We start from the raw sequence: 72,089 nt of genomic DNA, 5'->3' as shown, positions 1-72,089 counted from the left end.
ATGTTGCGCTCTCTCAGTCCTCCTACATACATTGCGTTGGAGAACGAAAATTTCCATTTAATGTGACCATTGTTAGCGGAGATTTGCATGAAGGACACGGCTAAGAACGGCGGCTGTGTTCCTTTCGTTTGGGGTTTACATAAGAATGTTAAGAATTTTCGTCAGCTACATGTATGTCCATGTATTACGCGGTCTAAATATCCACTGTCCATAGCAAATATAACGTCTCACTGGCATAAAGGTGGTGGGACGTAAAGTCGAAAGTTTTACAAGATGTGACCTATCATTGAAAGCTGCACCATAGTCCACTTGTGCAGTTGTAATTTAAGGTTGGCAAGAGGTTAGGGTCAAGACTAATGGGAGAAGGGGCACAAGATCAGGAGGGAAAGGGGAAGAATGAGAAAGAAATAATGTAGAAAAAATTCCAGTGGGGTCTACAATAGTAGACAATGAAGCTGTCATTATATTATACCATAGGTTTAGTATGTAAGGAGTTTCTCCTATGAATTACTTTAATGTCCTATCAATTAAAAATCAGAGGAGGTTCTTGATGTTTATGGGGTTCTCTGATGTCCTCCACCAGCACCAATGTGACTTTCATAGGAGATATGGTCCTTGGGACATTTATAGACTAAGACTATGAGAGTGGATTGTTATAATAGAGGACACTAGAGATTTCAGAGTTCAAACTATGGATCCTATAGATTGTTGAGTGCTTCGGGTTATGGCAGAGACATAACTTGAGTATCCTAAATCCCAGCACAAAACCAATGTGAGAGTCTCCAGCAGGGGCCAGACATATCTTTGGTGCAACCAGTGCAGCCGAACAAGGCCCCAAGAAGTAAAAGGGCCCATTTTGACCTCCAAAGCAGGTGTAATTGTGCAATATAATGGACCCCAAATGTTGTTCTTGCACAGGGGCTCTTTTCTGTCTGTGTCCGCCAGTGGTGTCTGGCTCCCATGTGGCTCTCATAATCCTGATAATACTGTTGTCTTTAGAAAGGGAACTTATCAGTGTATGGCCTATTGTTTAAATAAGGTTTTTGTGCTAAGTTTATTCTTAAAATAACGTTGGCAAATTTTTTCCCCCATATCTCAATCTCTCTTAAAAATAAAAAATTAAAATTTATCAATTTTTACAACTCCTAGCATGCCCTGATAGAACCCCTTAAATTGTACAAGAGGAGATACCATAGGATAGATATACACCATGTACTACCAGCATATGGCACGGTATAAGTCACCGTATTCCCACCTCTGAATCTTGCTTGGCAATGTCAACCTTTTACAATGAGGGTATTGTCAGTGCGCCACCCGTGTGCATTGTCTGGGAAATGTCGCCCCTAATTACTTACAACTACGTTCGCCTTTATAACGACAGCATTTTATGATGCATATTGGTTTTATTTGTGGTCTCCAGGCTGTGATACATTTAATGGCATCACACCCGCACCGCCGGCTTGTCTGACATTTTTTAAATAGATTCTTGTTATCCGTCTTGTTGTTTTTGTCCACAGCGTTATTCAGGGTAATTATTAGTCTGTACAGAAGGATGAATGCAGCCCAGGGAATCCTGTCCTTCTGCAGTCTGATAATTCCCTGTGTCTGCACGCGGCATTGTGGCAGTCAGACATGGCTGTGAAATGAAAACATTCTGATTTCTGGATGAGTTGGGAGATCTGGCACCTCGTGTTTCCCCTTGCGTTCCTTCTGCAATAGGGACTTCATTGAAGTCTGGTTACTTCAATGAATAACACAGAACCGAAACCTGCTGTGCGGTGCAAAACAGATTGTCCCAGGTCACCCACCAATTCAGGATAACAAGTGGAGACCTTCCACCCCTACAATTGCCATTTATCTACACTTTGTATTGTAATTTTAAAAGGCATATATCAGTATATACTCCCGTACTGTCAAATAATGCACTTATATAATGGTGACATAAATTATTCTGTACCTAAATACTAATATACAGTGACTTGCAAAAGTCTATACTACCCCTGACTTCTACCTGTGTGTAAGTAAATATTGTTGAATCCGATTTGTGTGTGATGTATCAGCAATAAATATACTAAGTTGGTGAAGAGAGAAAAATATAGGCATAAATTAAATGTATAGGATCCAATAACTAAAAAATGGCACGTGCATATGTAGTCACTCCTTTTGCGATTAAGCCCCTAAAATTTCCTCGTGTAAGTAATTTCCTTCATAAGTCACATGCTTAGTGACAGGACTTCCCCCTGTGTGCAATCTAAGTATCATGTGTCTGTCAGCACCAATAACCAAACACCATGAAGACCAAGGAGATCTCCAAACACCACAATGAAGACCAAGGAGATCTCCAAACAACACCACGAAGACCAAGGAGATCTCCAAACAACACCATGAAGACCAAGGAGATCTCCATACACCACCATGAAGACCAAGGAGATCTCCAAACAAGTCAGGGGCAAAGTTGTTGAGAAATACAAGTCAGCGTTGGGTTATAAAAAAAATCCCAATCTCTGATGATCCCCGAGAGCACAAACAAATCCATTATCATCAAATGGAAAGAAAGAAGAAGGGTACATGGCCAGTTAGCTGTGGGCCCGAAACTGAGTTCACTGAGCCTGAAGCCCTTCTTCTAAACAGGAGTCAGGTTGTGAAGTAGCAAAACATGAAAAATGCCAAGGGGGTGAATACTTTTCCTAGCTACCCTATAATGCTTAATTATAAGACCATGCAATACAATATCACTATTTTAGGCTGCGCTCACACAACCATATTTTCGGTCCAAGTGCTGTCTGTGGAAAAAACTGACCGCACTCGGAACAATTTTATTCTATGAAGCTTCAAAGACCAGGAGCAAGCGGCCATCTGTGGATTCTGGGATCATGCACCTACAGAATGTATGGCATCGCTGCAGTTATTAATGCAGGACTTGCTTAATTTGAGTCACTGCATTTTGACCTTTTTTTTTGTAAACAGACTGAATGTTTATGTGAAAAAAAAAAATTGCAGCATGCTCTAATCTTGTCCATTTTTCAGATGAGACTCAACAATTCAAATCTATGGGTGCCCGAAAAATATCAGATCCCATAAGGATCACCCAAATAGCTTCCGATTTTTACATATACATTGCAATTTTTTAACCTAGGAAACTATATTTGAGCTTGTATATTTAATTCACAGCTGATTTTTATATGGTGGTGTGAACTTAGTCATATAGTGCCCACATAATGCTGTCATTTAAGTATTCAAATAACCTGCCATTTAGGTCCAAAGAAAACCACATACAAGGCCTAAATAATGGAGAGTTTTAAAGGATTTCTTGGTTTCCGAAAATCGCTGCCCCCCCTCTGTAGTTTACTTCTAAAAATAAAACCCACCCCGAGTATAGCACTGAATCTTTGCCTCCGTTCCTGGTAGAACATGTCGACGTGATGGCAGCACTTCAGCTCAACAGTTTGCATGGTATCTTTGCCCATGTAGACGGCACGAGCCGCTCAGAGTCACTAAGCTCACTGATTGGCTGCAGCGCTGATGTCACGTTGCCAGTGCTGCAGCCAATCAATAACACATCATTGGCAGTGACTTATCTCCACTGAAAAGAGGGAAATTACACCACTGAAAATCACACAGAGGTGTAATTTGGTAAATCTTCCAAACCTATCTCTCCAATGGCACAGAGATGTAATTTGGTAAATCTTCCAAACCTACCTCTCCAATGGCACAGAGGTGTAATTTTTTGAATCTTCCAAACCTATCTCTCCAAAGGCACAGAGGTGTAATTTGGTAAATCTTCCAAACTTATCTCTGCAATGGCTCCCTAAAAGAACACTTTGATTACTGGAACTGACAGCAAATTAGACTACTTAAGCTCCTTCCTCAGGTCAATCCTGAGGACCATAGCGCTAAGCTAGGAAGTCAGAGTTTGGGGAAATTGCCTAATTTTGCATTTGATTCTTCTACTCTAGGCACCCTATTGAGGATATCTTTCCTTCATCAATCATTATTTGTCAGCCTGTGTAAAGGAGCGCCAAACAACGTGTGTAGTATATCGGTGCACGGTAATGGTGCATTGATGGGCTGAAATCGGCATGTCTAAAAGCACCAATAGGAGACTATAGCATTCTGCATTTCTACAGTTTACGCTTTATTTTATCCATTATGTTTTTTAGTTAATTAACTACCCAATATCTTACATTTCTGAAAAGCTACAATTATTATTAGCTCCTAAGAACAATTATATCTCTGCTCCATATGTACAGATTAGCTTTTTTATTGAAATAATTATTGCATATGGTTATTTCATTATTTCTGGACTAGACAGGGCTCACATCAGTGTCTATATCCTTTGTAAGTGAAACACGCCAACGTTGGTCCGGTGCGTTGTTGCATGTGAATTGACTACTAAATGACCACCTCTGAGGCTAAACATTCCCAGGTCACACCTCTCAGATCTGGATTCAGGGGTCTAGTAGGGGAAGCTGAGGGAGGTACGCGTCCTAAGTGCTGAGGAGCTTCATGATTTTAGATGCGAGTGACCAGGAGAAGTGTCAGGAAGAAAGTGAGCTATAGAGATGGCTGGGCTCTAAGGGGATCTGAGGGGCCACTGTGATCTGGATAAATAAGCTGCAAGATTTGCAAGAAGAGTGGGTGGTAGCCTTTCAGGCCATTGTGACCCTGTCATCCAAAAGCTAGGGTTCATCTTAACTTTCCCAAGAGATGACCACATAGTCACTATCATTCTAGGAGGGTATTGTTATTCCTTGTGGAGACCATCGGTTGGCACAGGACGTCTTAATTAGTGGTGTTACTTGAAGCTTGAAGGGCACAAGGCAAAATCACTAACATAGCCCCCAACTATCACAGGTCTTTAGTAGTATTTGTCTTCTCTTATGGGTCAAATAGAACTTTTGGGCCCCTTTTGAGTGACTGCAACCCCTGCACCCTCTATGGCATACCATTGGTCTTCATGCAAATAATCTATCCAGCATAATGTGGGACCACAACGGACTTGAGTAATGACCAAATAGGACCCCAATATAATTTTACCCATCCATCATTTCTCTAAACCATGTGGAGGGCCTTAGACCCAAGGTAACCGCTAAAGTCATAGAGCTTCTTTCTGATGGTAAGATATAATATGCTGCAATAATGAAGATAAGCTGCCCAAATCTGCTACATCAACACCAATTAAAGGGAACCTGTCACCCCCTCCAGGCGATTTTAAGTAAAAGAGCCACCTTGTGCAGCACTAAAGCTGCATTCTGTCAAGGTGGCTCTTTTATTTAGGGTACCTTCCACCGCAGAAATAATCGTTTTTAAAATTGGTCAGACATACCTGATATTTGACAGGGGGGTAGGTCTTTCCCCATCTGACCGAGACCCCTCACATCCATCACTCATGTCTTCCTGCGTTGTTTGCTCCGCCTCTTCATTTTTCTTTTCAAATCCTGGCACCTGCGCTGTAGTATGTATTCTGGGGCATGCGCAGTGACCTCTGCCTGTCCTCTCATGACTTCCTGGCCTTCCTATCGCGTGGCCAGAGATCCCGCCCCGCAGTCGCTTATGATTTATTCACACTGCGGGGCTGGGAAACTTGGGCATGCGCAGTAGTTATCTGCGGCTCTCATGCCCAAGATTCGCAGCCCCGCAGTGTGAATAAATCATAAGTGACTGCGGGCTGCGGGGCGGGATCTCTGGCCGCGCGATAGGAAGGCCAGGAAGTCATGAGAGAGGACAGGCAGCGGTCACTGCGCATGCCCCAGAATACATACTACAGCGCAGGCACCAGGATTTGAAAAGAAAAATGAAGAAGCGGAGCAAACAATGCAGGAATACATGAGTGATGGATGTGAGGGGTCTCTGTCAGATGGGGAAAGACCTGCCCCCTTGTCAAACATCAGGTATGTCTGCCCAATTTTAAAAAAAGATTATTTCTGCGGTGGAAGGTACCCTAAATAAAAGAGCCACCTTGACAGAATGCAGCATTAGTGCTGCACAAGGTGGCTCTTTTACTTAAAATCGCCTGGAGGGTGACAGGTTCCCTTTAACTAATGTGGATAGTGCATGTAACTTCTGATATTGCACTTTATTTCCCACATGGTGACTGTGCAAATCAAGCACGGTCGGTGCTCAGTTTGCACAGTCAATGGTTCGACTGTGCCACCTTCTATTTACTTGATTGACAGTTCTAGCTTTACAGGAGCAATGGTGGGTGGAAATAGATGGAAAACAAGTAGATGTGTTAGTGCACTAAACTGTTCGACCACTCCAAGGGTGAACTAAGCGTGGGGCTTGGTTTAAACAGTCTATTTGTGCTGATAGACTCTCAATAAAGGAATTGCCCAGAACTGAAAATAAATGTTTCCCAAAAATAACAGCAATTTAATGACTGCAATACCTGGTGTGACCAAGAGTGATGCTCTATTTGGTGTCTTCTTATGTTGTAGAAGGGTCTTTGGACCCCCTCCAGTTCCAGAACACAGATGGGTATGTATCTCCTTTAGCTGCTACTTTTGACATGGCATTGTACACCTGCTTATAACGGCAAGGGGCCGTACAACCATGTGATTGCACTATATTGGCCTGGTTGAAAACAAAAGCCGCAGACGACGCTGATTTCAGGGTATTTATCTGCACCATAACAATATAAAAGAAGAATAGACAAACAATGCTGTTTGGTTTGCGGACCGCCTGTATGCATGTCATCCCATTAGTAGTAAGTGATGGACCAATTATTCCTGGGAATTCTCCGGAACAGGAGAAGCAGGTTGTCATGGCAATTCAGCTGTCATGGTCATGTACCATGAAAGATTAGGACTGTCACGCCAAGTTAAAGATTAATTTCAATTTCAAAGTGGTATTGAAAAAAAGCAGTAAAATATGTCGTTCTCATTCCAATTTTAATGTTTAACAGCTTGCAAGATACGTTCCTAGAGATCTGGGAATCTTGTCATTAACTGTTTACACTCTGAATCTAAAAGCTTTCTGATACAGAGCTCCAAATCCTCTACATAGTCAAAAGATAAAGGTTTAACTACCGGCAGGCACCACTAGGGGGAGCTAACCGCAAACAGTTTATACATTGAACTGAGTAATAACACAGCTCCCTGTAGTGGCGATACAATGTTACATTTTCAATTTAAGTCTATACAGTGGTGCTATAAATACAGTGCCTTGCGAAAGTATTCGGCCCTCTGGAACTTTTCAACCTTTTCCCACATATCATGCTTCAAACATAAAGATACCAAATGTAAATTTTTGGTGAAGAATCAACAACAAGTGGAACACAATTGTGAAGTAGAATTAAATTTATTGGTTATTTTAAATTGTTGTGGAATTTTAAAAACTGGAAAGTGGGGTGTGCAATATTATTTGTCCGCTTTACTTTCAGTGCAGCAAACTCACTCCAGAAGTTCATGAAGTTCATTGTGGATCTCTGAATGATCCAATGTTGTCCTAAATGACTTATGATGATAAATATAATCCACCTGTGTGTAATCAAGTCTCCGCATACATGCACCTGCTCTGTGATAGTCTCAGGGTTCTGTGTGAAGCACAGAGAGCATCATGAAGACCAAGGAACACAACAGGCAGGTCCGTGATACTGTTGTGGAGAAGTTTAAAGCCGGATTTGGATACAAAATGATTTCCAAAACTTTAAACAGCCCAAGGAGCACTGTGCAAGCGGTCATATTGAAATGGAAGGAGTATCATACCACTGCAGATCTACCAAGACCCGGCCGTCCCTCTTAACTTTCATCTCAAACAAGGAGAAGACTGATCAGAGATGCAGCCAAGAGGCCCATGATCACTCTGGATGAACTGCAGAGGTCTACAGCTGAGGTGGGACAGTCTGTCCATAGGACAACAATCAGTCGTACACTGTACAATTCTGGCCTTTATGGAAGAGTTGCAAGGAGAAAGCAATTTCTCAAAGATATCCATAAAAAGTGTTGTTTAAAGTTTGCAATAAGCCACCTGGGAGACACACCAAATATGTGGGAGAAGGTGCTCTGGTCAGATGAAACCAAAATTGAACTTTTTGGCAACAATGCCAAACTATATGTTTGGCGTAAAGGCAACACAGCTCATCACCCTGAACACAACATCCCCACTGTCAAACATGGTGGTGGCAGCATCATGGTTTGGGCCTGCTTTTCTTCAGCAGGGACAGGGAAGATGATTAAAATTGATGGGAAGATGGATGGAGCCAAATACAGGACCATTCTCGAAGAAAACATGTTGGAGTCTGCAAAAGACCTGAGACTGGGACGGAGATTTGTCTTCCAACAAGACAATGATCTCAAACATAAAGCAAAATCTACAATGGAATGGTTCACAAATAAACGTATCCAGGTGTTAGAATGGTCAAGTCAAAGTCCAGACCTGAATCCAATCGAGAATCTGTGGAAAGAGCTGAAAACTGCTGTTCACAAACGATCTCCATCAAACCTCACTGAGCTCGAGCTGTTTGCCAAGGAAGAATGGGCAAGAATTTCAATCTCTCGATGTACAAAACTGATAGAGACATACCCCAAGCGACTTGCAGCTGTAATCGCAGCAAAAGGTGGCGTAACAAAGTATTAAGTTAAAGGGGCCGAATAATATTGCACTCCCACTTCTCAGTTTTTGAATTTCAACAAAAATTTAAAATAACCAATAAATTTCGTTCAACTTTACAATTGTGTCCCACTTGTTGTTGATTCTTCACCAAAATTTACACTTGGTATCTTTATGTTTGAAGCATGATATGTGGGAAAAGGTTGAACAGTTCCAGAGGGCTGAATACTTTCGCAAAGCACTGTAATTGAAAGGAATAGTTATAAGAAAATAGATAAAATAATGGCTGTTTTTTTAGTTGTCTGCTTTAGAGCTTTGTTAGGGAACAACAATGATCAAATAAACATGTTATGTAATCTGAAATTCAACTTTTGACTTTTGGGAGACATTCCTCCCCTTCTCTTTGCTATCACAGTGCTTAAAGGGGGCTGACTGGCTCTTTACCTAAGCCAGTCCCCTTCTTCATTGTAACACTGTGAAGAGAGCTGGTTTAGGTAATGAACAGTCCACTACTATTACTAATACTATTAATCAGACTGGGTTTTCCTGGGATTGAGGACATTAGCGTCACCTCTCTGCTGGCTCTACAGTTATAATTATAAACTCATTGACCATTAGAAACTTGCTTTGTCACAGAGCAGGCGGTGAAGTCAGAATAAAATCACCCCGGGCTGTGTTAATACCTTACTAGATGCCATTATTATTAGTAAAAACACACCAGAAGGTATCGTGAGAAATAGAGTTGACTTTTCCTTTAAAAAAAAAAATCACTGGGGCTTAATTTGTGACAACGCCGAAATGATCTAATGTTGGGGTCAGCTTCGTTACAATCTTATGCCAGGTTCACACTACCGAAACCTATTTTCAGTCTGTCGGTGAAAAAACTGACAGCCCAAGAACCAATGGTATACAATTGCGTTTTTTTGTTTTTCACAGACTGAATCTTCGCGTGAAAAAAATTGCGGCATGCACCGGGTTCTTCCGAATGCCAGATGAGACTTATCCATTCTTGTCTATGAGTATACGGATCATCCATGTAATATCTGGTGTTTACGGATACGTTGTAGTTCTTTAAAGGGGTTGTCCGGCCTTAAGCTACAAGTCTGCAGCTACTCTATGTGACTGCAAACTTGGGAATCGTCACACCAAGCACACCGCGCTCTATGAGGATTCACCTGCGCCGGGAGTGATTTGCATACATTCGGTCACATGCCGACTAGATGGGCGAAGTCTCAATCAATGCAAGTGTATTGAGCAAGGCCAGACAAGTCTAGTCTGAATGTAGCCGGAAATAAGCAAATTGCATAATTGCAATCACATGACTGTCCGCTCCCGGTATCAGCACTCTGACAGAGCTTAGTACATGCAATATGAGGATTCATAAGACAAGGTCACATAGAGTGATTGCAGACTTATGGCCGGACAACCACTTTTACATAGGAATTTCATCTTGTAAATTTTAATAACTGCTGATGTATAAAAACATAGATGTGAAAAATGTTGGCTTTATTCTGGATGAAAATCGGGCGATTTTTCTTTTTATGCGCTCATGTGGACTTAGCAATCAGGTTCATCATTAGGGAGATGTGCTGAATGGATCAAGTTCGGTACATGAATGGTTGAAGGATCCTGACTGGTCAGCCATGTAGCCTCTAGGTAATTATGGTCACTTGAGTTCTTGCTTGACTGGTCCTTTCTCATAATACGGAAGGTGGAATGTAAATGCTGTCATGTTCACCAGCTGGAACCTTGCAAACTGTGATACAAAGACTAGTGAAGCACAAACTGCCTGGTTCCTGCTGGGAACATGTGAGAGCCTGAAGATCCAACCGGGCTGGGGTTCCCCATGGTGATATTAATCCTGCTGGATTGAAAAGTCACAAGAACGAAGTATGCAGACAAAGAAATCCAGTAAAAATGGGCTTATAGGAAAAAAAAGTACAATAACCTAAATGGGTACAGATAAAACCAATAAATGGAAAATACCCTTAGGCTCTGGTCCCATGGAGGGTGCTTCGATTTATGGCTCACATCCATGATAATAAAATACATTATATAAATGGTTGGTTTCGACCATAATGAATGATCACTGGCAGTTTCTCGGTGAGATAGACAATTGTTCATTTTGACTGATGCCTAACTGATGAACGAGCACTGTCTTTCAAGAACTGGGGGAACAAATTGGAGTTTTTGGAGGCTAATACACAAGTGGTCAAAATTGTTGGTACCCCTCATTTATTGACAGAAAAACCCACAATGGTGACAGAAATAACTTGAATCTGACAAAAGTAATAATAAATAAAAAAATCTATGAAAATGAACAAATGAAAGTCAGACATTACTTTTCAACCATGCTTCCACAGAATTGAAAAAAAAAATAAAACTCATGAAATAGGCCTGGACAGAAATGATGGTACCCCTGAAAATAATGTGACAAAAGGGACATGTTAAATCAAGGTGTGTCCACTAATTAGCATCACAGGTGTCCACAATCATGGAATCAGTGAGTGGGCCTGTATAGAGGGCTACAGATACTCACTGTGCTGTTTGGTGACATGGTGTGTATCACACTCAACATAGACCAGAGGAAGCGAAGGAAAGAGTTGTCTCAGGAGATTAGAAAGAAAATTATAGACAAACATGTTAAAAGTAAAAGTTATAAGATCATCTTCAAGCAGCTTGATGTTCCTGTGACTACAGTTGCACATATTATACAGAAATTTAAGCTCAATGGTACTGTAGCCAACCTCCCTGGACGTGGCCACAGGAGGAAAATTAATAACAAATCAAAGAGACGAATAATACGAATGGTAACAAAAGAGCCCAGAAAAACTTCTAAACAGATTAAAGGTGAACTTCAAGCTCAAGGAACATCAGTGTCAGATCGCACCATCCGTCGTTGTATGAGCCATAGTTGACTTCATGGGAGACGATCAAAGAGGACACCATTGTTGAAAAAAAATCATAAAAAAGCCAGATTGGAATTTGCCAAACTACATGTTGACAAGCCACAAAGCTTCTGGGATAATGTCCTATGGACAGATGAGACAAAAATGGAACTTTTTGGCAAGGCACATCAGCTCTATGTTCATGGACGGAAAAATGAAGCATATAAAGGAAAGAACACTGTCCCTACTGTGAAACATGGAGGAGGCTCTGTTATGTTCTGGGACTGCTTTGCTGCACCTGGCACAGGGTGTCTAGAATCTGTGTAGGGTACAATGAAATCTCAAGACAATCAAGGGATTCTAGAGAGAAATGTGCTGCCCAGTGTCAGAAAGCTTGGTCTCAGTCGCAGGTCATGGGTCTTGCAACAGGATAATAACCCAAAACACACAGCTAAAAACACCCAAGAATGGCTAAGAGGAAAATATTGGACCATTCTGAAGTGGTCTTCTATGCGCCCTAACCTAAATCCTATTGAGCATCTTTGGAAAGAGCTGAAACATACTGTCTGGAAAAGGCAGCCTTCAAACACGAGACACCTGGAGCAGTTTGCTCTTGAGGAGTGGGCCAAAAAACCTGTCGAGAGGTGCAGAAGTCTCATTGACAGTTACAGGAATTGTTTGATTGCAGTGATTGCCTATAAAGGTTGTGCAACAAAATATTAATTTAAGGGTTCCATCATTTCTGTCCAGGCCCATTTCATGAGATTTATTATTTAAAAAATGCTGTGGAAGCATGGTTGAAAAGCAATGTCTGACTATCATTTGTTCATTTTCATAGATTTTTTATTTATTATTACTTTTGCCAGATTCAATTTATTTCTGTCACCATTGTGGGTTTTTCTGTGATTAAACGAGGGTTACCAACAATTTTGACCACGTCTGTAATAAGCACTGACTGAAAAAAAAATCCAGCATAACCAATGCTTTCTGAGATGTTTTATTTTTTTTGTATGTCCGATGACGAACGAATTTGAATGGAGGTCTTAAAACTGCGATGGAGGTCTTCTAGGCATGGATATGTTTGAGCTTTCCAGGCACTTAGAATATACATATGTCATCATTTCTATTTCTTTTTCTATTTTCCAAGGTCTCTGAGTGCAGTCAGTCTCTAGACAAGACCTTCGTCATAGCCGTTTCAACCGGAATCAAAATACCAAAGGGACATGTGGCCATTGCGGGGACCTTAGATAGAGGAGGTGCTGTTTTTAGTCCCATTTATTTCTTGCTGCCACCCGGACCCTCTATGATGAGTGGCAAGATGAATCCAAATTTAAGCTTTTCTTTGGGATCCCAGTTTACAAAAATAATAGTTAGCTATGACACCAGAGCCACCTTAGTACAAGTGCCACATGACTTCGAGCTTTAACTTTGGAGAGTGGTCCATAACTTACTATGACACCTATGGTACCAGCTAGAGTTGAGAGACTTTGGTCGGATCGGGTTTCATGAAACAAAATTTGTTTCAGATGAAACTGGTCCGACTAGGTAAAAAAAGTCGGAGTTTCGTCCGAAACCCGACCCGAATGCAAGTCAATGGGAAATAAAAGTTGGCATTGAGCGGATGACATTCATCCACTCAATGCCGACTTTTATTCCCCATTGACTTACATTGGGGTCAGGTTTCGGACGAAACTCCGACTTTTTTTTTACCTAGTCGGACCAGTTTCATCTGAAACAAATTTTGTTTCATGAAACCCGATCCGACCAAAGTCGCTCAACTCTAGTACCAGCCATTGGACTAGCGGGACAGAACTGAAGTTGGCATTGCCCTTCAATCACGTAGGTAGGTATATGAAAAACTGTCTCACTCTTCCATCCATAGGAGGATGGCATGAATCTGCCCATAGAGAGGAGGTCACATATTTTTACTATGAAGGCCCTTTTGTAGAAGGCAATAAGAAGAGGAGAACATATTCTTCATTGGTCTCTGTCCCTTTAACAATGTAGTTCCCAATAAATAAAGAAATCACTTGAATAGATGGATTTTAGGAATTCGTCATCTAAAACAAATAATAAAAACAACACATTATCATCAAGTGTTACATATAAAACTGAATTAATGGTTTCTTCTTCACGCGGGATCACACAATGGCTCTTATGTGTCCTCACTGTCCAAACTTTGTTTCTCGGCAGCACAACTCCACGATTATATGGATGTGATTTCATTCTGCGGCACAAACTTCTTAAGACGTTCTCAATGAGCGGCTTTGTTGCAAACCCCTGACGTGATTGAGTTTGGACCCCCACACACGTTCATTAACCCACTGAACTGAGGAGGGAAGACAATGATTTCTGTGCTGTGGAAGCTTCGGGGGTCACACTGGCCACATAGCAGTATCAAAGTGATCCCCGTACACTTGTACACACTCACCCACCCGCAGTATTATATATCTTATCTAAGTCTACTAATATGTTGCTTTCAACAGTGACCCGTCCTATATACACTACCAGAAAATTATCCTTCCATAGTGAAATATCTAGCCCTTAAAGGGATATTCCCAACATTTATAGTTATCACTTATCCACGTAATAGTCAATACTTTTCTGACTTGTGGGGGTCCAAACGCTGGAACTAACACTGACCTTAAGATCAGGTCTCTAAAAAGCCCTGGTAGTATGCATTTCTGGCCAAGCATGCTCTATTCATTTTCTATGGGACGGCTGAAGATAGCCGGATACAGCGCTTACCTTTTTCTAGCAGTCCCATAGAGAACGATTGAAGCAGTCCAACGGGACAGCGATAAGTTCTTAGTAGGGGTCCCAGTGGCACCCATTGATCCTAAAGTGATCATTTATGCCGTGGATACTGAGTATAACACTTTAAAGTAGATCTATCACCAGCTTTCAAAATACAAACTGCAAACATAATTAAATAGATTTTGTGGACCTGATGAGGTTGATGTACTTACTATGAAAAGCATAACAGAATGGTTACATAAACCTAATTAAAAAAGCATTTCATAAGGCCAAATGGATTCAGTCTCTGCACACCCAGCCAAACTGACAGCTGCAGCTTGTTCTGCGCAGTGTGAGATCTCAGCAGCAGCAGGGTGGAGAGACACTGAAGAGATGTCAATAAAGGGGGCAATATTTAACTGCTAAAAAGGATTATACAACCATTCTAGGTCTGTTCACATAGAATATTTTCATATGTATTTTGAAGCAGATCTGCTTTGAAATCCCCATCAAAACCTGTTTTAAATTTGCAATACTCTTACTATTGATTTCAATGGGAAATCCACATTGCCGTTCATGCAGCGAGTTTTGTGAGTTTCCTTCCAAAGAGATTCTAAAAACCTCTCAGCAGGAAAAAAAAAGAAGTGTCATGTTACATCTCTGATATAAGGAGGATCTGCTCCAAAGATTATATTCTCAAATCAAAAGTCTGCGAAAGAAACACATTGAGAAAAAATGTTCAAAAACCTCTCAAAACTTCTTCAAAACTGCATTAAAAAACCTCTTAAAAAACCCTGTCATATCTGAAAACCTCATCAAAAATCACGAGTCATCACCTGGATATTTTTTTTTTCAAACCACATCGGATTTGTTGGTTTAGAAGAAAACTCTTTTGTGTGAAAATTTCTTTAAAGGGAAACTGTCAGTATATTTTTGCTATGTAATCTGAGAACTGCACAATATAGGGGCAAAGACCCTGATTCCAGCGATGTGTCATTTAGTTTATTGGGTGCAGTAATTATGATAAAAGCACAGTTTTATCTGATGGAGATCTAGCTGAGCTCAAATGCTGAACCCTGTATAACCCCGCCCACATAACTGATTGGTGGAGGAGGCGGGGTTACACAGTTTAGCCTGATTGGCCTGCACACGAGTCCTAGTCAGGCAGTAATAATCTCTTCCTGATAAAACACTGATTGCATTGAAACTACAACACAAAGCCCAGTAAGTGACACATCCCTAGAATCAGGGTTTCTGCCCCAACATTACATTGATGTCAGATTAAATAGAAAAACCCTGGTGACAGATTCCCTTTAAACGGGAGCTCAATCCAAGTGTATTTTTTTGACACTGTAAGGCCGGTTTTACATTTGCGCTTTATAGCGCAGCGACGGCCTGCGCACGGCCGCCGCTAAGCCCTGCCCCCTCCTGGCTCCCTGCCCGCCCCATCCGGTCATCGCCGCCTACTAGCGCACATGGACGCTTGCGATCTGCTCACCCTATCTTTAGCATAGGGTGCGCAGATCGTGCGCTGGCCGTGCGCTAGCAGGATTTTGCCATGCGCTGCGCGCTTTTGAAGGTGCGCCCGTGTGCGCCGAACGCAGCATGTTGCATTTCGGCGCGCACGGCGCACCTTCAAAAGTGCGCAGCGCATGGCAAAATCCTGCTAGCGCACGATCTGCGCACCCTATGCTAAAGATAGGGTGCGCAGATCGCAAGCGTCCATGTGCACTAGTAGGCGGCGATGACCGGATGGGGCAGGGAGGGAGCAGGGAGGGGGCGGGGCTTAGCGGCAACCGTGCGCAGGCCGTCGCTGCGCTATAAAGCGCAAATGTGAAACCGGCCTAAGCTGACAATTATATCAGCTCTACGAATAAAGATCTCCACAATCCAGCTGCAGTTACGTCTTTCTTGTACACACAATAGCGCAAAAAATATGAATCTAGAAATGTGCCATTTGCATGAAATGATGAGATAATCTATAATATGCAGTTTGGAACAAAACAGGATCACTTATCAATGTTGTAATGATATTGAGAATTTTGCCATGCAAAGCCCTTTTCTTAATTTTTGGCTACACATTTGCACGGGTGAACGTGACGTGCATTTTAATTTACAGATAATTGTGCAAATTGTGCAAATCGTTAGCACTCGGCAACGATCAGAAATGATCGCTCTTACGAACGATCGTTCGGGCCACCAATGCCTCGTGTAAAAGGGGCTTACAAAGTGTTAATCCTAAATTCCACTGAGTTCTGCCTTGTTCCTCTGTGGGTGTTCCTATGAATTCCATTAATGTGAGGACCAGCCTTCCTGGCATTCTGTGAGCTGCTTCTAGACATTAGTGAGTGTTTTGTTTTTTTTTCATCTTCGTATTACCACTTTGTCCCCTACGTGTCCTAGAGACTCAGCCAAGGGTAACCATGAAGTGTCCCATCCACATCTCAGCTTGGGAGGAGAGCGCTGTCATGAATTACTACTGAACTGTATCATCCTCCTCTTCCTCCAAACTTGTAGGGAAAGTGACTATTTTGCACCTTGTGGCTTTATCCCACCATCATCTTCCCGAACCTATAACCAGGCGCATTTTCATTTATTCAAGTAATTGAACTTAATTAATTAAGTCATGGCGAATTCAGGGATCCAGCTCCTTGGCTATTTTCTGGCTCTGGGAGGATGGATTGGAATCATCTCCACCACAGCGTTACCTCAATGGAAGCAATCATCCTATGCCGGAGATGCCATCATCACCGCAGTGGGACTATATGAAGGACTGTGGATGTCATGTGCTTCCCAAAGTACGGGGCAGGTGCAGTGCAAAGTCTACGACTCTCTCCTCTCCCTGGAAGGTGCGTAAAGAGACCATCACGGGGGTCGTCTATTTACACACTTAATTAGATTGATTTAGAAAGCTTTGATTAAGGCCTCTTTCACACATCAGTATTTTTGATCAGTATTTTATCAGTATTTGTATGCCAAAACCAGGAGTGTCTCCAAAACAAAGAACAGACATCAGTCTTTCAATTATATTTTTTTCTCGGTAAGTTCCATTCCTGGCTTTGGCATACAAACACTGATGCAAAATACTGACGTGTGAATGAGCCTTAATTCATAACTTTATTTTTTGGTTTGGGAGGTAGGAGCGATGGTGCATGTGTCCCAGGTCCTGGGTGCCAAGAGTGATGCCACAAAGCCACCCAGGGGTAATAGATACATCTACCTCAAAAAACTATATAGATGCCCCAAGCGAAGGAAAGTGACCACCCATTGTAGCAATGCATAGTATATATAAATATATATACTGCTCAAAAAAATAAAGGGAACACTATTCCATTTACAACAGGCTGCTTGTGTTCACTATATTTCTTTGAGCAGTATATATATACACTTATATATACTATACCATACTACTATACATATATACTATGCATTGCTACAATGGGTGGTCGGTTTCCTTCGCTTGGGGCATATACTGTATATAGTTTTCTGACATAGCGGTGTATATATGTATGTGTATATATACATGAATATACACTCACTGGCCACTTTATTAGGTACACCTGTCCAACTGTGTGTTAAGACTTAATTTCTAATCAGCCAATCACATGGCGGCAACTCAGTGCATTTAGGCATGTAGACATGGTCAAGACAATCTCCTGCAGTTCAAACCGAGCATCAGTATGGGGAAGAAAGGTGATTTGAGTGCCTTTGAACGTGGCATGATTGTTGGTGCCAGAAGGGCTGGTCTGAGTATTTCAGAAACTGCTGATCTACTGGGATTTTCACGCACAACCATCTCTAGGGTTTACAGAGAATGGTCCGAAAAAGAAAAAAAATCCAGTGAGCGGCAGTTCTGTGGCCGGAAATGCCATGTTGATGCCAGAGGTCAGAGGAGAATGGGCAGACTGGTTCGAGCTGATAGAAAGGCAACAGTGACTCAAATTGCCACCCGTTACAACCAAGGTAGGCAGAAGAGCATCTCTGAACGCACAGTGCGTCGAACTTTGAGGCAGATGGGCTACAGCAGCAGAAGACCACACTGGGTACCACTCCTCTCAGCTAAGAACAGGAAACTGAGGCTACAATTTGCACAAGCTCATCGAAATTGGACAGTAGAAGATTGGAAAAACGTTGCCTGGTCTGATGAGTCTCGATTTCTGCTGCGACATTCGGATGGTAGGGTCAGAATTTGGCATAAACAACATGAAAGCATGGATCCATCCTGCCTTGTTTCAACGGTTCAGGCTGGTGGTGGTGGTGTCATGGTGTGGGGAATTTTTTCTGGGCACTCTTTGGGCCCCTTGGTACCAATTGAGCATCGTTGCAACGCCACAGCCTACCTGAGTATTGTTGCTGACCATGTCCATCCCTTTATGACCACAATGTACCCAACATCTGATGGCTACTTTCAGCAGGATAATGCGCCATGTCATAAAGCTCGAATCATCTCAGATTGGTTTCTTGAACATGACAATGAGTTTACTGTACTCAAATGGCCTCCTCAGTCACCAGATCTCAATCCAATAGAGCATCTTTGGGATGTGGTGGAACGGGAGATTCGCATCAGGGATGTGCAGCCGACAAATCTGCGCCAACTGTGTGATGCCATCATGTCAATATGGTCCAAAATCTCTGAGGAATGCTTCCAGCACCTTGTTGAATCTCTGCCATGAAGAATTGAGGCAGTTCTGAAGGCAAAAGGGGGTCCAACCCCTTACTAGCATGGTGTACCTAATAAAGTGGCCAGTGAGTGTATATGTATATATATATACTGCTCAAGAAAAATGAAGGGAACACTATTCCATTTGCAACAGGCTGTTTGTGTTCCTTTTATTTCTTTGAGCAGTATATATATATATATATATATATATATACACACACACAATGTATATATAGTCCCTCGCTGGACAATTACAGTACTTGTTTTAAGGGACATTGATACTCTATATGAATTCTGCACATACAGAGATTATTATAGGTTGATGCACATAAAGTTTTCTTTTTCTTCAGCAAAAAAGTTACTCGACTCTAGTAAAAATAGTAAAAAAAAAAAAAAGGCAATAACTAAATAAATATGAAAATTGCAAAAGCTTTTATTACAGATCGTCATCACACAAGTCACCCTTTACCGGCAATTTGTGTTGCATAATGAAAGACATTTATGTTCAATTATGTCATTATAATATTATGCATTATTATTCTTAATAATTAAATATTATTGTATCATAACAGTGATATTTAACACAAAATATTAAATAAATGAGAAAAAAGGAAGTCATTTCTGTTCATTATTATGTCATTGTAATATTATACATTATTATTATTATTATTATTATTATTAATAATAATAATATTGATATTAAACACAAAAATATAAAATAAATGGAAATGGTGCCGAGTGTACTAATAATAATAATACTGTGATAATAGTTATTATTTTACGGTACATTTTAATCGTATGTGATATGATTAACATGCATTATCCTTCAGTTTTAGTTTTCACTTAGTATCTTTTTCTTTAATTAAGTTTAAGTTAAAAGAAAAGAGTTAACAAAGTATCAGGCATTTATATTCCTGTCCAATCAGTAATGCGCTGCTCATTTAAAAATCCAAGGACAAAGAAGAGTTTAACATTCCAGCCTAATTAGCCTGAGCGAGATTTATAGGGTACAATGTACACGTCTTAAGAATTTGGTAATGCCAGGTACGTGTTACTGTAGCAGGTTATCAGTTGGTGAATGGCAAGGGGAAGGTTTACAAGGAAATTTGCTGCAAAAATCTGGATCCGAGCCCCTGATTTCTGTTGCGGATTTGTAGATTGACATACCGAAGAGCCACATGCAGATTTAACCTCACTTAAGGGGTTTTCTGGTTTCCCCCCAAAAAAAAATCTGTCCCCCAACAGCCTCTTGTGTTAAATACAAAAACTGTGCTCTACTCACCCTCTCTGGGTCCATCAGTGAGTCTCTGCTGCCACTCCTGGTATCTATTACTGCATACAGTGCTGACGTCACATTGAAAACGCTGCAGCCAATCGGTAAGCTCAGCAGCTCTGAGCTGCTCATACCATCAACTCTAGCGGAGCCGCTGAGCTCAGTGATGACCACATTGCTATCGATGTGATGTCACTCAGCGCTACAGACAATAAAATACACCTGCAGGTGCAGCAGAAACTCACTGCTGGACCTGGGGAGGATGAGTAAAGCAAATGGTTTTATTTTGTTTTAAAAACAAACAATAAATTGGCTACACAGGTTTTCTGAAGTCGCTAATCCCCTTTAATTCATCTAATCCACGTGGTTTCTGCCTCAGATCTGCATCAATAGTTGACTTGATAATTCTTATCTGTATTTAAAGGGAATTTGTCAGCAGGATTTACCCCCTGCCTCCAAACAATTTGCATGGACATATAGCACTTTCGTAGAAAAGTCCAGCAACACCTGTACATGGCCAGTTCGTTAATCAGTCGCTGAGAAATCAGCTGTTGAATTGATATGCAAATGAGGCTGAAGAGCTATGGTAGATCTGAAGCCTCTGTTACTCCACCTCTATTCCCCACCCAGCACCACCTCCTCCTACGTGACTGACAGCCTCTACGCTTTCTGATTTCAGGCAAAGGAGCTATCAATCAAGCAGTAGGAGACGGTGCTGGGCGGGGAATAGAGCTGGAGTGACAGAGGCTTCAGATCTATCATGGTCATTTGCATATTAATTCAAACACTGATTTCTCAGTAACAGAGGAATGCACTGGCCATGGAAAGGTATTGCTGGACTTGACTTTGGAAGAGTTACATGGATATATAAATAGTTAGGTGTATGAAATCCTGCTGACAGATTCCCCTAATCAGCCCATGGAAGATATGACGCAAAATAAACTTGGATTTCATGCAAATTTTGAAGAGAATTCACTTTGGAATTTGCATCATGTATACTTGTCCTAAGTAAAAAAAACATAATAAATGTTGCTATTAATAAATATGGTATGATAAATTCCAGAATGTTCAAGATGTTCATTGTTACTATTGTGCTTGGATTTATATGACGGGCATTGGCTCAGGACACCTAAAGAGCAAATGCTCAGTCCGGAATTTATTAGTTTCAAGTTCAAGGGCATCAAATGCTCAGAAGTATATTACATGCATTTAGTAATACTGGGAACATGTCCTAATACAGCAAATATGCACATTAATCACACGGTATCCTAGGGCAGAAACCACCAGTTATCACTGTAATCTGTGGAACCTAGCGGTAAAGCCCCCCATACACAATACATAGATGTCGGATAAAGGATCTGAGCTATCTCTCTCGACTCCCTTGTAGTCAGTAACTAGAGTTGAGAGAATTTTTCAAAATTCGTTTTAAATTATGATCTGCGGTGAATATTGTTTTTCCAATATTCACCGAACACAGCCGAACGTCAATGGAGTCAATGGGAGTAGAAAATACTGAATATGTCCGGAACCGATCATCAAACATAAATTCATATTTGGCGACCGAATCCGAACATATTTGCTCAACTCAGTCAGTAATGCTTGACTTGGCTGAGCACTCCTTTGTTACTATGCGAGTGCTGCTGTCCTCTCCAGTCCTTTGTCTTCTCCAGACTTCTTTGTCCCCTCCAAACTCCTCTGTCCTCTCCAGACACCTGTCACCTATAGACATCTGGTACCTCCAGACCCCACTGTCGCCTCCAGACTCCTTTGTCCTCTCCAGAGCCCTATGTCCTCAGTCCCCTCCAAACTCCTCTGTCCTCTCCAGACACCTGTCACCTATAGACATCTGGTACCTCCAGACCCCACTGTCCCCTCCAGACTCCTTTGTCCTCTCCAGAGCCCTATGTCCTCAGTCCCCTCCAAACTCCTCTGTCCTCTCCAGACACCTGTCACCTATAGACATCTGGTACCTCCAGACCCCACTGTCCCCTCCAGACTCCTTTGTCCTCTCCAGAGCCCTATGTCCTCTGTCCCCTCCAAACTCCTCTGTCCTCTCCAGACACCTGTCACCTATAAACATCTGTTGCCTCCAGACTCTACTGTCCCCTCCAGACTTCTTAGTCCTCTCCAGACTCCTTAGTCCTCTCCAGAGTCCTCTGTCCTCTGTCCTCTCCAAAGTCCTCTGTTTTCTCCAGACTTCTTTGTCCCCTTCAGACTCCTCTGTCCTCTCCAGACACCTGTCACCTATAAATGACAAAAGACTGACTGACACTTCTAAGCTAGTGTGAACAGGTGCATACTAGGTGCAGCCATCTCCATATACAATAAACAAAAAAAGTTGCACTCTGTAGTGCTAAAGCATGTCAATATGAAATATATGAAATATGAATAGCAATACTGCTTGTGGATACTAGGATACTGCTCTCTGTTCCCTCAAGAATGCTTCAGCATCGACTTATCTAAGAAAAAACAAAATCAACGTTCATCGTAAATCAAAAGTGCCGTATCCTTCTCTTCGCCAGCATTATCTGTCAGGAGACAGTAGATAGACCCCCTATACACATTAGACTTTCTGCCGATCCTGCCAATATCAACAGATTCGGGCGACCCTTGTGTGTAGTAGCCATGGGCTAGGTACACGTGCTTACCACCCTTGTATGCTACATAAAAATAGGGGTCCTGACTGGGTGTGTGGACTTTCTGTGAGGGTGCTATGCTCTTGCTGACTTCATAATGCCAGACCAGACATTGTAGTATTCAATGAGGGAGACTAGCATTCAAAAATAATTATGTTTTACAGATTTACTTACAGTACAGCGGATAGCGGGTGAATAACTTCCTGGACGTTTCTCTTATGACATAGAGCATCTTCAGACACATTCCCGTTCCTTCCTGAGCTCGCTCTCCCTCTGTCCGTTATCCTCTGTCTATCTTCGCCACCACCCAGTACAGCACTTCGGGGGCTTCTCCTGTCCCCAACAATAGCACCTATAACCGGTAAGCGAGAGTTCTATTCTTCAACCCATGGTTCCGCGTCCTTTTCCCCTTAGGGGAGCTACTTATGCCATTATGGTTGTTACTGAGCTTCTCTGTTGGCCAACGCCTTGGAGCTACCGCATGGGGCATGCTATCTCTTCAATAAAAGCAAAAGCGAATATCCAGCACCAAATTCTTCTGTTAAAAGCCACTCCTTTATTTATCAAAAATCACATAAAAATAGAGAAGTCGCAACTTCACATCCAAAAAATTAATAAAAACTTTTATGCAAACGGATTTCAGATGACTGTCTTTAATCATTGCATATTAAAATGTGGATTGGATGGCGCATTATGTCATGATTTGTGTTGACACCTTACTAAAAGAAATTAATCACCGATAGAATTAATAATATCATTGATGTTAATAGTGGCATACAAAATTATTATATAACAAAAAATGCTATCAATTAATTTCCAATATTCTGCCAATACTTCATATTCTGCAATGTCACAGAATAATGAGCAATATCGCTGCTGCGTCACAAAATCGGTGACGCTTTAGCGATATTGCTAGTGATATCGCTATGTGTAAGGCCCCCTTAAGACTGATAGTGACAGGCATTGGCAGTGAAAAACTTAGGTCCTGGTTAGATTTACATGTGAAGCCTCTAGTCTCCAACTTACCAGAGTATATTAGAGACACCAGGCATGTGATTCTATCACTAGATCGCTCAATGTCGTCTGACACATGCTCATGGAGGACATGTGACTTCATTGCATTATACCCATGAACAACACATAATATAGCTATAGAAGAACTATCATATCATCTTTTAAAGTACAGTAATTATTCTAAACAAATACAAGAATTTATGATCATGTCAGTAGAATACCTATTGAAACATAACAGAAAGGGAGAAGATACAGATTAGATATAAGAAAAAACTTTTTGACAGTGAGGGTGATCAGTGAGTGGAACAGGCTGCCACGAGAAGTGGTGAGTTCTCCTTCAATGGAAGTCTTCAAACAGAGTCTGCACAGACATCTCGCTGAGATGGGTTAGTGAATCCTGCATTAAGCAGAACGTTAAATTAGGATAGAAAACTGGAGCAGATTCTCTCAACCAGTTGGATTTGTAGCGAACAGGGCACCTACTATAGGAGACATTCTTTCCCTTAATTTATTTTAAGTGATGCCTCATCTTCCGAAAAAACATGGCTTTCTACAAAAGGATGGTATACATATAGTGTGCACTCGCTGTGAGCATGTTAAAGATATGACAAAATTAATTTCCTCTGTAACAAAACATAGCTGTGACATTGATTCATATATCAACTGTTACATTATCACTTTTGCTATGTGCAATTTTCAATTCAGTGGCATGTAAAACTTTGAGCACCTCTAGTCAAAATTTCTGTTATTGTGAACAGTTAAGCAAATTGAAAGTGACATGCTCTCTAAAAGGCCTAAAGTTAAAGATGACACGTTTCCATTGTATTTTATGCAAAAAATACGTATTTTCATATAATACATTTTAAAAAATTACAAAAAGGAAACTGGGCCGATGCAAAAGTTTGGGCACCCTGCATGGTTAGTACTAGTAGCACCCCCTTTTTAAAGTATCACAGCTTATAAATGTTTTTTTGTAGGCAGACAAGAGTCTTTTAATTCTTGTTTGAGGGACTTCATCTATTCTTCTTTTGAAAATTCTTCCAGTTCTGTGAGATTCCTAGGTCATCTTGCATGCTCTGCTATTTTGAGGTTTAGCCACAGAGTTTCAATGATGTTCAGATCAGGGGACGGTGAGGGCCATTGTGAAACCTTCAGCTTGCCCCTTTTGAGGTAGTCTATCAGGAATTTTAAGGAGTGCTTTGGATCATTATCCATTTGTAGAAGCCATCCTCTTTTCATCTTCAGCTTTTTTACAGATGATGTTGTTTTGTTTGCATCAAGAATTTGTTGAAATTTAATTTAATCCATTCTTTCTCTACCCCGTGAAATGTTACCCATGCTATTGGCTGCAACCAAACCCCAAAGCATGGTTGGTCCACCCCCATGCTTAATGGTTATCAAGATGTTCTTGTCCTGAAATTCTGTGCTCTTTCTTTTCCACATATACATTTGATTATTATGGCCAAAGAGTTTTATTTTAACCTCATCTGTCCACAGGACTTGTTTCCATAATGAATCAGGCTTGTTTAGATGTTCTTTTGCATACTTCTGACGCTGAATTTTATGGTGAGGATGCAGGAGAGATTTTCTTCTGATGACTCTTCCATGAAGACCATATTTGTGCAGGGGTCTCTGAACAGTAGAACACTGTACCACAACTCCAGAGTCTGCTAAATCTTTCTGAAGGGCTTTTGCAATCAAGTGGGGGGTTCTGATTTGTCTCTCTAGCAATTTGACTAGCAGCTCTTACTGAAATTTTGTTTGGTCTTCCAGACATTATCTTGATCTCCACTGTTCCTGTTAATTGTTTGTCATTTCTTAATTACATTTCGAACTGAGGAAAAGGCAACTTGAAAACGCTTTGCTATCTTCTTATATCCTGCTCCTGCTTTGTGGCCTCCACCATTTTCATTTTCAGAGTGCTAGACAGCAGCTTAGAAGAACCCATGGCTGCTGCGTTTTGACATAAGGTTACAAAAGTCTGTGTTTTCATAAAGCTGAGAAATTTGCATCACCTGGCCTTTCCTAATGATGATATAACACTAACAGGCTAATTAAGGTCTTAAACCTTAGTCAAAGTTAAAAAATCTCCAACGGTGCCCAATGTTTTGCATTGGCCCATTTTCCTTTTTCTATTTGTTAAAATGTAAAAAATGACATTTTTTTACATGAAATGCAAAGTAAATTTGTCATCTTTAACTTTAGACCTTTTAGAGATCATTTCATCTTGAACTTGCTTAACTGTTCACAATGACAATAATTTTGACCTGGGATGCACAAACTTTTACATGCCACAGTATGCAGGGTGCCTGAGTAGCCCATTAAAACTCTGTATAAGAAGGCAGCTTTCTGATGCCATCAGTAAAATATAGCACAAATGTCCACCAACGTGTAGGCTTCTTGCCTAGATGCACAATGGTATTGTGAACTCCTTTGAAGTAACGGGGACAGAGCTGCTTAAAAGGAATCTGTCACCCCTTTTTTCGAATATGAGCTGCCGACACCGACATGAGGGGCTTATCTACAGCATTCTGTAATGCTGTAGATAAGCCCCCGATGTAACCTGAAAGATAAGAAAAAAGAGTTAGATTATACTTACCGGGGGGGGGCGATCCGGTCCGATGGGTGTCACGGGTGTCACAGATTCCCTTTCAACAACCCATTAGGGGAGGCGATTTCCAACACAAGCTGTTAAATCGTGAGACCTGGTAGATCTACTGTACATACACTGATGAGCAAAAGAGTAACAATGTTTTAAACTTTTGAACTTCAGGCTCCGTATCTCACCATCCACTAGAGCTTCGAACATAAGACTAACATCATTTCATAGAAAATTATTATTGGCTTTCTCATACATACCGTAAATTTGTCTTGTAACTATTTGGCATACAATTAGATATGCATATTCTTGTCATGTCACCATGTCATTGCATTGTTACTGTTTTGTTCCTAAAAATCTAAATTTTAATTTTTATTATTTTGGCTTTCAACACTGCCTGAATCCTTCTGGGCATGTTCTTGATTAGATTCAAACATGTCTTGACCAAAATCTGATCCCAGCTCTCTTCCACATGTTTCCAAAGTTGGTGCATACTTGTCGACTCCCTTAGCTATGTATACAGTTTGTTGTTCAACTCTACCCACAAGTGTTCAATTGGGTGGAGGTCTGGAGATTGTGGGGCCAATCTAGCATCTCTACTTCATTGGCATTGAACCCTTTCTTCGCCAATCTCTACATATGCTTCCAGTTGTTGTCCTGCTGGAACACTATGTCATCCCTTTCATACCCATAGTACTCGAATGTACGAAGCAATTTGTCTTGTAGTTTACTCGCATATACCTCAGCATTGAGACTAAATTTGATCCTGGTCAAGTATCCAATGCCCTTGGCTGTGAAACAATCCCACATCATCAGGCTTCCTCCACCAAACTTGACAGTTCTTTCAACTTCTCGATCCATTAGCCCCTTTCTCCTTTGTTTATTCTAGACCCATTTGCTCCCATCAGAGCCTAGTCTATTGACTTTTGTCTCATCGCTCCAACTCACCCGTTTCCAATTTTCTACTGTACACTTTTTGTACTTTTTTGCAAATTCAAGCCGAGTCTTCTTATGACAATATTGAAGTCAAGGCCGCTTGGCCTTTTTTTGGAGCCACCATTCCAGAAATGTGTAACAAGCATTTCACGGTGCTTGCATCGATGCCTAGAATCTTACTATTATGAAACATACAAGCCACCTCCACTGTCATGTTTGTCACGCCAGAACCAATATTTTGCCTGGACGTCCACCTGTCATGGCGCTCACATGATGCACTTTGGCAATTTGTTTGGGTCGAGACACCACTATCAATGATCTGGATGATGCAGCTTGTCTTTTCCTTGGGAAATCTTCATGGCTGCTCTTTGATTCCAACCAGTGACCTTTCATTTGGGAATCAACCTAATCAAGCTATTAGAGAATGTAAGAAAAGGATGCATTTTGTAATTTATGTATGATATAGCCAAGATGATTGTCTATAAAATGATGGTAGTCTCACGTTCGAAGCAGTAGTGGATGGTGAGATATGAGTCCTGAAATTCAAAAGTTCAAAACATTATATTTCCCTTTGCTCATCAGTGTATTAAAGTCAAGATCACATCATTAGGCATTAATATCTGACAAGATGTAATACTCTATAATGAATAATATCCACAATTCTGTATTATATTAATTGACAGTATTTTATAATTTTGTCTGCGACTATTAACTTCAATGTCATCGTTGATTCCATCGGTGATTGGTTTCTTTCAATCAGGTGTCAACACAGGATATGATATAACACGCCGTCCAATCCACATTTTAATAAACAATAATTAAAGACATTCGTCTGAAACGCTTTTGCATAAAACTTTCAAGTTTTTTTGGATGTGAAGAGGCAACTTCTCTATTTTGATGTGTATTTTGCTAATGTAAGGTAGCGCTGTCATTCATGGTTGGGGACACTCACTTGGCAGCCAAATAATCAGATCCGGCACGGATTTTCCATACAACCATAACAGTCCATGCGGTTTATTCAGGCATCATAAACCCACAGCAGCAACATAAAGTTCATATCCATAGCATAACGTTCATGACAGAGCTTCCCTCTGTTATCCCTGTGGTCACACAGGTTCCACAATGTCCAGTACTCAGGTTCTTCAGCCTCACAGATATCTCACCCCATCAGGGTTACCTCATGGTTGCTTCAGATTCCAGACGTTCATTCCCTTCCCTGGGAACTCTCAGATACTGGCAGCCATTACACACAGCCACTTCACGTGCAGTCAGACAGGAAGCCCCATCTCCCAGCGGGCCCTTCCACAACGGACCAACCGGATCCAAGCATTCACTCCATGTGACCTACCCTGGCCACCTTATATGGTCCGTAGCCACGCCCACCGGGTCATATGGCTATGACCTTATCACAGGTCCTTCACGCTCAATAAGTCTTTTAATACCAGTGTTTTCAGACCCACCCCTGGGTGGATTTGTAGGTAGCTGGTACCGCCCATCTCTCCAGCTAACTGAAGAATTCCCTAAGACATTGACATGGAACCTCAGCAGTATCACTGCTGATCAACACATACACGAGTCTTCATCTCAAGGCCACCCACCTTGAGATACATCACGATCATTCAGCATCCTACTCCTATCAGGACACTGGAAATGCTTATACGCCTGTCCTGGGACACCCACATAGCGCCCCCTAGCGGACACAGTGATCGCTACACCACACTAAATAAAGACATGGCTTTTAACAGAAGAGTCTGATGCTGGATATTCGCTTTTGCTTCTGCTGATTTCTTTCCGCACAACAAGTTTCTGTGCACCGGATCTTCTCATGAGTGGGCTGAATTTTGCTGGTTTTATCTGAACTTTCTCTCTCTTTGTTACACTATCCCTCTCAGTGCCACTCTGTCATTTGACTGTCAGATAATTCCGCACCGTCCCACTGGGCTTCCTGCCCTAGGCCCCGTCTCCATTGAATTACTTACTCCTTCTAACACTTTTCCTTCATATTTACTATGGATCACGCTATTGGTTGCCTTGGTCTCCACTCACTTCGGGGACACCCACCTCATGCTGTTCTGCTTCTTAGTCACGCCGTAAGTCTGCTTCTGCTGCAGGTAAGGCCCTATCTGACCCCTGACAGAAACCTGTGTAATGTCCTTTCACTTTAGTGCCTCCCACTTTGGACAACTCCCAGCTATTAAATCCCAGTATCCCTCTCAGCTACCGATGCTGGGCAGAATACACCTTCCTTGCTAATGGTACAAATCACTACACATCCTACACATCATATCACATTACATTGATACACATGTCTTCAAGGGGAAATGTAGGCAACCCTTTCACCTTCTCCCATGTACAGGGGCCTTGTGTGTTAACTTTCCCTGCAGCACCAGCACAGTGAAAAGAAAGTTATTACACAGCGTCCATTCAAATCAATTGGTTGTCTGTGTTATTTAGAACAGAACATGTCCTTCAGAGCTAGAGATGCTCTAGGTCACTGCTCTACTCTCGACAAGAGATGAGGATCCTAAATGGAAATCCTCTTCTATTAGCTTAGAATTACTTATTATGGTATATGAAAATGTCAATCATGGATTTCTCTTTAAATAAACAAGGAAACAGGAATCACACAAACTATGTCCCAAAGCTCCAATTAGCTCCTGGTTCTTCTAATCTATATTACGCCGCTTCATAAGCCATGATGGACAATCGCCGGCGCTCCTCTATTTTGTTTATTCAGGACTTTCCTGTTAGTACACAAGCAAGTTTAATGCTCGCACTGGTAATTTAGTTGTAAATTATATTAGTAGACATAGTAATTTGTAGATGACTGGGAGACCATTCTATATTAATAGCAAAACAAGAATATTTTCCTTATAGTAAAAATGGGCAAAAGCTGAACTTTGACTTCTACGTTGACCATATATCACTTAGTATGGGTCGATTGAAGGGCAAAGGGAAACATTGACTAGCAAAATTTAAAAAAATTACGATTCCAAGGAAATTTAACTTTTGTGGACTTTATTGAGTCATCCTCTTAGGGAATAATCACCCAAGTTCAAGTAGTACAATAGGTGGGAAAATTGTATATTGTTCTCAGATGAGTCAACAGATATGTGTTGACCCAACGGCCTTCACTAATTATGTGTAGGGCAGTAATACACTCAGTTTACTGTGTGATCCTCTTCAAGTTCTTCAAATGTAGTTCACGTATTCTCTAATGTGTAATTGTAATTATAATTGTAATGTGTAACGCTAGGGGCAATTAAAAGGGTGGTCCAAACACAAATTAATTTTCATCCTAAATCCCTATCTATTTAACTCAAACAAATCATTATAGGTGGAAGCCTATCACTGCCGCAGCCTCTGCCCCCTCCCTGAAATAAAGCCCCCAGAGACCAGCGCCACTCCCACAAATGATGTGACTTGCAGGTGGGGTGCTGTTCTCTGCACGTCGGGTATTCTGATAACTCGTAATGACAGTGCGCTCTGCTATGTTGCAGGCTGATCTGAGCAAGCTAGAGAGCGCACTGTCATTGTGAACATATCGTAGTGCACATTGCGCAAGGACTAGCCCAGCACCTGAAACGAAGGTCACTGACGATGCTTCTTTTGAGTATATAAGCATGCACTGGGATTCTCAAACAAAGTGTTATAAAAAAAGAAGTTGGAAAAAATAAGGAAAAGCAGTTAGATAATGTAGTTAGAGAAGGATAGGGAATATTTAATTCAAGTATATTAGAAAATAGTTTTAGATTATGGCATTAAATAGATGGGTATTTAGGAAGAAAGTTACTTTGTATTTTGGAGTACCCCTTTAAGGCCTCCATAGACATTAGACTAACGTTGACTGAATCCGCCAATGACGAAGGACCTCAGACCTCTCCCTACAGACGATGCTGGCCAAACTATGGGGTTCATGTTGAAACTTGGATCTCTCTCATACCAGCAAGGTGTAAAGTCGCATAGGGCAGAGATTAAACTAATGCTGGCAATCATTCCTCCAGAACTAATAGAACTGTTATTAGCATGTCATGTGATGTCTCACTGGTCTCAATGGAGTGAATAGAGCTGAGAAGCAATACCACAACTTGCAGACAGTGGCACCCTGTTTTTGTCATTTAATCAACCATATTTTTATAATAAAGGTAAACCCATTTAGTCCAAAAATTCATAACCTTCAAAACAACCCCAGGGTCCTTCTATCTTAGTTGGTCAGAGGTCTAGTACCGTTATCAAGTTTTGGAAAGTGGACCACGAAAACAGTTGGTAAGCTGGCAAAATCCTCTGCCCAACTGGGTAGTAATAGTATGAAGGATACATTTAGAATGGTGCTTGGAGGCCACCCCTCAAAATTCAGTCCTTGACTCTAAATATTTCTAGGAACTACACTCTTTTTTGTTGCACATTGTTTGAAAATGTTTGTTTTCGATTTCTTTTCTTTGGACAATTTTGACTGACGCTCCCTAATGAGACGCTCGACAATAGCGCTTTTATAGGCCAATTACGCCATATTGACTCATTAAATCCCATGTTACGTTCCCATATCCTAAAATCCTTTCATGTCACTCAATCTTCTTTGTTTGCAGCTTTGGACCCCTTTATATTAGATTAACCCCGACTTTCATTCCTTCAAAATCCCAACAAGAAAGCTCAGACGTCTCTTAATAGGAAAATGTAGGAAAACAAAGAGATTATTTCAGACCTGGAATGTATTTTGCAGACCAGTCCTTATTTAATTCTGTGCTGTGATGTTGGCAGTCCCTTGTAGTTAACCACAATTTAATGCTATCCCATAAAAATTAGCAAATTCTTGGCATATTTTCCCCTGCAGCGATATCGCCCTGAACCCCGGTGATAACTGTAGCATGTGACATTAAATATTACTCATTGAACCAGACTGGACGCCCTATTGTGCTTTTGTCCTGTATAATACAGCATTAATGCTAGGTATTGCTTGTTGCTACATTTATATCAGTAGGGGTCTCGCTAAGTGTTTCCATCATGGGAATGGCATGGTTGTTCCCACCAATGGATTTATTCTCAAGTTATGTAGTTTCTTAATCTCCACTGATTGGTGCTGGTAGAATTGTAAATATATTAGATTTCTGATCTTGTATCCCAAATTTTAGCCTGTATTAAACTACAAAGCTGCATTCAGTATTTTTCAGGCCTCAGAGCTGAAATCACCACGTATTTCTTGCTGACACATTGCTATCAGATAACTGGCTCTGTAATTTGTATACTAGAAATGGTTCCACTATAATTTAGAAGGTAAAATGTTAAGCCCCCGTTACACACTGCGATATCGCTAGCAATATCGCTGTAAAGTCACCGATTTTGTGACGTTGCAGCGATATTGCTAGCGATATCGCTGCATGTGATACTTACGTCCGACCGGCTCCCCCGCTGGTTATCGCTGATCGCGCGAGAAGCTCCTGGACATTCCTCGTCGGTCACTTCCTGCGGCGCTTCCTGCTGTGACGACGAGCGACGCGGGGAGCCGGGCGGGAGGACGCAGGATCGCCTCGTCTGACAGGTAAGTAGCGACCCCCGTCCCCAGCAATGTCGCTGGTGAGATCTGCCTGTGTGGCAGCTCACTAGCGACCACCTAGCGATGCACCAGCGATCCTGACCGCGTCATATCACTGGTCGGGATCGCTGGTGAGTCGCTAGGTGTAACGGTACCCTTAGGGACAAGCTTGTTGACTATTTCCAATATCAACAAGTAGAACAGTGAGTGCAGCCCCTGAGTATAATAGAGGCTATTATAATATAACACTTAGGATCAGCAATGTAATGTATGTACACAGTGACTGCACCAGCAGAATAGTGAGTGCAGCTCTGGAGTATAATACAGGATGTAACTCACGATCAGTAATGTAATGTATGTACACAGTGACTGCACCAGCAGAATAGTGAGTGCAGCTCTGGAGCATAATACAGGACGTAACTCAGGATCAGTACAGGATCAGTAATGTAATGTATATATAGTGACTGCACCAGTAGAATAGTGAGCGCAGCTCTGGAGTATAATACAGGATATAACTCAGGATCAGTACAGGATCAGTAATGTAATGTATGTACACAGTGATTGCACCAGCAGAATAGTGAGTGCAGCTCTGGAGTATAATACAGGATGTAACTCAGGATCAGTAATGTAATGTATGTACACAGTGACTGCACCAGCAGAATAGTGAGCGCAGCTCTGGGGTATAATACAGGATGTAAATCAGGATCAGTACAGGATCAGTAATTTATGTACACAGTGACTGCACCAGCAGAATAGTGAGTGCAGCTCTGGAGTATAATACAGGACGTAACTCAGGATCAGTACAGGATCAGTAATGTAATGTACATAGTGACTGCACCAGCAGAATAGTGAGTGCAACTCTGGAGTATAATACAGGCTGTAATTCACACTAGTGACAGATAAGAAATGTATTTGCAAAGTTGTGTGCAGATTACATCTTTATATACAATGTAAAATTCTGTTCATATTCTATAAGCTATGACTATGAGTAATTCCAGTGTATCGATTTCAAAACGACATGCGTCTGGCTCCTGAAACCCCCAATGATCCCAAGAACCATCGAAGAACACTGCTCCAGTTTAGGATTGGGGTTTCATTGCCACTATAAATGGCATCATAAATATAATTGTAATATATCTTCAATAAGATCTAATGATGCATTTTTGAATCATTCTATAAGATCTAGATCCTAGTGATCACTGATTGTCTTACAAGTCACCTCCAAATGCCATAGCTTAGGCTTGGTTCCACAGGAGGATACATTAGTACATATGCACCAAACCGTCCCTGCATGGCTCATATTATTGCTGTATATACTAAAACATTCCATGATTACTCATTTGATGTGTGCACACAGCGTATTTGGTTCCCTGAAAAATGCCCACAGGAAAATTGCCCACATGGAAAATTGCCAACATGGAAAATTGCCCACACGGAAATTTGCCCACACGGAAAATTGCCCACATGGAAAATTGCCCGCATGGAAAATTGCCCACACAGAAAATTGCCAATTTCAGCATCACAAATTTTCAGATCTATGATATTTGAGGTGCAAGGTGAGGATGTTCACATGATATGTGATTGACTTGTGATTTAGGCTATGTGCACACGTGCGGATTTTTCGATATATTTTCCACAGCAATTCCGCAACTCCCTGCTGCGGGAAATAAGCGCATAATAAATAAATAAATCCGCATGCGTAATTCCCATGTAATTCCTGTGAAAATCTAGCGTTTTTCAAGCGTAATTAGCTTGCAGAATACTAGCGTTTTCCAAGCGATCTGTAGCATCGCTTGGAAAACTGATTGACAGGTTGGTCACACTCGTCAAACATAGTGTTTGACAAGTGTGACCAACTTTTTACTATTGAGCCTGCCTATGCAGCCTCAACCTTAAAAAGATATAATGTTAAAAATAATAAAAAAATTAAAAAATTGTGTTATTGTCACCTTCTGGCATCTCCCGCAGCGTCCCCAGGCCTCAGCGATGCTCCCGGCGAGTCCCGTTCCCAGTGATGCCTTGCAACAATGACCCCAGATGACGTACCATCTCACAAGACCGCTACATCATCACAGGTCATTGTCTCAAGGCATCGCTGGGAACGGGAGTTGGCGGGAGCATCGCTGAGGCCTGGGAACGCTGCAGGGGATGCCGGAAGGTGAGTATATCATTATTTTTTATTTTGATTCTATTTTTTACAGGGATATGGAACCCAGGGCCTGGAGAGTCTCCTCTCCTCTAGACCCTGGGTACCATCCACACATTTTCTGCTTACTTTGCATATGGTGGGCATAACCACATGCGGAAAGTAAGCGGAACAATGCATTCCTATGTGTGCGGAATTCCCGCGATTCCGCAAAAAGAATGAGCATGCTGCGTTTTTTTCCGCGATGCAATTCCGCCGCGGAAAAATACGCAGCATTAGCACATGTGCGGAATGCCATTGAACTCAATGGGTTGCTTATTTTATGCGTTTTCACGGCGAAAAAACGCATAAAATCCGCTGGAATTTCGGACGTGTGCACATAGCCTTAGAGTTGACCTAGTGCAAAACTGCAAAAATGATGAAGATCTGTAATTTGTAGCAGTATGTCATTATCAGCAATAGATAGATGTAGTCTGCTCTCATCTCTCACTGATTCTGCCTTACTCCTCCAATCAGCCTAAAACAGCAGCACATGCAGAACCAGCAGCAATGTGATCCATAGGAGCCATCACTGCTATCAGTACTCACAAAAGTATCACTGTATTATCTGTGGAGTTACATGGGACTGCAGGTCACATCTAATACATTATCATCTCAGTGGGAGCCCACCAAAAGCAGGGTGCTGCTGGCAGAGATAGTTATTCCTGGAAGCCCACAAGGACCAGCAGAAAGGTGAGATTCTGTCACTTTTACCACCTTGTGTTCTTTCTGAGAATGTATATGTTTTTGCAATGGTGTAACTGGAGTCCGAAGGGCCCAAGTGCAAAATTTGGACTTGCCCCCCACACACACACGTTGGTGAGATGTATGAGCCCCTGTTGCGTTCTAAATTCTATGAAGACTTATGAATTGCTCCCCCTTCACTATGTAGTAATGTCTCCCATCCTGGTATATATGCCCATCATCCTGGTGAATATGTCCGCATCCTGGTATATACACTCACTGGCCACTTTATTAGGTACACCTGTCCAACTGTGTGTTAAGACTTAATTTCTAATCAGCCAATCACATGGCGGCAACTCAGTGCATTTAGGCATGTAGACATGGTCAAGACAATCTCCTGCAGTTCAAACCGAGCATCAGTATGGGGAAGAAAGGTGATTTGAGTGCCTTTGAACGTGGCAAGATTGTTGGTGCCAGAAGGGCTGGTCTGAGTATTTCAGAAACTGCTGATCTACTGGGATTTTCACGCACAACCATCTCTAGGGTTTACAGAGAATGGTCCAAAAAAGAAAAAAAATCCAGTGAGCGGCAGTTCTGTGGCCGGAAATGCCTTGTTGATGCCAGAGGTCAGAGGAGAATGGGCATACTGGTTCGAGCTGATAGAAAGGCAACAGTGACTCAAATTGCCACCCGTTACAACCAAGGTAGGCAGAAGAGCATCTCTGAACGCACAGTGCGTCGAACTTTGAGGCAGATGGGCTACAGCAGCAGAAGACCACACTGGGTACCACTCCTCTCAGCTAAGAACAGGCATCTGATGGCTACTTTCAGCAGGATAATGCGCCATGTCATAAAGCTCGAATCATCTCAGATTGGTTTCTTGAACATGACAATGAGTTCACTGTACTCAAATGGCCTCCTCAGTCACCAGATCTCAATCCAATAGAGCATCTTTGGGATGTGGTGGAACGGGAGATTCGCATCAGGGATGTGCAGCCGACAAATCTGCGCCAACTGTGTGATGCCATCATGTCAATATGGTCCAAAATCTCTGAGGAATGCTTCCAGCACCTTGTTGAATCTCTGCCACGAAGAATTGAGGCAGTTCTGAAGGCAAAAGGGGGTCCAACCCGTTACTAGCATGGTGTACCTAATAAAGTGGCCAGTGAGTGTATGTCCCAATGCTGGTATATATGGTCCCCATCCTGGTATGTATGGTCCACATGGTCTCCATCCTGGTATATAAGACCCCTTCCTGGTATGCATGTCCCCATCCTGGTTTACATGTTCCCCAATCCTTGTGTATGTGTCCCCATTCTGCCCCTAATGCATAATTAAAAACAAAAACATTCTACTCATCTTTCCTCTGCTCCCACTTCGCCCTGTGTCTTTTGTAGCCACCGCACAGCCCAGCAGCTGACATTGGAGTGTGCGTCATTGTCATGCACAGCTCCCTGTGGCTGCCCCACCAACGTCAGCTCACAACCACTGCGACAGCAGCATGTATTGTATTGCAGTGCAGGGACCCGACGGGTCTCTGCAACACTATACATGTCATCTGGATCTGCGTCTTCAGTGAGGACGCTAATCCAGCAGAAGCACCCCTGTGCCTTGTCGTGACCTTGATCCCTGCGGCCACCGTCGTTACACCTCTGTGTTTTTTTCTGCAAGCTAACCAATAGTCTTACCAATATGTGTGTTCCCCTCACCCTGTGTAGTCTGAGTGGTGTTCTACCCAAGGTTATCGAGTGCAGGCATTCAGAGCACCCACTGACCGGTGTGTCTCCATATTGATGTCACTAACCAACAGAGGAGGTGGAAGTGCCAGAGCAGCGCCGCTCTCCCATTGATTTCAGTGGCAGTGAATCTGGTGCCTGCACTTCCTTCCCTATCCACTTATGACTACCAAGAGTAAGAGTGAACAGATCCTACATAGTTATGTTTCATACACATATACTGCAGGTGTGGGCAGCCATAGGATGAAAGAAAATGCAGAATGGATTTGAATAAGGGTCTCTAGGCCCATACACACCACCCTGAGAGTGGAATTATTTTTAGCACTGAAGTAATTGCAGGAACGCAGGATGTCGTCACAGTAGGAGACAGATCAAGAGTTAAGGCTGGTTTCACACTTGCGTTTTTTTGCGCTGCGTTTTTGCGCATAAATGCGCACGCGTTTTTAACCTATACTTAACATGGGTGCGCATTGTCATGCGTTTGTACGCATTTGTTTGTAGTGTGCGCCCGGGCGCACAAAATGCATCCTGTTGCATTTTTTGTGCGTCCGACCTGTCTCAAAAAACGCATGCGCACGCAATGTGCACGAAATTCACCTCTGTGGGCATTTTTCACATATCATGTGAACATCCTCATCTTGCATCTCAAATATCATAGATCTGAAACTTTGTGATGCTGCAATTGACAATTTTCTGTGTGGGCAACTTTCCGCGTGGGCAATTTTCCATGTGGGCATTTTTCCGTGTGGGCAATTTTCTATGTGGGCAATTTTCCTGTGGGCATTTTTCCTGTGGGGAATTTTCCTGTGGGCATTTTTCTGGTCACCGGAGATTTCTTGTCTGCACAGCACTGAGATTATTGCCTAAATGCACTCCATACTTCTTCTCAGTCCCTGTACGTATGGAGCCCAATTCCTTAAGGTGTTTTGTTTCTTGAGCAAATTAAATAACTTTTATTGTGCATAAATCCCAGATTGTATTGCCCGTATTTCCACCTCATAATTCAGGATAATGTAGCAAGATACAAAACTTTCTTGCATTCTCCAGCAGCGAAAGAAAACAGAAAAAAATGTGAACCATACTGATGACCGTATCTCCGAAATAAGCTGCAGTTGGTTGTTTTCTAGAAGGGCAGGTCCAGAGTTTTGTTGGCAAGTGACACTTTATAATTACATAAAAATCCCCAAGTGCCTGTCCTAAAAACAAGTGACAGATCATTACATCTGGCAAACATCCTGACCAATGTCCGATCATGGACATCTCAGGACCGCCACAGAATGGATTGGGTGCGGAATAGTTTAAAGGAGCGGTCTGTCTTTTTCCAAAAGTAGAGTCACCACTTTATACAGGCTGTATATAGTATTGTAACACTTATAATTCACTGGACTGGAACTGTAATACCGCACACAACCTAGAGATAGAAGTGGTGCTGTTTACCCCTTTTAACACCTGCCCATGTTACTTTCCAAGGTTACATTTGAGCACCTGTATTAGGGTGCAGTCAGACAGCTGCATTGCTCATTGCAATTCTCGGGCTGACCGTCGGCTCCCCAGACCTGAGCTGTATAGAAATACATGACGTCATGCTCAGATTAGGATCCTCGCATGAGCAACATAGCCTCATGACTGCATCCTAAGACTGGGGCCACACGGCTACCTTGGTCACAGCCAACATTCCCCAGGTGTCGCTGCTATATTCCAGCGCAACACAAGTGAATGGGGTCTCATTGCGACCCCTGACGGTACTGCAACCGCAAAAAGCAAGTCACAAAAAAAATCAGATGCGGTTGCAGTTCTGGTGACTTGCTTGTTGGGGGTCTCACTTTGACCCCATGCCTTAGTGGGTCGCCCTCCCAGGGCTGTGGGGTACTCGGTACCGGGCCGGTATCAGTGGGATGTGTCACAGCGGCGGTGGCCCGGACCGTGGCCCTGGGCGCCCAAGTAATAGGAAGATGTGAATGGTGGAATGTAGTTAAATGAATAGTTCGTGACGCCACCTGTGGTGTTCGGCAAGGGAGGTGTTAAGCCGACGCTGCATGCAGATCCTCCGGGACAGATGGTGTGGTGCAGCAATGATGGTATAGCCCTCCACAGGCAGGGCTGTTGTCCCAGGGCAGTGTAGATGTGGAGACACTTAGGTGATATAGTGTCTGGTGCAGGGGATGTAGCAGTGTCAGGCAGACGGACGCAGGAAGGAATGGAGGACACCAGAGCATGTAGTTCCAAAGCTTTACTCACAGTCTGTAGTGCCCGCTTCTGTGCCGTGTCCTCCGGGTCAGGGACTCAGTCAACCTCCAGGCAAGATGGAAAGCTCCCTTCCACACTCCACCAACTTATGTGCCTTTCCTGAATGTCTCCTCTATAACGCCTTTAAGTGTGAAGATCTCCAGCACCGTGCCACACCGGAGCTCCTCCTGACAGGTGCTCCCAAGAACTCCACCCGCACGGCAGACAGCTGCAGCCTGCCCCGGGGACTCTCTACTCCTAAGTCCCAGCTCCCTATCCGTACTGCCGCTGTGCCTTCAAGTCTTAGATCGGAGCAGTGCATTTACAGCCCACTACTCCACTGGTGTCTGCTGCAGAACCATTAGTGTTCATTCAACCTCGGGGACCGGGCCCCGGCCTTGCGCTTAGAACTTCTAGGCAGGGTTCTTCCTCTAACCCACGTCCTCTGTGTTCCCTTTTACTCCTACATTCCGCACTTGTCCTTTCCCTTCTATGGAAGCTCAGGCTTTAGGTCAACGTCCTTCTCCTTCTTTCCTTTCCTTTCCCGTGCCAGCTGGCTCAGGTCACTGAGACAGCTGCAGCACTCCTTCCTCCATCCCTTCTTCCAGAGATCCCCACTCCTCCCGAGTGGCTTCCTTCCTCACTGACCTCCTGTCAGACTGACCTGTCATCCTAAACCATCCCGCTCATATATATATTCTGAACTCCACCCACCTCCCAGCACGTCTAGTGTTCCAAGCAGGGAACCACCAAAGGTGCTCTGCTTCTCTCTAAGCAAGGAGCCGCAATGTGGTTATGCTGAACTACTCTATTGTGTGGGGTGCGAGTGTTGGAGCATGGTCAGGAGCCTCCAACTTACCTGGATGGTGGGGCACCACACCCTAGGAGAAGGTGCAGTACCTCTGTGGCGACTGAGCCTCAGGGGCGCCACATTAGCATTGAGCTGCGATGTAGGAGTAACACATTTGGCTGCACAACATGTTACAGCCAAAGTCACAATGTAGTCACTGCCTGGCAAACGCAAATTCTGCCCTACTTTTGGGAGTCAGTACCTCAGCAGCCACTTTACAATTTTCCCTGTTTTTTTTGGCTCCCCCCATGCAGATCCATATATACCCCATCCTATTAATGATCGGAGTGGATCTTGCAGGTGTCTGGCTGCCATATCGAACCACCCGAGACTTTTGGACATCACCCTAGACAGTCTACGGCTGGGTCCAGACAGGCATATTTCACAGTCCATATACAGTACATGCCTGGACTGAGCGTAGCTTCCCTGTCCCAAACTTTAGACACAAATGAATGTGTCTGAGGCTGTACGTTCAGGTTGGGACGCCCGAGGTCAATCTGGCCACTGCACTTTGTATACAGATCATGAAATGCACTCATCCGAACCCCGACTAAGGGTGTATTCAATCAGCGGATTTGTTCCAGAAAGCTCCACATCTGTCTCAATTATCAGCAGGTTGGTAGAAACGTCCGTACAGCCTGACAAGACATCTCCCTTCACTTGTACGAAAATTCTGCAAAGATCTGCACCGTGCAAATATTTCCTAACAGGAATTTTTATTTTTTTTACATTTTGCTCTTTGTGAACCAAAGTGGCATTGAGTATAAATGGAGGCGATCAATGGCTTTGTACAAATGTAGTGTGGAGTTGTGGGCCAGGCTGGGGGGTGGTCCCTCTGTATACCGCGCAGTGACGTACAGACAGAAGATAGAGGCAAGTTTCAGGTGCAACAGGTCCAAGTTTATTTTCCACCGTTCGACTGACGGACCTCACAGCACACCGCAATATCTTTCTCACGGCCCTCCGTGTCCAGGGCCGCTTCACACACCGTAATTTACACCAGGGACGTATTTATTTGTACCGCCCCTTTTTCACTCTGTGTCGATCCTGTCAGCTCAGTCACTGTGGCCGCCTTAGGCCCGTACACCATCACTTTACTGGTCAGTTTCGTGGTTCCAGATACGGTATCCTACACCCAAAGCCTCGTCTATACTGCGGTTCTTCTTGTCAGGACCACCCCCCTGATTTTCTCTCTCCTCAGTCCCCCTGGTTTAGTTTTCCTCACAGTGCACAAACTGTCGTAGTCCTCCTGTCACTGGAGCTCCCCCTGGGGACTGGAACTTTCTGGAACCCTCCTGTCAAATTTATATCATTCCCGGTTCCCTGTAACTCCGCCCCCATGACCAACGGTTTCCTAAGCCCTAAGCTGATGTCAAGTCCTTTGCTCACACTCCTCCCTGCCCTCTAATGGTCAACCCAAGGTACTGCACGTCCACTACACTTTCTCAGCTGTTTCCCCACTGTAGTAACTGACACCTGTCGAAACTGTGCAAACCTTCCTTTCTCTATACTGACAAGTCCGTCCGTCCGTCAGGTCACCTTCCCTACAGTAGCACCAAAGAGAAGGAAAGCACACCTCAGGGCAAGTGGCTATCATGAGTCTTATTAGAAAGGAGCTGTGCAGCACCTCTCTGATGGGTGATGGGGATGGACAGTTACTGAACTATGCACAATACTTGCCGGGCATTGCACAGTTGCCCGCCTGATGTGCAGCAATGTCTTTCAACGTCAGATCGGACGCTAAGTAACCCTTTTAATAGAAGGTGATAAGCAAGTAAATAGGCTGTCGAATCCAATAACCCAGTTTTAGCAGGGCAGCTGTGGCTCATGGTATTAGGATAGGTCAGTCTGATAAGGGCACTGTATGTACATACACATGAGATCAGACACCGTGTGGCAGCACAGATAGGATACTGCTCCGTGAATGAGGCATTAAAGGGGTGATTCAACATCTCTCACGTTCGCCAGAGGAGCTGATGGCATTGATGGTGACTTGCCAGGTATCGTGGACCAATTATGTAGTATGGACACGAGCACAGTACCTGGCAAACAGTAGCTGGATCAAGTGACTGATGCATTGAGAAAGTTGTTGTTGGCACCTTTTCAGTGTTGCGCTCCCTGATGGCTATGGACATGGTGGTATAATGCCTTTTGTTAAACAGACTGATAGTTATATTTATGATCAGGTCTTAATCCAAAAACATAAAAGCAAAGGACCAGTGTAGGAGGTAAGGGTAGAAGATTACAGATATGAAAAACAAAGGCTTCGAAACATCAAGCTTTAATGCCAGGACAACCACTGGCTGCTCATAGTTCCCCCAACCAAGTAATGCAAAAAGCTCTTTGCACAGCCAAGGTGCAGTGCTGGGATTTGCCAACATCACATCCCAACTGTGACTGCCATGGGTTAGAAGAATGAAAAATAAGCTACTTATTGTGCCATGGGGTGATCGTGTGACACACAAGGCGACAAGAGAAGCAATGGCGATGGAAACTCTGGTCCAAGATAAATGTGCTTTGTTCCATTGTGATTTGAAAATTGGAGGTTGAACCAAGCGAGTGTATTCACAACCCACCCAAAAGGTGCTAATGAACAGGAATACAGGGGTGGGGGAGAGGTGAAAGAAAGAAAATATGCAAATTAAATGTACACAACTAAATGCACACAGCAAGCTGGCAACTCAGAGCTCAGAGGGTTTCCTTGTTCAAAGGGCCTCATACAACAAAAGATATCACCTCCGTGCAGCCAGAAAAGGGGCCGGATTGAGCAAGTACTCTGTTAAATTGGGTAACGGGTTTGAAACAACTGAATAAAGCTGCCGGGCAACTGGTTGTTCAACCTGAGGGCTGAAGGTACATAAGATACAGGTTGCTTGGTAGGATCCTTGGCTGGTATGTCAGGACGAGGGGCAGCCTCGCTATTGTTGACTGCAAGGTGTGTAGGACACCAGCCCATTTTTAAACTCGTCTATTGGTAAAGGGGGATGCACCTTGGGACCCTGGACCTGGCACACACTCCTCCGCACGAGCACAGTCCTCTGCCTAACTGTGCGCGCAGCGCTTTGCACACTCACTACCTGTCTGAGACAAACTGATGCTTCACGCGATTTCAGCTCTGTTTCCGGCTTTGCACCCCCCCTCTTCCTGGGTCATGTGACCTGTCTGGTCCCCTATTCCTTTCCCCAGGCAACATGGGACGCAGCCTCGAAAAAACTTAAGGGGTGAAAAAACTCAAACAACCTTATCAGGACCGATATATAACCCTTATAAAACTCAGATTTCCACCTGCCCAAAGCTTTGACTTCCCTCACTGACATACCGCGCGCATTTGCTGTGGAAGCTGCACCAATTCGAAATGAATGCATCCTGAATTCAGAAGGGGCAAGGCTCAAATCGTTAATACCTGCTTTTAAAACCGCTAAAAATTGATAAAGTTTTAATGGTAAATTGTCCATATGTAATGGAACAATTTTGCCTAAACCGCTCAAATTCATATACTCCACCAATTTTACCGGGCAATACTCGACTGTAACTCATTAACCGACAACCATGTACCTCACCCGAAGATATCAGTCTTTGAGCTCCTTACACAAATCCTTAAACTACTTTCCGAAATTATCACATCCTAAAACAAAAGACCCTTAGTCAAATTTTTTGTGGGTGGAACCATTTCTCCAATTCTTCCGCCAACCCTTCTCAACCTGTTTCACTGCAAAAGCCTTTGTCACATTCTTTTTCTTGTGTAGACGTACCTGCACATCTTAAAGCTGCTGAATAATCATACATTACTGATAATAGTGATGATGAATCCTCAGGTACAACACCCGTTGAGCATTCCCTCCATGCTTTTTGTGTGTCTGTGAAAGCAGGTTGTGGGATGCAGTGACAGACAGAAGGCAGAGCAAGGGTTAACACATTTAACAGTTTTAATCTAACAGGGGGTTAATTCCTCGCAGGGAGATGAAAGGTTAAATGGGGAATAACAGTCTAGTTGCAAAGCATATGCAGGGTTTATAAACAAAGTGACGTCAGTTCTTTTGTGCACTTACCGTGTCAGGAGTTCCTCAGACTGCAGGTTCTACTTGGAGGTTGGTAGCGCCAACAACGACTGGCGCAGTGTTTGTCCAAGGAGATTCTGTTGGTAACGGCGGTCCGTCTTCTGGCCGCAGTGCTCAGACTCCGGCACCTTCCTATGAGCCCTTAGTCCATGAACATATGCGACCTGAGCAAACAAGGTCACAGCACTATCAGGATCCACCGCTGGTGACGGCGGGAGTACACGGATGCAGGCCGGCGCAATCACGGTCTTACTCTTTCTCTTGGACAATAGAGGAGACAGCCCCAACAGTTCCGGACCCAGTGCAGGACAGGTACCCACGGCCCGGTTCTCCTCCTTACACTCCCCCTCTCTTTTAGCTCGCCATATCACAGGCGAGAGCTTGTACAGTAAACGTTGACACTTCCGAGGTTTCACTTTCAGGCCGTGTTTCTGCGACCGACTCCACACCTGTTCCAGCCATTGCAGGTGCTCCTCAAAGGTGGCAGCATAGATGATGATGTCATATAAATAGATGAGGGTAGCTTTAAAGTTCAGGTCTCCCAAATATCTCTCCATCAATCGTTGAAAGGTCCCGGATGCGTTGGTAAGGCCGAAAGGCATCCGATTGAACTCGAACAATCCCATAGGCAGTATGAATGCTATCTTCTCCCGGTCTTGCTCGGTCATGGGCACTTGCCAATATCCACTGGCCAGATCCAGCGACGAGAAGTACTTTACTTTTGCCAGAGCAGACAAGGAGTCCTCAATTCTTGGTAGCGGGTACGAGTCTCGCACAGTGCAGGCATTCAGCTTCCGGTAATCTACACAGAAGCGGAGGGTCTCGTCCTTCTTTCGTACTAGAACACTGGGGGCAGCCCACTGACTTTGGATCTCTCGGATGACCCCACTCTGTAGCATGTGCTCCAACATCTCTTTCACCTTCTGGAACATTTGTGGTGATGTGGGGAGGTCCAGGGCCGTAGCTACAGCCCACAATGGTGGCTGTTTCAGCGCACCCTGGCCCTCCATCACATACATACAATGTCCCCTTTGTAGCGCACCTTTCTCACCTTTTTCAGATCCATCAGAGTCCTCTCTGATCTGCTGAGGATTTCCTTCTGATGGTTTTAAGCAAAGAGAGACAGAGTCCACTTCCAACTTCAAATAAACAAGTTTACTTGGTTCCATTCTCAGCATGTCCAGCTCAGTCACAGCAACATCATAGGGATCATCACAGAGCACATTCCTTTCTGCCCTGTGTTTTCCCTCACTTCTTCTAGAATGCCCCAGGATTGTACCAACTCGTGCGGTACCACTGCATTCCTTCTGGCAAGCCTAACTACCTTCAGGAGTTGAACTGTCCTTTCGCACCAGACAAAAGGGCATCAGCCCACGTAGTTAGCTGCCACATATTGGAGCTGCCCTGCATTCCTCTGCTGCTGTGACCTTCGGCCCACAGGCCCTGGACAACTGGGCTCCTCACTTAACCTTGCGTGGCCAACTGTCCTGCCCGGGCTCTCAGGTCCTACTAACTAGAATTCAGGAAACCCTAAACTTACCCACAGTTGGCCCCTCCTAATTTAACTAGTTGCTATCCTTTTACTATTTAGTACAAATGTGCCTCCTCTAGTGGGTTAAGTTGAGTACTGCACTTTCCCTACAACGTATATATTTACACATAACATTACACAGTAGCAGCATTACAGAACATACATGACATAACACATAATAACAGGAATTAGGGAAAAGGGAGTGGGGCACAAGTCAGTCCCAGTACACCCCTTACAGTGGAATTTGTTGATATCATTCCTGAAAGGGTGCGGTGTTTCCCGTTGGAGTCTCATGGGTGATGGCTGTGGTGCAGCCGAAATCATCGTCATGATGGGCATAAACGCCCTGGTTTCGTTCTAGCACCGCTTCCACTTGTTATACCTGTTGTGGTGAGAGTTCCGGTAGTTCAGCCCGCATCTGCTTCAGGATTCAGCGTCCTTCCTTAAGGTGATTAGGGGGTGGTTCAGAGGACACCGCCACGGCCACTGTCCAGGGATCCCCTTGTTTCACTATGAACTGAACAGCCTCTGGTCGTATCAACTCTTCTGGCATACTCATTATCTGTGCTACTTCACTTTTGGGCAGGAGAGTAAGACTGTCTTCTCCTAGGTTGACACATCGCACCAGCACATTACTGTCATGAACAGTGGCTAACATCCGTGCAATGAGGAGCCCTGGAGGTAGTTGTTCCATTAAAGCGGGCTCTATCTGGACTTCTACTCCTTCAAGAGAGGTAAAGGCTCGGATGGGCAGAGTGAGCACAGTCTGACCTGGTGGTAAAACGAGGCTGGCAGCGGCCGGAATGACCACCTTCCCCAATATTTATCCTTCACTCGACGTCTCTTGGGGTGTGAGGGCTCCATCGATTCAGGAACATATCTGCCGACCCATTGACCAGGATGCTCCCAAGTTCTTTCAACGCGTTCATTCCTAAAGTCCCATTGGGACCATTGCCAGGGTCCCCGGCGGTTAACACGACTCCCTTCCTGCCCACATCTTTGCCGCACAAGTGATTTGCATCCAGATCACCCCTGCGACAGGGATGGGCAACTGATTGGCTGCCATCAATTTGAATACTGGGCCCCATTCAGGCTGCAACGACTCGGGAAAATGACGTCTGAAATAAGTTTCAGGCATAGTAGTTACTTACAATTAAACAGCGGACAGCCCGACCATCCATTTTTGCCCATACAAGAGGACTCAGAGAAACTAAACTTGTGGGACTTCCTTTTCTCCTTCTTGACTGCTCAGGCTCCAGGCAGCGTCCCCCATCCATGGAGCCCGCTAGTTTAACGGACGGCAATTGGGAGATCTTCCCCGGCGCGCGCATCCACGGGCATAATGTCCAATGTCTCCACATGCGAAACAGATCAGCTGTCTTTCTGTGTGAGGTTGTCTCTTTCCCTGTTGAGGCTCGGGATCAGTTCGACCTCTGGAGGGGTCCAGGGTTAGGGGAGGTTTCTTCCTTAAGTCGTACCATTCTTCTTGCATGTCCTGGATTTCCTTCCGAATTTCGCTCACCCAAATTGGTTCAGGTGCAAGTGGAGTGGATACCTCCCTGCTCCGGACCTTCCCTGCCTGAGCTGTCAACCCCTGCTCTTACTCATGTGCGCGCGCCTCCGCCCCAACCTCCAGAAAAGACATACGCGGATTAACCCTCAAACGCTCCTGCAAAGCCTGTTTATGCAGCACATCTCTAAAGCCTGACACTAGCGGTCTCTCAGAAATATGTCAGGAGGCCCTACCCCTACATCATACCGCTTAGCGATCGCTGTGTGGATCTACTACAGGGCATTCATGTATTAGGTCACCATCTCCCCCTCACTTTGGACACGACTAAACAAGCGCATGCGCAATTCCCCGACGTCCGTAGGGTCCCTATGCATTTCCTCTAGAATTTGCAACACCTTGGTAAAGGTGTTTTGCTCATGCCGGGAGCCAGAACATGACGGAGCACCTCGCTTCTCCGTCCAGGGCCATCATGGCAATCTCTGCCTGCATCGCGGGGGTCATGGGGTGCATCCTCAACATGCCCTTGACCCGCTCAGTCCAGTCCCATAGTAAAGTATTGCTCCCTGTGAACTTTGGAAGGTTGCTCAGTATGGCTCCCAGCAGTATATTGGCCCTTGGGGCACTCATGGCCGCCTGGTCTGTCTCTTCTGAGCCTGTGGACTGCATCCTGCCGACTACACCAAGTGAAAGCAGGTTGCGGGATGCAGTGACAGACAGAAGGCAAAGCAAGGGTTAACAAATTTAACAGTGTTAATCTAAAAGAGGGTTAACTCCTCACAGGGAGATGAAGGGTTAAATGGGGGAATAGCAGTCCTATTACAAAGGATATTCAGGGTTAATAAACAAAGTGACAGCAGTTCTTTTGTGCACTTATCGTGTCAGGAGTTCCTCAGACTGCAGGTACTGCTTGGGGAGTGGTATTGCCAACAACGACTGGCATGGTGTTTGTCCAAGGAGATTCTGTCAGTAATGGCGGTCCATCTTCTGGCGGCTGCGGTCGGTCTCCGTCACTTTCCGATGAGCCCCTAGTCCATGAACATATGCGACCGGAGCAAACAAGGCCACAGCACTATCGGGATCCACCGTGGGCGAGCAGGTATATGTTGGTAAGGTGGGCCACAAACATCTGTCCAGTACCCGGTTCTCTCTATGCGGCACGTGCGCTGTACTCACGGTCATGAAGCGCACGGCACCTCGCTCTCTGCCAGTTACCGGTGACACTGCACTTCTCTCTCTGTAATCCCCGCTGGTGACGGCGGGGGTACATGGACACGGGCCGGCGCAGTCCCAGTGCACAAGGGACTGAGCACTTTCCTCTCTGTGCTGGGCGCTGCCTGTTCCTGCAAAGACTGACTGCTTCCACGGGTGCTGTTGCTGTTGTCGCTTAGCCACACCCCCTGTTTCCGAGTGCAAAGATCTGTCCGGTCTCTTACTCTTTCCCTCGGACAACAGAGAAGACAGCCCCGACAGTTCCAGACCCGTCACAGGATAGGTACCCACAGCCCGGTTCTCCTCCTTACATCTGTGCCATGTTTCTGCTGAGACTGACCTAGACGCTAAGTCGACAAGTTCCTTTCTACTATGGCCCGCAAGTCTTCAGGGAGCTTAATCCATTCTGCAGACGGATGAAGCTTTCTGAAGAATTGTATCTGTGAACGGGATATAGCATTAGCTACTAAATTTGGGTGCCCGGCACATGCTTGGCCCTTAACCAGATATTGTGCCGGAGGCATCTCAAAACCAGGTATCTTAACAAAGTCTAAAGAAGATGGTGTCTGTGAACGAACCAGAAAAACCACCTGTGAAGGATAGGGGAATTTATTGACAGCTTTCAATCCTGAAAATGTGCAGCTGTAACAGGACACCTGGCTCAGGAGAGGGGACTAGCTTCTGGGCTTCAAAGAAGCAATTCACACCCCCACCAACTAGCTAGTAAAGGAAGACCCCCTGTGGATCCAAACCATGAGGTCTAACTGCTCTGTTCAGACAGCTTGGATTTCATAAGAAAAATTACAGCACCAAAATATTGTCTGTCCAGAAACAAATTCTTTTATTACTTATTTCTTCACCCCACATTTCTACTGTCACTACAATTGTAAAGAGCTCAAGTGCTGTCATATTCTTAATCTAACCAATGTCTGTCTAGTGAGACGGCCACCGCTCCCTGCACCAAGAATTCATCACTTGAAACCTCCTCAGCTTGAAACCTCCTCATCCTGAAACAATATCCTGCCATTGAAAGACTGAAGAAATTTTGTCTATATCAACAAATTGTACAAATCATTAGAAATACTGACATGATGGGGAGAAAAAGTGGGTTAGCGCGCAACATTCATGTTCTAAAGCCGTTGAGTAGGTTTTAAGTACTGAAACGAAATCCTTGTTTGTATCATGTGTGTGTGTGCAAGGAAGTGGTGGGAACCCTCGTTTGCCTCTCCCCTCCTACACACAGAACCCCATGCGACCTCCAATGGCTCCTTGTATTCAATGGTGTTTAATGTGTCATGTCTCATATGTATTGTGTAATGTCCTATATCTGCCATGTCAATGTATATTGCATTGCACTGTGTTGTATATGTTAATGCTAGGGAGAGCAAGAGGATAATTAAGGAGGTTGAGCTAATAGCCCCAAAAGGAACAGGAAGTTCCTGTCTTTAGTCAGTGCCCGAACAGGCTTGCCCAGGGCGGGTGCTCAGCAACGTCTTGAGCCAAAAACTCCCCTGGAGGGCAGAGTGTGCTGCCCCGGACAGCCGGGCAATGAAGCAGGCACCAGGACTGCATAAGTGCTCCGCCGAGGACTATAAGCGTCCAGATACCGGCTATTTAACTGCTTCTATTGCTGCCGCTGATGCTGCGGTGGACTTTGCTAAGGAAAGTGCAGGAAATTTTATCTTGTTCATTGCATCTTCATTAAAACGTTTTTCCTGTGCCAGAGTGTTTCCCTGGACCCTCTTCACCAGTGACTGCAGTGACTGTGACGGAAAGGTAATTGCCTGGGACTGTATCTATGTGTTCTATGTGCAAGGGGCCGAGGTGTTTGTGGACTGTGCTTTAAATTGACTCCGTCATGGCTACCACCCCATGCCACCTTGTTACATATGCAATGGTGTTGGCCATGACCACAGCATGGGACACTCATCATCCAGACGACTCCTGGGTCGCCCTCCCAGGGCTGTGGGGTACTCGGTACCGTGCCAGTATCAGTGGGATGTGTCACAGCGGCGGTGACCCGGACCGTGGCCCTGGGCGCCCAAGTAATAGGAAGATGATGTGCATGGTGGGATGTAGTTAGATGAATAGTTTGTGACGCCACCTGTGGTGTTCAGCAAGGGAGGTGTTAAGCCGACGCTGCATGCAGATCCGCTGGGACTAATGGTATGGTGCAGCAAATATGTAAAAGCTCCCCACAGGTGAAGCTATAGTCCCAGGGCAGTGTAGATGTGGTTGGCACAGAGATGTAACGGTGCCGGAAAGGTAGGAAGTACACAAGACACAGCGGGGTGCAATTTCTGTACCTTTACTTGATAACTGTAGTCCAGGGTCCCGATTACAGATGGTATTGGAGCAGGCTAGCCTGGAAGCAATTCAGGGATTCTCTCTCAGCAGATGGGCTGTGCAGTCTCCTTACTAGCGCTTATTCGAATGAAGTACTCCCAGTACTGAGTTACACTGGAGTTCCTCCGGACAGATGTTCTCAAGAACCTCACCTGCACGGCAGACAGCTGTAGCCTATCTTGGGGACTCCTCTCTCCTAAGTCCCGGCTCACTATCCAAGCTGCTGTTGTGCCCTCAAGTCTTGGATGGGAGTAGGGCATTTATAGCCTCCTACTACTCTGGTGTCTGTTGCAAGACCGTTAGTATCCGTACAACCGTGGAGACCAAGCTCCAGTTCATGCCCTCTCTCCAGAGATGAGCTCGTCCTCTGCGCTCTATCTCAGCACTCCTTCCACACGTCTACACACTTCACCCTCCGCAGACTAACTAACTAACCACCCCTTCCTCTTGGCCCTCAGAGAGCACTCCTCCCCTTAATCCCGGTTCAGAGTTCCCCCTGCTGGCCTTGAGTGGAACTGTGTTGCATGCATAGATTGACTGCGAGAGAGACCCATCATTGCCTCCAAGCCTGGCATTACCCTCCCCTGGAGGAAGGCAAAGCCACTGTGGCAACCATACCCCTGGGGGCGCCACACTCCCGATCTGCATCCTCGAGGTTTCACCGGCTGGCTCTACAGGTGGTGCTTCTTGCTCAATCCTTTGAGCGGTAACTCCACTCGCCAGTCGTGCAGAACTTCTTGAGCCATGAGTAACATAACAAGCTCTACTCTGATAACGGGAGGTCGTGTGCTGCCTGGATTCTCTACTTTCTGATGAGGAGATGAAGTGACAGATACGAACGATGATCTGCAAGTGACGACGTTCTCCCAACTCAACGACTTTTGCCAGGCCCTTGATGACCTCGTCCGCCACTCCTCTGAGCCTTCTTTATGTATCCATTGCCGAAACCTTTAAAGGGAACCTGTCACCAGTTTTGTGACATAGCAGCTAAGAAAATTACCTTTTTCAGCGTCTGCGCTTCATTCCCTAAATCCTTATATAACCCCTTGACTCCCCATATATATATATTTATATATATATATATATACTGTATATATGCACATATATCTACATATAACTGTGTGCTTTTGAATAATCAATCAATTTGGTAGTCAAAAGATTTGTGATAAACAAAATAGGCAAAATGCAGCAATCAGAGGTAGATAATTAATGCTATATGCATAGATATGTGACATATATAAATACCTAAACAATAAAAATGTTAAGTATTCTCACATAAAAAAGCAAATATATTATTACTAAAGTGTAGGCCAAAGGTTCAGTACCTGTATCATATAATGATGTAACCCACCAAACACCCGACGCGCGTTTCATCAATGAATGGTTGTTGGAAGCGTTAGACAGGTATATATAGTACAACTGGCCAAAGAACGGAACTAGTCACATGTGCAAAATATTTACAGACTTACAGCAATCTAAAAATGTCACCGCCGCCAATATTAAATGCGCATTAAAGAACATATCCTCCTGATTTCCATATCACATGACTCAATGGGTCAGGTGACGACTGCATCATACCCAGCATGCCAGAAATATGTGCATGCGTATGACATCATATAATGCCCTCAGGTGACGACCGCATCATACCCCAGCATGCCAGAAATATGTGCATGTGTATGACATCATATAATGCCCTCATGATGTTGAGCGAATGTGGCGGCGGAAGGCCACATGACCGCAGCGTCACGTATGGCAGATAGAAAGTACCTGTGTATAACCAATATGATTGCCGAAGCAGCGGTCATGTGACCACTGACTCAAGGTTTCAGTAGTACTGAGAAGCAGATTCCATTCTGTTTAACCCTACATCTAACACTGGACGCTTACAAAATACTAAGGAGGATGAAAGAAGGATGAGAAAAAGAAAGATGGGGAAAGAAAGAAATATAAAACAAATGGGGATGTGGAGAAATCATAATAAGTGATAAATCTGAATATACAAATAATAATGTCAGTTTTTGCACATATCAAAAAATCTTCTATTTAGGTCACGTTGGCACATTTAGTATTTGGTCAGTATTTTCCATCAGTATTTATAAGCCAAAACCAGGAGAGGAACAATCAGAGGTAAAGTATAATAGAAACACGTCACCACTCCTGGATTTATCACCCACTCCTGGTTTTGGCTTACAAATACTGATGTAAAATACTGACCAAATACTGAACGTATGAACATGGCCTGAATCTAAACATGTTACTCTATCAATTGATGTGTATTTTTCTTTTTTTTTGTCCCACAGTTCACATCCAAGCAACACGGGCTCTCATGGTGGTGGCCATGCTGCTGGGATTCATTGGAATTATTATTAGTGTTGTTGGGATGAAATGTACTAAGGTGGGTGACAACAATCCTGTCACGAAAGACAGAATCGCGGTGTCAGGCGGTATCCTCTTCTTGCTTGCAGGTAACACACCAAACACCTATTCATCTGTAAAAATGTATTGTATCTCTGAGGACATCCACCAGTCTGATTCTATAAAATCTAGGCATAAAAATGTTATAAGACTGCAGCATTTTTCAACACTTGAAGCCAAGTGTCTCACAGTGGGAAAAGTCTTCACGTGTCCAAGCACATCAGGCCTAGATGGTCTTTATTTACCAATGCACTTAAAAAAAATGAAACGCAACAAAACATGAAGGTCCAAAAATTTAGAAGCAAAAATTTTTATCAGAACAAGCTGAGATGGCCACCAATGAGACCAGACCATCGTAGATATATGGTGGGATGTGTTGACATTATGCTTTATTACTTGTATGCCCAAGAAATTTCCTATGCAAATAGCCTCTTCAGAGAGGAAGAGAACTTGATCTCTAGTACCACCTAGTGGATGTAGCAATCCTAAGGCCTGTTTCACACATCCGTCAGTTACCTCTCTCTCTCCTCCCCAGACAGCGGTTCCTTTAAATTTCTTCCTTCGCCGGATGTGTAAAAAAAAACGATCCGGTGTGGCACAAGTTGATGTCCGTACGAAGATGGATCCGTTTTCCGCCATTTTGGTGGATCATGACTGACATAAAAAACTGATGTGTGAAACAGGCTTTAAAGTCAATTTTGACCCTTTAACAAGCCTTGCCACATAACTTAGGATAAGAAGCGAAACCAGAAACTCCATTTGCAGACAATTGTTTTGGTGTATTTGCCCCTCCTCAATGCAATGCAGGAGACCTGATTTGGCTGAGTGAGAGGCTCTGGTCAAGGGTCTAAGATTTCACCCAGCCAAATCAGATATCATTCTTTGCACTGAGGAGTGGCAAACACCCAAGACATATTTCTGCAAATTGAGTATCTGGTTGGGCTTCTTACCCTATGTCATGTGGCAAGGCTTGTTAAAGGGTTGAATTAGTCTTTTAGGACTGTTGATTACAATGAGGGTGGTAGAGTTCCAGTCCTATTTCTTTTTGAAGCATTGCACGGCCTATAAGTCTCCTTACACTGGTTTGGCAGTCTTCACAGGGAGAAAGCCTTAGAGCGGAAAATTTCCTGGCACATGCACTGAATATGTTCATAGAGCCCTATTGACCCATCATATGCTAAAACAATGTTCACATGCGAGTGGCCATAATTTTTTCAGAGGTAAATAGCAAATAACTTTTATTATGCAGTGCCCTTTTTTTTCACAATGTGCCATACCTAGGTTTCTTCTGTTGAACATATATACCAGAAATTACTATGATTTAAACTTCCAATGAGAGGCTCAAACACAATCTAAATAGAATAAGTGAACTATGAAACTAATATAAACTTTAGGTTTTGTATCACAAGTTGCCAATGGTGACGGAACTTGGGTACTTTAGTGGGAATACTTTTTGAATTGAAGTGGTTGGGGGTACATGATTTGTACTGAAGTTCATTAAAGGAGCCCGAATATACTTTTTTCAACTTCAAAACTAAGTGGTAATAGCATAGTTATCAGTTTATCCCAGAATTTTGTAATATATTTGGATAGATATTCCACTAGGCGCAGGTGGACTATGCCCAAGGTTGACCTCAGCCGGAGTATAGGGTTGATGATAGCCGGAGTCGAGTTGAAGCAGTGGGAAGTGGTGCAGGACCCCATTCAATACTCATAGAATCATAGAATCATAGAATCATAGAATCGTAGAGTTGGAAGGGACCTCCTGGGCCATCTGGTCCAACCCCCTGCTCAAAGCAGGATTCGCTAAATCATCCCAGTCAGATGTCTGTCCAGCCTCTGTTTGAAGACTTCCATTGAAGGAGAACTCACCACTTCTCGTGGCAGCCTGTTCCACTCATTGATCACTCTAACTGTCAAAAAGTTTTTTCTAATATCTAATCTGTGTCTCCTCCCATTCAGTTTCATCCCATTGCTTCTAGTCTTTCCTTGTGCAAATGAGAATAAAGTTGATCCTTCTACAATGTGACAGCCCTTTAGATATTTGTAGACAGCAATTAAGTCTCCTCTCAGTCTTCTCTTTTGCAATATATACTCCTATATATGTATGTAGCAACTATATTATCTATCCTCTGAAAGTGGAATAAATAGTTGTTATACATAAGGTCATCTTCAGTAAATCTTAAGGGCATCCAGACCATGGCCCCATATGTGCTACACTTGAGATATGGAATTCTTGATGCTACTTTTGTAGGACCTACATACTTTATAACTTTTTGATTTGGATAGCCACGTGATGTGTTTTGATCTTTCTTTCCATTTTTATTATCAGGTCTGCTGACATTAATAGCTGTGTCCTGGTACGCTACTCAGGTCACTCATGACTTTTTTAACCCCAACACTCCAGTTAATGCACGGTAAGTTGAAATATTGGCACCTCATTATCGAACAAATACTAGCAAAAAGAAGGTGGCTGCCCATTGCTATTCTTGCAGTCCATGTTGGGTAATTATGGATGTGATTTTTTTGCTGTCACTGCTCCACATTTCACCCATAATAGTTGTCACAAATGTAGGCTAAATATTGTCTTCATAGCAACTTTGTCTACATCCAGGCTGAGTGATGATGTATCTCAGACTATACCTCCCACTTGTCAAAATTTCTGTAGAATTGCCCAACTTCCACAATTGTGCTAAAAACCAGGGACAGCAGAGAAAAGGACATTATACATTTTATTATTAACTTATTTGAGTTTCTGGTAAGGTTAAAGGGTTTCTACAGGATTGAAGATATATGTATCTGCCATTTTTTAGAAACAGCACCACACCTGTACGTCGGTTGGTTCTGGTATTGCAGATCAGCTCAATTAAAATGAATAAGGCTGAGCAATGCCACACACACTCTGGACAGGTATATCAGCCACATTTTTCTAATCACTTTAATATAATCAGGGACTATAAATAATGTCACCTTATTACCTGAAAGCAAAGTCACCAACAAACTTAATGTACCTAAAAATATCTTGGAAAAGTTCATGAGCCTGGACTTACTACACTTCCTAAAATGATGTCTCTAAATAGACATCCTCAGAAAAATGGGAATAATTTTCCACCATCCAAAATAATGATCAAGTAAGTGGGGGCACATAGTGTGCCCATGGCAGTGCCTTTTATGTAGTTAAAAAATACCCTAGCGCCCAATGGGATGGTGGATAAAGAATACTAGAAGCTACTGGCTGATACATGGGTCCTGTGTAATCACCCTTAAGTGAGGAATTAATAGTAGTAAATAAATAGCACTGCCACGCAATTAGATTGAGGGAGTGCAGTAGGAAGGGAAAAAAACAACGGTAAAAAAATGCAATATAAAAGATATAGTACCATCTGGTCTGATTAGGTATGTAAGTACAATTAAACAGTTTGTACCTAATAGGACCAGACAGTACAATATCTTTTATATTTCATTTTTTATGGTTGCTATTTTTCCTTCCTACTGCCTTTTATTTGGTGATATTTCCTATAAAAATAGGTAAAATAATTACGTGTCCACAAGAAATCAAGGGCAAAACAAATTTGTGTGTGAGTGAAATTAAATATAGTGAAAACTGATTTGCTTAAATAAGTTTTAATGTTAGTATATGGAGGTTCAACATCAAGGATCGCAGTTAAAGAAGTAAGAAGTGGAGGCAACAATGACCTCATGGGGCATGGTGACAGTGTCATTGGTGTTTTTCAAGAACCAAAAAAGAATAACAACAAGAAGAGATCATTTCATAGACATTCACACTAATGCCATAACTCTGGTTGATATTTTCTGCCAGAATTGGTCTACCAGGAATACAGGAATAGGGTACCATGCAATGGTAGAATTAGGATTAAAAAGATAATCAATCTTGTCCTCCATAATGTATGCAATATCTTTATTTTTTATGAAAAGAGTCACCATAATTCACAATAATCTGTAGGATTTTTTATATTCCATCCATTTTACAAACAATGCATACTATATGATGCCATTGGAAAAGGGGAATTTTTATCCTCTTTCTATAAAAACTGTTATGAGGATCTTTTCCTTTTTCATGAGAATTGTGTGGATAATAAATATGTTTAATTCCTAAAGGAATTTTTCAAACTTTTACTTTGAAGGCATGTCTCCACATCTCTCATCAAACATCATGAGGGTTCGACTGTTTGTTCCTCACTAATGTCATGAATAAATGTGGACATATCACTGCCAATGTGTAATTTTATTAGATACAGTAACATTCTTATTAAAGGAGTCGTCCACTTATCTGATATTGATGGACTAGATCTAGGTCAGATTATCAATATCAGATCAATGTATGTAGCTGGGCTAATCCACCCCTCCATACACTGTTTACATCCGGCCTTCGCTGGGGCTAATAACAACCAGTCGTGGAGGCTTTCGATAATGGCCCCCCACCAATCTGATACTCATGACCTATTCTTAGGATAGGCCTTCAGTCTGAAACTAGTGGAGAGCCCCTTTAAATTGTCTAACATTGACAGTGAGCTCCTTGGCGACTTATCCCTTTCCACTGATAGTGACTGAAAAGTCTATCCCTATACTTTCATATTGCCTTTTCAGAGAGGAAGAGGACTAGAACTATAGTGCCACCTATTAGAAGCAGCGATCCTAAAAGTCAATATCGACCCGTTAATGAGCCTTGTCACATTACTTAGGATGAAAGCCAAACCAGAATCTCAGTTTGCAGACACTGTGTTTCATGGTGTTGACCCCTCATCAGTGCAAAGTATGAGATTTGATTTGGCTAGGTGAGAGGCTTAAGACTGGGATCTAAGGGGTAAGGTTTCTCCTTGAGGAGAGTGACAAGCCAGGCCTGGCATGTCAGAGTGAGGAGACTTATACGCCATACTTCCTTCTCCCTATACAGGCATGTGTGGAGATACCTATCAGTGCAGAGGAAATGGCTAGGAGTCAAACATACCTGGCTGAAATCGTGCAGCCAGTGTGTGATACAATGCTGTCTGTGGATCGGTAAGCATGTATCCACTGTCACATTCCTTACACCATGAACATCTGACCGCAATGTAACTGCTTATTGCAATTTATCCTTTTGGAAACTTGCCAAAAAATAACCTCATACTTTTTTTCTTCATGGTAATTTATACAAAGCCTTCCATCCATTCACACTTTTAAGTGTTAGTGTCCTTAACAACAATTGACAGCAAATGTGCTGTCAAGTATTGATAGATTGTAAAACTTACACTGTGCTTGGAATGACTCCATCTTCTAAAATTATAGTTCTGGAAGAAAATAAGATAATAGGATGGCGGGGAATGTCGTAGGAATATAGCAAAAATATAACGGGTTCTTTAAGAGTCACAAAAACATTGAAACGTCCAATAAAAAATTATGTCTCTTACAAAAATGAACATCCTGATACAATCTGAAAATTTGGCTTTTGCCTAGAATAAGACCCATCCCGAAAACTCATATTTACTTGAGACCTTGAAGCTGTAGTCAAATCATATCCCGAACTCGGGAAAATACTCTGTTAGCTGGATTGGCTTATAGGCTACTCTAAGTTTGCAAAATGACGTACTGAATACTTTGGTGGGTTGAAGAGGGTATCTACATCAATCTATGTAAAATACTTACGGTATTCCTTAGAGACTTGGAAAAGTCTCTTCTTTTGAGTCTTCACTAAAGGCCCCTTTACATTTAGCGATGCACCAGCGATCCCGACAACGATACGACCCGGTCAGGATCGCTGGTGCATCGCTAGATGGTCGCTAGTGAGCTGCCACACAGGCAGATCTCACAGCGATGTAGCAACGCAGCAGCGGTCGTTAATTACCTTTCAGACGCGGCGATCCTGACGTCCTCCCGCACGTGTCCACGTGTCGCTCATCGGCGCCAGCAGGAAGCGCCCGATGAGAAATGGAGCTGCACGATCTCGCGCAATCAGCGACAGACAGCGGGGGGAGCCGGTCGGAGGTAAGTATCACACATAGCGATATCGCTAGCAATATCGCTGCTGCGCCAAAAAACAGTGACGTTATAGCGATATTGCTAGCGATATCGCTATGTGTAAAGGCCCCTTAAGTCTTAGTCTAGGGCTACATTGAGATGTTCCTCAGCCAATATTAAAAGTAATGATACCGAACGGGATGCATCTCTGCCAACTGTTGGATCATGGTCTTGCCCAGTTGTGGGTCTTAAGGTGACTTTATGGTATGCCCAGTTTTGGGTCTCAAGGTGACTCCATTCACTGTAGTCACTTAGTGGGCGCACCACATTGTTATCCTACATTACCCAGTTACAAGTCGCCATGTAGCCCTAGCCCTATTTTAAAATACAATTTAAAAGGGTTATCCATTTTATCAGGAGAAATAGTGAGGTTACATATGGTCACCACTGTTCGAATTTTTAGAAGAACACCAAATCTTAACCATATTGTCAAAATGACTTATCGGCTCAAGCCTGTAATATCCTCACTATGAACCAATTCTTGTATTATAGGTATGAGTTTGGCTCAGCATTGTTCGTGGGGTGGGCAGCTGCCAGTCTCACCATGCTGGGAGGAGCTTTCCTGTGCTGTTCATGTCCCAACGAAGATAGAAGAGGACAACAATACTATAGACAATCCCAACCATCAGCTACAACCAGAGAGTATGTGTAATATCCATCCTAGTCAGCGGCGTCTCCAGTTGTCCTCATCCCAGCTCTGCACAATGATAGTACCTCACCTATTATAGCACTCATGTTTTATACGTATCTTGTTTTTTATGTTTTGTTTTTTGCTATTCCATTTTAATACTTTGAAAATAAATTTTAACATATTAATCCATTAATTATTATCATCATTAGACACCATCACGTGGCTCTGAAATAACGTCTGTTATGTTTATTACTTACAACAGAGGATACTGTCACCATGACATATTAGATTCCCTAATGACATTAATGGTTGCATTAATATTGCCAATTTCTCTCTAGCTCCGAATCAGTGGCTGTTACCCTACTGCAAACGGTAAATCAGCAAATACTTCTCTCCTATTGGTCAGAGACTGACTCCAAAGACGACCAGTCATTTACCATAAATATGTTTGTTTGTTTTTTATCTGGTGTAAATGCAGCTGTTCTCCTTCATGTTTTTCTTTTGTTCCCGTGCCTCTCCAATCCTGAGATATGCCTCCCTTTTCCCTATAAATATACACTACTCAAAAAATAAAGGGAACACAAAAAAAATCTAGATATCACTGAAAAAATATTCCAGTTGCAAATCTTTATTCATTACATAGTGGAAGGCATTGAGAACAATAAAACATAAAAATGATCAATGTAAATCAAGATTAATATCCCATGGAAGGCTGGATTTGGAATGATGCTCAAAATCAAAGTGGAAAATCAAATTTCATGCTGATTCAACTTCAGTGGACATGCCTCATGACAAGGAAAAGATGCTCAGTAGTGTGTGTGGCCTCCACGTGCCTGTATGACCTCCCTACAACACCTGAGCATGCTCCTGATGAGGCGGCGGATGTTTTCCTGAGGGATCGCCTCCCAAACATGGATTAAAGCCTCAGTCAACTCCTGGACAGTCTGTGGTGCAACGTGAGAACACAAAAGTGCCCTACAAAATAAAAACCGAGGACCGTAACACCAGAAAGAACCTATACAGAGAAATAGTCCTCCAATCAAATTTTATATGAAAAGTAAATAATTTTATTGATACACATGATTAAAAAATGTAAAAAAAGGAGATGCAAACACATAGAACAAGAATGGAAAACAAGCCAACACTGAGCAAATAAGTAAATTATGTCCAAAATTATGTATGGAAAATACAGCAGCTTGCAATGATAAACCCTAAATTAATGCACAAAAAGCAGGTATACTTAAATAAAGAGGGATAAAGTGTAAGGTGCAAATAGCTAGATGTAAGCAAGGACATAAGTAAATAGACTGAACTTTGCAGGTTTTGTTTCAGGAAACTCCTTTAAGAAATTACACAAAATGTATGAAAAGCTAAGTGAAATAAATTCAATTCATAGGAGAATCCAAAAATCAAAAAAGATTTCTTTGCACACCATAGCTCAAGATAATGGAAGTAATAGCAAATGCATAATAACACAAACAGGTATACGTATATCCAAGCTAGAGGGTGTGGATAGTTACCCAGGGTCCAGGCAGCTCCAGTGTACTCCTTGATGCGCGTTTTGAAAATCTCTTCCTCAGAAGGGGTGTTTGCATCTCCTTCTTTAAAAATTTTAATCACGTGTTTCAATAAAATTATTTACTTTCCATATAAAATTTGATTGGAGGACTATTTCTTCGTATAGGTTCTTCGTGGTGCAAAGTGTCGTACGTGGATGGAACGAGACATGATGTCCCAGATGTGCTCAATTGGATTCAGGTGTGGGAACGGGCAGGCCAGTCCATAGCATCAATGCCTTCATCATATTAACACACTTCAGCCTCATGAGGCCTAGCATTGTCATGCATCAGAATGAACCCAGGGCCCAGTGCACCTTCATATGCTCTCACAATGGGTCTGAGGATCGCATCCCGGTTTCTTAATGACAGTTAAGGTACCTCTGGCTAGCACATGTAGGGCTGTCCGGCCCTCCAAAGCTCCAAAAAATGCCTCCCCACACCATTGCTGACCCACTGCCAAACCGGTCATGCTGGAGGATGTTGCAGGCAGCAGAAAGTTCTCCACAGCGTCTCCAGACTTTGTCATGTCTGTCACATGTGCTCAGTGTGAACCTGCTCTCATCCGTGAAGAGAACAGGGCATCAATGTCGAATCTACAAATCTTGGTGTTCTCTGGTAAATGCCAATCACCTTGCACAGTGTTGGGCTGTAAGCATAACACCCACTTGTGGACATTAGGCCCTCATACCACCCTCATGGAGTCTGTTTCTGACAGTTTGAGCAGACACATGGATGTTAGTGGCCTGCTGGAGGCCATTTTGCAGGGCTCTGGCATTGCTCCTCCGGTTCCTCCTTGCCCAAAGGAGGAGGTAGTGGTCCCGCTGCTGGGTTGTTGCCCTCCTATGGCCCCCTCCACGTCTCCTGGTGTACTGGCCTGTCTGATATCTGCTCCACGCTCTGGACACTGTGCTGACAGACACAGCAAACCTTGCCACAGCTTGCATTGATGTGCCATCCTGGATGAGCTGCACTATCTGAGCAACTTCTGTGAGTTGAAGACACTGCCTCATGCTACTGTGCAGTACCCCTAGGTGTGAGAGCAATAACAAAATGCAAAAGTGACCAAAACAGCCAAAAAGGATAAGAACAGAGAAAAGTCTGTGGTCACCCCCTACAGAACCACTCCTTTATAGGAGTTGTCTTGATAATTGCCTATCACTTCTGCCTGTTGTCTGTTTTATTTGCACAACAGCAGGAGAAATTGATTCACAATCGGTGTTGCTTCATAACTGGATAAGTTAGTTTCACAGAAGTGTGATTGATTTGAATTTATATTGTGTTTAAATGTTCACTTTATTTTTTTGAGCAGTGTATATCGTTTCTTAACAAATTGAATGTGATCTTCAAGAAGACGCCCACAGAGAAAAGTTATTGGCTAACAAGACTAGATTTCTATACACGGAAGAGACGGCCATATCTCAGGATTGGAGAGGCGCAGGAATAAAGGAAAAACAATGCCGGACTCAGAAGAATAGCGGCATTTGCAATAGATATGAGATTGTATATTCATGGGAAGTGACAGGTCCTCTTTAAGAGAATGGGACCGGGTTCATTCAGCCAAGATAGTGATACTATGTCACTTATAGTACACAATTTCTGTAACTGATTCTCCATATGTCCTCAAGTGGTCACTCACATGGAAAGGCAACTTACAAAGTAAAGTTGGCTTAACATGTTGAATAACTTTCAGCCAAATGCTTGTTTGGGTGACTGTTAGCCCTCCCTGCACTAAGTTTGCATATTTTTGAGAGAATGTGGAAAGTAGAATAAGCTGCTATCAGACTCCAACACGCTAAATCCTTCTTTCCTCGACCTTTCATGTCACATCACATACACAATAAAAATTTGGGTGATCCCATACAAAACACCAGTATCTGCAGACAGTTATCTAATGTGTATGGGTGCCTTAAGTGGAGTTGCAAAATTAAATACATAAACCAAAAATATTGTAATGCACTGGTGATCGGCGCTGTGGCTGTACGACTGTGACTGTTCTTTGGAATTGAACATTATATTGTACATCCTGCAGAACTGTCCTAGTTTCCAATTTATTATAATAACATGACAGGGGTACCGAGATGACAGCGTCAGGACCTTCAGCAGACCCTCAGATTCCATTGTAACTCATTGGCAGGGGGTTGATAGGAGACTATGCATGTGAGTATCATTTAAAGAGAATCTGTCAGCAGATATTTGCTATCCTATCTGACAGTAGCATGATGTAGGGGAAGAGACCCTGATTCCAGTGATATATAACTTAGTTTACTGGGTGCAACAGTTGTGATAAAATCACTGTTTTCTCTGCTGCAAATCTAGCAGAGCGAGGATTGCTGAGCTGTGTATAACCCCGCCCACACCACTGATTGGCAGCTTTCTGTGTTCACTGCGCATAGGCAGAAAGCTACCAATTGTCAGAGGAGAGTTACACAGAACAGGGTGACTAGAAGGCACTAGACATTGAGTCCAGTAGTGATAATCTCCTGCTGATAAAACACTGACTTTATTGAAGTGACTACGCACACTAGAATCAGTAAGTAAGTGACACATCACTGGAATCAGGATCTCAACCCCTATGGTTTGCTCCTCTCATATTACATAGCAACAATCTGCTGACATATTCTCTTTGAATGCTGCTGTTAGAGATGGTTAACAGCTGCTACTGGAGCTCAGCTCCATAGCCCTCTCCATACATACAGAGCCCTTCTTAGGATCTTAATTTACATCCTAATGTGGGAGTTGGTTAATAATCATCACAGGCAGAGATTCTTTGCCATACGAGCAGTGAGACTATGGTACTGCTACAACATGTTGTAATGGTTGCTTCACTTAAAAAATTCAAGGAGGGCCTGAAAAATATAATATTGCAGGTTAAGGGTATTAGATTCTGTGATGGGACGTTAATCCAGGGAACTAATCTAATCGAGAAGGGATTTTTTCCCTAATGTGAGGCAATCAGCTTCTGCCTCATGGGATTTTTGCCTTCCTCTGTATCAATATTTTAGGTCATAGGTTCACCGTGAAGGACTTGTGTCTTCTTTCAACCTTAAAACTATGTAAAGACATCACATAACAGGAACAGAGTAGGTGGTGGGAAGGTGTTCCAAATTTTGCATCGGGACCGAGGTGGTCTAAGTTATTGCTCAGCTGGTTCTTAATAGTAGGATGAAAGCATAAAACATGAATTTATAACAGCAACACTGACAGGATAAAGTGAAATACATAAAATAGAATCTCTTTTTACACGGTTATAAATCATCAATAATTTTGTTTTGTAATTCAATCATTCTTTTATCTAGAATTACAAAAGTTCCGATAAAGAAAAAAGAAGAGACAAGTTAATGTGACAGCTCACCATGAAAATCCATGTTGAATATGTTTTGGAAAGAAAACAATGGAAAATCCTGGAAACCGAATACAAATTAGTTCCTCCTAGAAAAAGACTGATGCTTTATTGAGAGACTTTGGCTTTAAAGAAATTGTGGCAAATTATTTGTAATTTTGAGGAGTTCAAAGTAGACGAAACGTACACAGTTAATCCTGTAGGGTGTCCTATAAACATTTTTCCTCACTTTTGTCTTCTAAAGCCCATTTCAATGTGGTGTACTCTCAAGTAGTGTCTTAACCGTGATCCCACTAGTGTCCTACAAATTACTTTCTGTTATGGTGCCCTGTAAACCTTTTGCACTGTTTTTTAGAATCTGCTTTCCAGTAGTGCCCCATAGATCCCACTTCTTTCTATGCCGTGCTATAAACCTCAATCCCTGATTGCATCCTACTCCTAACCAATGACCTACAAACCCTATTTCTCACCTATGTCTCTTCAATTCTTATGTATAATAGTGGTGTAGGATCTCCAATACTTGGTTGTGTCCTACCCTTTACCAATGTTATACAAACCCTACTTCTCACCAATGTCTCTTCAATTCTTATGTACAATAGTGTTGTAAGAACTCCAATGCCAGGTTTTGTCCTACTCCTTACCAATGGTCTACAAACCCTACTTTCCATCAGTGTTTACTAAACACTGCTTTATAATAGTGTCCCATACATCTTACGATCTAGTGATGTCCTATGAGCCCCAATTCCTGGTTGTGTCCTACTTATTACCAAAGTTCTTCCAACTTTCTTTCTCTTCAATGAATTCTAAACTCGAGCTCATGGGCTTGTCACACACACCCCACTTCCTAGTGTTATTCTCTAAACCCCAGTCCCTTGTGTCTTACGCCTTAACAAAGTTCTACAAACCCTACTTCTCACCGGTGTCTTCTAAACTGTATTGTAGTGCCTCATACATTTTATTTTATAGTGCTGCCCTATGAACCCCAGTTCCTGTTGTGTAATATACTTACCAATGTCCTACAAACCCTACTTCTCATCAACGTCTTCTGAAGCCTACAGAGGTGTCCCATACATCTTTCTCTTCAGTGGTATCCCAAGGACCCCAATCCCTGTTTGTGTCCAACTTCTAACCAATGTCCTATAAACCCGACTCCTCTTTAGAGCGTTTTTCAGTATAGCTTCCTACCCTTTTGTATCCTATGAACACCACTCCACAGTGGTGTCTTATAAGCCTCAGTCATTGCTTGTGTTCTCTAAGTCGTTCTCTACACCAATATTACAAGAACCCTCCATGTCTCTGGTATCTTATAATCCTTACTACATAACAGTGCCTTATGAATTCTACTGAATAGTGGTAGGAATCTTATAAACCCTTCTCTTCTACAGTGTCCTTACTTCACTACCTGGTGGTGTATTAGAAATGCTTTTCCATATTGATGGCCAAAGCTTCTACTCCCCAGTCATGTCCTATAGACCCAGTACTGAGGTGATATCCCATAAATGGACCATATTGAATATTGCACAGTCCACAATCCTTTGAATCAATAACTTTTCCAGCCATAGAAATTTTGTATTACCTAAATATAACAGCACTGCCTACTTTTTTAATATTTTGATATTCTCAAAGGAGTTACCGTAGTTAGTTCTTGGATTGCAAGGTAAAGTCCCACAAAATGTTCTTTTTGTGAGTCCGGCTATTCTGCATTTCCATTGTCTTGCTAACAAACTAAGCCAGGAATGTGTTACATTATTTTCCAGCAATGAGTCAGATGACAAGGTTGTCATTGATAAAATAGCTTAACCTTCAGATATTTATTTCATTTGGAATTGTACATATTGGAGATACCATGAATACTGAAGAACATTTATAATGTCTTGCTGTGAATGTAACTTTTTGTCAACTAATAAATAAAATATAGGTAATGAGTTCTTAAAGTTCATAATGTCACATCTGATGTTAAACTAACAGGGAATATTCATAATATACATAACAGTCTATACATAAGGCGGTAACAGGAGTGTTACAAAGTACAAAGCCAATTCTTTGCCAAAAAAGACCAGTTCAATGGTAAATATTTACTGGGAGGCTTAAAATTGTAAAGCTATTTTTTTTTTTTTAATTTAATATGAAGGTTATCGGAAATGTTTTCATGTTGCACTTGAACTGGTACAATACGATTCCTTCTGGGACCACTGTATTCCATCACACGTTGTCCTGCAGTAACCACAACATTACATGATTTCCTGGATACTGCACACAATTTCCACCCCATTACCATGTTAATTGCTGCAGAAATCACTTTGGAGAATGCAAAGCACATCTGACATGACTTGGAAAGACTTAAAATAGTTTAACCAGAATATTGACTTCCCCCTCTCCCAATCCGCCACTTTTTCCTTCTTTCCAATGTTGGAAGGTGACTTGGACCCGCGACCGGCCTCTCCACACCACTCAAGCTCATACTTCGCTGATTTAACTTTTTTAAACAACTGCATTATTACGGTCTGTAACTCCTGATGGGTCCAAAATAATTAGACTCCCCACCTGCATGAACAACAGCCATGAGTCCTGGGAGCAGAAAGTGTAGGTAACCTTACACAACCCTTTTGATTTTATGTAAAATTAAAGCAACATATGAAAAACATGTAAAATACAGGAAATAAAAAAGCTATTATTATGGAAATCTTTTTGATAAATACCTAAAAACATATTTTGCTTTCTTTCATTTATCATTTGTTATCTACCTTTCTATCTATTTATTACATATGTTTCGGTTTTTCTATATATAGTCAAAAAAAATAGGCAGTACTGCATACTAGCACATGCAGTGAAAAAAAAATGTGGATGTTTATTTAGCTGGTAGATAGAATCCTAGAATGTTAAGGCCCCGTCTCACATAGCGAGATTGATAGTGAGATCGCTGAAGCGTCACCGATTTTGTGACGCAACAGTGATCTCGCCAGCGATCTCACTACATGTGACACGCAGTGGCGACCGGCCCCCCCGCTGGATATCGCTGATCGTGCTCGAATGTCCTGGGCCATTTTTTCATCATCGGTGTCCGGCTGGCCAGCGCGCATCGCTGTGTTTGACCCTGACGAGCGACCTCGTTGGTGACGCAGAACTCAGGGACGCAGGCGGGAATCGTCAGAAAAGCTGCTGTGTGACAAGGTACCAACGACCGACGAGGCCTTTATATGGATTGCCGGATCGTTGCTGCGTCGCTGAAGAGATCTGCCTGTTGGCAGCTTACTAGCGACCATTTAGCGACGCACCAGCGATCCTTACCAGGTCGTATCGTTGTCGGGATCGCTAGTGCGTCGCTAAGTGAAATAGGACCCTTAGAGTTGGAAGAGACCTCCAGGGTCATCATGTCCAAACCCCCTGCTCAGTGCAGGATTCACTAAACCATCCCAGACAGATGTCTGTCCAGCCTCTGTTTGAAGACTTCCGTTGAATGAGAACTCACCACCTCTCGTGGTAGCCTGTTCCACTCATTGATCACCTTCACTGTCAAAAAGTTAATTCTAATATCTAATCTGTGTCTCCTCAGATTCAGTTTCATCCCATTGCTTCTAGTCTTTCCTTGTGCAAATGAGAATAAAGATGATCCTTCTACAATGTGCCAGCCCTTGAGAAATTTGTAGACCGCTATTAAGTCTCCTCACAGTCTTCTCTCTTGCAAGTTATACATTCCCAAATCCTGTAACTGTTCCTCATAGGACATGGTTTACAGATCGGTCAGCATTCTGGTCACTCTTCTCTGAACTTACTCCAGTTTGTTGATGTCTTTTTTTTAAATGTGATGCCCAGAACTGGACATAGTATTCCCGATGAGGTCTGATCAAAGAGGAGTAGAGGGGGATACTGACTTCACGTGATCTAGACTCTGTCCTTCTCTTAATACATCCTAGAACTGTGTTTGCCTTTTTTTGCTGCTGCATCACACTGTTGACTCATGTCCAGTCTGTGATCTATTAGTATACCCAAGAATTTTTCCAAAATCTTTAGAGATGCTTTTGTAACCTTTCCCAGCCTGATGGGCATCTACAACTCTTATTCGTACCATGATACATTTCTACATACATTACAAACATGTGTAGGGAAGATCAGACTTTGACAAATTCCAGGTCTTAAAATAAACTAATTTCACAATCAAATTATCAGCTAATCCTAAAGGATCACATACATTTGCCACTCACAGACGTGTGATCATTATCCTCACTAAAAAAAAATGACAAGGTATAATTTTTTTACTTGTTTCTTTGATTTGATTCTCTGTATTTACTTTTAGGACTTGTGTGAAAATTTGAATTTGAGCAGAGCTGTGAGGCATTTCAGAGCAGGAGCCAAGCAAGTGTAAGGATTATGGCATTCATTCCCCAATAGATAAAGCAGTGAAAATAGGAAGAGATCCAGAAGGAGAAAATGCAAGGAAAGTGATGGTCTTTATTGGCCCAAGTGTGACACTTCATCCCAGAATACTTGGGCTCTTTTTATCCCTCAATTGAAATTGATGGACAGATGTTATTTCTTTAACTGTTCTATCTATATCTATCTAATCTAAACTATCTATGTATCTATCATTCCATTGACTCATGTATCTATCTATGGCAAACAAATGAGGCAGCACTCCAGTAGTCTTCTTTGATTTTAAGGTGATTTAATAGCCCATGGTAATTGCAACGATTTGGAAGAGACTGCAGCGACCTGTGCTAACACTTCCGAATAAACCGCCCCCCCCTTCTGAACATCCCATCTAACAATAAGAAAACAAACACACAGAATTGATGAGTGAAGGTCAGTCACTGCTTTAATTAATTTTTTTCATAGAAATATAACAGTAAAAGGGAAGCCCTTAAAACTTAAACCAAAGACCAGTAGCCAAATGCCCTGAAACATCTACAGCAGGGTTCCCCAACTCCAGTCCTCAAGGCCCACCAACAGATCATGTTTTCAGGATTTCCTTTGTATTGTTCAGGTGATAATTGCATCACCTGTGCAATACAAAGGAAATCCTGAAAACATGATCTGTTGGTGGGCCTTGAGGACTGGAGTTGGGGAACCCTGATCTACAGGCAAGTCAGCCTACTTAGTCGCAACATTCCTGTGCTTCCTTCATTTATAACAGCCAAGGAGGATCAGGGGTAGTCCTACACAGGACAAGGACTCCGACCCCCACCCATCAGACACATATCTTGCTCTATCCCAACTTGAAGACCAGATAAGAAAATGTCCAGATCAATGTTCATGAGGTGGATACCATCTGACCTTAAAAGAGATGAATAGTTGCCTTCGAGCTGGCAATGCCTCACTACCACACCAACAAACTTGGACATACGTGTGTTTATGGTGCATCTGGTTGACTAAACCACCTCCTTCCCATCCCGAGCTCCCTGCCACACTGCTCAGGTATCTATCTCTGACCAAGCCAGTAGGAGTTCAGGAAAAACCTGGGAAAGCGTTCCAGTTCCGACCTCATCATGGTTATTAACTCAGCTATTTTATAGGAACATAGGTCATTACCACCGACACTCAATACTAATATTATCGGTCCCGAAACATCCCTCCCAATGTCGATCACCTCTTGTAATACCTGAGGTCATTTCCATCCTCGGATACCTCTCCAATTTACTTCCATCCTGCGAAAACCCCAATTTTGTCTGCCATTAGGCCTGCTGAGGTGCCCAAAAAATGTAAGAGAGGCCTAGGAACCAGACAGCTGGCCTGGAGGAACTTAAATAACCACAAAAGAAACATTAAATTATTAAATCCTGTCTGATATACCTAGCATAACAAGCTGAATGCCACTTTCCTTTCCTTTGAACCTTCGCCTCAGGCAAACTCGCCCTTGCAGCCTCGGTAGCAACCCCTATTTGAAAAGAATGAGACCTATAGCCACCCGGTTGGATTCCTAATGCCACTAGGCACTTGTAAAAAATTGCCTGAAATTGAAATTTAGTTAAAGGGGAATCATCCTGCATGTGCTAAGAAAAATTCAGTGAATAAAGAGAGAAGTTTGTTCGCAAGTTCGCTGAGCTCAATATTCTTCTGTTTTGTGATTGCTCCACTCCTTGAGGCAGCGATTCCTTTGGTCCAAACACCTAAGGAGGTCTATTACAGTGAGCTGGACCCATTTTTATATTTTAATTAAACCCAATGGTGAAACTCTAAAGTTCCAAAAAGGAGGGAATTGAGAAGGGCCTGTAATCCTGCCTACGTCTTCCTCTTTTTTTTATTTTGGTACAAAGAATCTTAGGGTGCTCACGGGCTGATTTTAAATTATGCGTCAAAGACGGGGACCTATTAAATTTAAATGCAATAACAAAACATAAGTGAGACCGAAACGGAGTTGACCGACTGATAATTTGCTAGGATATAGGTGTAACTAAGGGGGCATCGTGGATACGCTCACCGGGATCCTTGTGGTCCCTGTTCTCGCTGAGAGGTGGCTTAACTGGTAATCTGCTTAAGGGGTGGGGACAGTGGGTAGCGGGAAGAGCTCCTCTACAGAAAAAGCATTCATGTTTGTACGTATATAACCCAAAGAAATGGCAGTGTCCCTCATTAAACAGCCAGCAGGCTCCAGGTCTACGGAAGACCACTGAGTTGTGTGCTGCTGTTGCTGTGGGATGACCGGTGGCCGATGTCAGAAAGGGGGGCTGTTTTTGAGGTAACATAAGGCTGCATCATGGGACAGAAGCATCCAGAACGGTGTTCCTAGTTATTGATATACCAAGAGGTCCGGAGGTGGCTGGCCTTGCAGCATGAAACGGGTTGGGGCTAAAAGCAACAGACATTTGGATCAAATGAAAGCCTGTAACCAATTATTCATCATTTTTACCATCTTCTGCCTGCTCCTATCAAACAGTCTGTCTCCTTCCTTTGTCAACCGTGTGCTGGTCTACTGATATTAATGACTAAGGTTTTAACTTTACCTTCTGCAATTACTGTACTAACTTGTGCAGT

The 72,089-nt window shown here is 42.9% G+C and overlaps 1 protein-coding gene across 1 annotated transcript; it reads left to right on the top strand.

The window, feature by feature from the left end:
* Positions 1–16,509: 16,509 nt before the first annotated feature.
* CLDN19 (claudin 19) lies at positions 16,510–67,826 on the top strand. Its single transcript, XM_073585492.1, has 5 exons — positions 16,510–17,023; positions 53,461–53,625; positions 55,908–55,992; positions 60,083–60,232; positions 65,077–67,826. Exons 1-5 carry the CDS (start codon positions 16,801–16,803, stop codon positions 65,117–65,119), a joined length of 666 nt encoding a protein of 221 aa, XP_073441593.1. The 5' UTR covers positions 16,510–16,800; the 3' UTR covers positions 65,120–67,826.
* The last annotated feature ends 4,263 nt before the right edge of the window (positions 67,827–72,089 follow it).

The sequence above is a fragment of the Dendrobates tinctorius genome, unplaced genomic scaffold (assembly GCF_039654945.1).
Source record: "Dendrobates tinctorius isolate UK_male_01 unplaced genomic scaffold, ASM3965494v1 ptg000086l, whole genome shotgun sequence".
NCBI lineage: Eukaryota > Metazoa > Chordata > Amphibia > Anura > Dendrobatidae > Dendrobates > Dendrobates tinctorius.
Note: the sequence above shows the minus strand (reverse complement) of the source record. Positions and strands in the feature narration are given on the sequence as shown.

What these genes read in the sequence shown, in the direction of transcription:
- CLDN19 (XM_073585492.1), top strand. Translation starts at nt 16,801, where the DNA reads ATGGCGAATTCAGGGATCCAGCTCCTTGGCTATTTTCTGGCTCTGGGA. An exon ending in CTCTCTCCTCTCCCTGGAAG is followed by an intron (nt 17,024 to 53,460) that starts GTGCGTAAAGAG and finishes TTTGTCCCACAG; the next exon opens with TTCACATCCAAGCAACACGG. An exon ending in AACACTCCAGTTAATGCACG is followed by an intron (nt 55,993 to 60,082) that starts GTAAGTTGAAAT and finishes CTTGTATTATAG; the next exon opens with GTATGAGTTTGGCTCAGCAT.